This window comes from Leptodactylus fuscus, chromosome 5 (assembly GCF_031893055.1).
Source record: "Leptodactylus fuscus isolate aLepFus1 chromosome 5, aLepFus1.hap2, whole genome shotgun sequence".
Lineage (NCBI taxonomy): Eukaryota > Metazoa > Chordata > Amphibia > Anura > Leptodactylidae > Leptodactylus > Leptodactylus fuscus.
The window spans coordinates 88,218,217-88,280,277 of NC_134269.1; the positions used below are offsets into that span (position 1 = coordinate 88,218,217).

Here is a 62,061-nt window from a genome sequence, read left to right on the forward strand (position 1 = left end):
CACTGGTAGCAAATTGTGGCATGCTTAGCCCACCCAAATAGCAAGCTTGTTTTAGATGAAAGTAGGAATCTCTGAGAGTAGAAATATTTTTGAAGGGTTCCTATTGTAAAAAATATTAAGAATCATTGTGTTCGCAATGAAATATGGGATATAAAGTTAGGCTACACAGGCTAAAAAAACGTCAGATTTATCATCCAGCATGAGTGAGAAATCTGGAGAATTTTAAAACCAACTAGTCTAACTATTAGAAAGTAAAATTACATCTGATCCAGCATTTATACAAGCAAGTCCTTCAACATTATCCACAAGTTTTTCACATACCTAGCAAATTATCAAGTCTGTTCTGATGAAGTTCCTATAATTTACCATGTATGGTAGGCGGTCCTCACATCCAGGGGCATACTGCATTTACCGAATATTGAAGTTAGAGAATTATTACTTTTCACATGAGCCCTCCCCACCCTCCGACATAAATGTACCTAGGCAACATGAATACGTGAATGGGTTTCTGTGAAGGTCGACCTACTAGAGTTTCTTTAGCACACAGTGTCTGACAGTGGTGGGGCATGAATTAAGGGCCTGGTTGCAGCTACACCATTGCTCATTCCTTGTACCCACCAAGGCTCATAATTTCACTACCACTGACTACTAGGGTCAATTACACAGCCACTAAACCTATCAGCATGTTAATACAATGTGAAAACCAAGCGACGTGTTGAAGTACACATCATTCAGATATTGTGGTCAGATATAAAATCACATGCTTAACCATTAAGTCAAATATTGACATTTTATTAGTACATTTATACTATGAAAATCATCTATTGAATTATGAAGTTGAGCTCTGTTTTTTCTAAAACACAATTTTTTGAATTTTATTGTGCATGCAAAAGTTTTTTTTAAAAATTTTTTATGGGTTCTGATCATTTTGGTCACATTTCAACATAACTTTTACGCCTTCTCCTCTCATTGTGGTTTCAAATGCTTCTAGTGCCTTTTCTAAGGGAAAGCGATGTGTAACCAAAGGAGCCACATTCACTCTTTTAGATGACAACATAGAAATAGCCATGGGCCACCTGAGGGGAAAAAAAAAGGATTGTACATTTATATTTAGAAAACAAACCAAATATTTTAGTTTAGAATATTCGCTGTGTTACTAAAACTTACGTATTGCAGTATCTGAAAATACCCCTGATGTCAACTTCTCGCACAGCAGCGTTGACAATAGGCACATTGACCATTGATGGACCCAAACCGACAAGTATTAAAGTTCCACCAGAGCGAGTAGCCTGTAAATAGCCATGTAAAGAAATAAAAGAGACATTAAAAACATCAGCTCTCTCCCTAGTCATTACGGAAAGGAATACGGCACTGAACACAAAGGACAACCTTATCAGTTGGGACTATAGCATGGATACAAGCCCTGAGATCCCCAGCCATTGTAAATGGCCACTAACTTTTGAACAAACTTTACATAAATCAATAGTGCAAGTAACTATGATAAATGGATAAAGAGGAATCGATATGAAGAAATCAGGCTCTTTTTTGCTCCCGCCCCCTTAATTTACTTTAAGACCTCCTGCACACAGAGTAAAATTGTCCAGAAAATCTAGTCTATATATTGGTTGGATTTCTAGGCCTGAACCAGGTAAAGGGACCTTAACTCCAAGTAACATAAAGATTTCTAATGCTAGGAGTCCCTGTCTCTGCATGGTAGCTCCACTGTCCCATACCTTATATTCTATGGAACAGTGGACCCACAAGGCCACAGATCCCGTACAATCAGATCACTATGTTATTTGGAGTATGGGTGTTCTGACTAGTTTTGCACTATATTTTCTAGACTATGTTCCTTCATATGTAGGAAGTATTCTGCTGAAATTTCTGGTTAGGCTGAAGCCACATGTTGCAAAAAAAAATTATGCCAAAGTCAGAAGTGGATTTAGCAGACGGGAGAAGAATAAGTGCTTGTCTTATATTTTCCACAAAATAAATAAATAAAAATCAGTTTTTCTGAAAAAAAAAAAAAAGACTAAAGATTACAAAAGTGTCAGATTGCATCTCACAATAAAAGTGTATGCAGATGAGGAGCAAAAGCTAAGTGACCCCAAATGCTTCATTCACATCATTACTGGTCAAATCCTCTTTTTAATATTCCATATGACTCTGCTGGTATTTCTGAGTGAGAGAGAGTTATAGAGTAGATTCTCCTCTACATTCTGTGTGCTGTCTATGACAGACATCATAGCAATTAATTTCTACCCACCAGATCTAAGTCAAATGAGAATCAGAGACAGGGCTTGAAGAGGAGAACACTGCTAAATATGCAAACATAACTCCTGTATTGGCCAGAAATAGTGAAAATTGTTTAGCTACTATTTAACTTCGGACAATACATAAAAGTCATTTTGGTGGAATATAGTATTTTGTAGTTTTTGATGGAATCTTCTTATTTTAGTGGCTTAAAAAAGCAAAACTGAAATTTCAAGGTTGAATCTAGAATATAAGATCTAGACAATATGATACAGAAAGAATCTATGGGGAATATGCAAATCTGTTTCCCAGGATGTAATTAGGAAACCAGTGCCTCTGTACGCTGCCTCGTAGGATAGCCCCCTTAACATTATGCATGACTTTTTCAATAATTCTCATGCCAAACCAGTATATCCTTTCCAAAAGGAACAGAATCCCAGCTGTGGACAGCACTGTTTCGTTCTGGTTGGATCTCATCAGCACTGTTTTCCTAATTACATCTTGGGAAACAAATTTGCATATTCCCCATAATCCCCTAGTGGAGAGAAAATGGCTAAGTCTCCAAACGCCTGCAAAGGTGCCCGCTCCTCAAGGAGTGTTAATATCCCCTGACCCTGGTCTAAAGTCTCTCACCCATCCAAACCAGTTTCCCCATGCTGTGCTGATGAGATCCAACCAGATCGAAACAGCGCTGTCCACAGCTGGGATTCTGTTCCTTTTGAAATGGATTGGCAAAAACACCGCATCATATTATTAGGCTTATTGAAAAAGTCATGCATGATGTAAAGGGGGCTGTCCTAACAGGGAGTGTACAGAGGCAATGTTTTCCTAATTACATCCTGGATATTTGCATATTCCCCATAATCCCCTAGTGGAGCGAAAATGTCTTTGTAAGTCTCCATATGCCTGCAAAGGTGCCCACTCCTCAAGGAGTGTTATTATCCCCTGACCATGAAAAGAATCTGTAATGGAAAAATAACTTTCTATACAGAGGAATGCCTTCCTGTAACAAGGAACCCCAAGCTCAATATCAGTACCGTATAAGAATGCTACGACAACAGATTTTTGTGGTGTCATACTGTGTTTATCTAGTCCATCTGCTCTTTCAGCAATACAAAGACTTTTTGTTGTGATTAGCAAAAGTTTCATTCACGTCTGAAGATTGGCGCTTTATTTGTATGTTGGTTGAGGTTCTACCCATAAGAAATGTTTACCATTTCTACAGAAACAAATGAAATAAAAATGCATCGGTGTACCAGTAATATATAGGACATAGGTCCTTGGATCTAAACAGAGGGCTGGGAAAATGTAGTGATAACAGTGAACTTTCACGCAGTTTTCTCTTTGCTCCATTAAGGAAGCAGATACAGTTCTATAAATAGTTGAATAACCACAGTTTGTTTAGTTAACATGTTATGGGTGTGATATTTGAAACAATACCAAATAAGTAATACAAGGAAGTGGGGCAATAAAGACAATAAGGAAGTGGGACAGATACAGACAGGATTGGGCTACAGCATGTGTTTCAGCCCTTACTAGCTGATGGGTAAGCAAATAGAGTCTGTTAGGATTTCAGCCAATCTCTGTGTATATACCCCAAATCAGCAGGCGTACAATGTTTTATGCTGCCCCCATTTCTCCACTTCTGTGTATGAGTGTGATGGAAGAACTGATCAACTTCCATAGACTTTAATGGCAAAAGAAATGTACAGTACCTCTGAATTGGTTTAATTAAGCAAAGCATTCTTAAACCAGTGAAAAGAGGTCAAAGGACCCCCTTTTTATATTAGTTTAGGGTCCCAAAGGTGAAAACTCTTATCTAAATACAATGTATGGTTGTGGATTTGTAATAAATATATGATTATATGCTGTAACAGCATAGCACATTGGTGTATGCATTCCCTTACCTCCCATTCACCTCTATGGGAGTTAAGGAAACCACTTAGCTTGAGAGGTTCTCTGTTTCTGTAAACTTGACCACCATTGACAGCCTGTATTTAGCTGTCAGTAGTACTGGATAAGTTGGGATGTGGGTCAGTGGGGGATCATTTCTAGAGATATGTGTAGGTTCAAGAGGTGGAAACCACTTCTATCAGGTATCAGTGGTTTTTATTGTGGTACAATCCTTTTAACATTTAATTAACAATTAATTTTTAAAAGTCGCCATCACAACCCCCTAGATGCAGGGACTTGGGATCATCCCCTATAACTGTAATAAGCCATGCACCTGTGTGAACATCACATCACCAGGATAGATTTTTCTTCCCTGGAAGCATATATACATGTATATCTGTATGGTAAACAAAGGATGACTTTTTTTCTATTGAAACCATATTACTCTGATAAAGCATATCTCCAGACAAAGACTGGGCTCCTCAAGCGTTAAGTCATTGGACAGAGTTTCTCTGGAAAGCATTATCGGCATATCTCAATTTCAGGCTTCATATTTTTAGAATTTATAAGGTGTGCCTTTACATAATTAAAATTAATAAACCATATCTCTATTGATTTTAACAAGAAACAGCATTAAGTGTGCCACAAGGCATGACAAAGCATTACGAAACCTTCCATTTACAGTACTGACGCATACAGGCCACTAACAGACTTTAAAATGTCTTTGTGGTTTGCACTTAAAGGGGTATTCCCATGTACATAACCATTTTTTAATTTGTAAATAATTTAAAGTTAAACATTTTTGCAAGTATAGGTAATTAAATATTTTGCAAAGTTTTAAAAATTTTCTCTATATATCTTGGACTCACAGTCTTGTGGTCTTGATCAGTTGCCAATTGGATACAGCTATGAATGCAAAATCTTTCTAAGGTCACAAAATCAGCCATGATTTCCTTATCGTGGCCGGGATATCTTCTCATACAAGTAGTGTCCCTGCCTGATAACCCAGCTACAATTAGAAAATCATAACTGGGTTCCAGTGGTCGTCACCACTGCCAACCAATCAAGATAAAAGACTGTCACCACTAAGAAAGTTAGAGAAAATCTTTAAAACTAAGCAGAATTTTTAATTACTTAATTTGTAAAAATTGTTAACCTTTAATTATCTACAAATATAGATATGATTATGTACATGGGAATACCCCTTTGACTCGTCCAGTGTATATAAAACCACTAGAGATGAGCGAACACTAAAATGTTCGAGGTTCGAAATTCGATTCGAACAGCCGCTCAATGTTCGTGTGTTCGAACGGGTTTCGAACCCCATTACAGTCTATGGGGAACAGATACTCGTTAAGGGGGAAACCCAAATCCGTGTCTGGAGGGTCACCAAGTCCACTATGACACCCCAGGAAATGATGCCAACACCTCTGGAATGACACTGGGACAGCAGGGGAAGCATGCCTGGGGGCATCTAACACACCAAAGACCCTCTATTACCCCAACATCACTGCCTAACAACTACACACTTTCCACATTCAAAAAAACCTCTATCAAAGTGGGAAAATACCTGGAAACCTTCTTTACTCCCCAAATGGATGGACACAAACCCCAATTTAAGCTCAACAAACAGTAACAACCACCCCTTTAAATCACGTTCCCCATGACAACCACAAATGGAATAGGCAATGGGAATTCCAAAAGCCCTCACCCTTAACTGTCATTTTGAGTGTGTGTGTGTGTGTGTGTGTGTGTGATGTGGTAAGACCTTCCAAAATTCACTTTTCTAGCCCTTAACATGAGCCCTTCCAAACAAAGTTACATGACCTTAAGCTGAGCTACCAGCAGAGATTGAGGCCCTTGGCATGAGTAGAGCCTTGCACCAGCAGTGTTTTTGGCACTTAGGGTGAGTTGAGCCTTGTACCAGCGTGTGTCCCTTAACATCAGGCGGGCCCTAAGTTCTGCGCTTTGCACAAAAGTTCCACATTAACTAGGCTGAATGGTACAAAGATTAGTAGGCCCGAGAACCAGGAACAGGTCTTGCAATGGCTGTCGGATAACGCTTAAAGCACATTGTCCACCAGCCAGTCAGCCTCTACCTCCTCTTACCCAACAGTCTTGTCCTCCTTCCACCCAAAATTCCCAATCTTCTCAGAACAATAACCCCAACTGTCCCTGCTCCCCAGAGCTGTTCTCCCTTCCTTTGACTGTACCGCAACCTGCCCCTCCATTTCGCGATTCCACGGACCTAACAGACGAGTATCTGTGTCCAGATGCTCAAACACTAGAGTCTCCTCCATTCCATCTCCGGTCGATTTGGTGGCGGATGACCAGCAACCCACCCTCATCGACGACGATGAGACGCAGTTGCTGTCAGGGCAGCCAGTTGACATGCGCATTGTGCAGGAGGAGGAGGCGAGACAGGAGTTGGAAGAGGAGGTGGTGGACGACGAGGACACCGACCCCACCTGGACAAGGCAGATGTCAAGCTGGGAAAGTAGTGTGGATGTTGAGGCAGGTGCAGCACCAAAAAGGGTAGCTAGAGGCAGAGACATGTCCAGAGGCAGAGGTCAGCTGCTTTGCCGAAGCCAGGCCAGACCCGGAATGTCCGAAGATGTTCCCTTTTGTACCCAGCCCAGAAAAACTCCCCCATCGAGGGCACGTTTCTTGAAGGTGTAGAGTTTTTTCAAGGAATGCGCCGAGGACAGATATAGTGTCGTCTACACAATTTGCCTCTCGAAATCGAGTAGGGGCCCTGAGAAGAGCAACCTGTCCACCACTTCAATGCACCGTCATTTGGAATCCAAGCAATGGAATCAGTGGCAGGCAGCAACGGCAGGACAAACGTCGCCCGCCGTTCATGCCACTGCCTCTGCTCACAGTGCTGGCGATGCACTCCAGAGGACGAGCCAGGACATCACTTCATCTGCCTCCGCCACTTTGTTGACTTCTCCCTCATCCTCCCCTGTTTCTGTCTTATCTCCTTCTCCTGCACCATCAAAGGCACCATCAGGCGCTTCTTTACAACAACCCACCATCTCTCAGACATTGGAGCGCCGGCAGAAATACACCGCTAACCACCCACCCACGCAAGCCTAGAACGCCAACATCGCTAAACTGCTGGCCCAGGAGAGGTTGGCGTTCCGGCTTGTTGAAACTCCCGCCTTCCCGGACCTGATGGCAACTGTGGCACCTCACTATGCCGTCCCTAGCCGTCTCAACTTCTCCCGGTGTGGCGTCCCCGCCTTGCACCAGCACGTGTCACTCAACATCAGGTGGGCCCTTAGTTCCGCGCTTTGCTGCAAGGTCCACTTGACCACCGACACTTGGACAAGCGCCTGTGGTCAGGGATGCTGCAGTGCTTATCTTTAATGACAGGCAGGGTGAATGTGGTGGAGTCTGTTCCCCGGGTGCAAACTGGGGTGGCCTATCTCCTCTCCCAGGCCAAAATTCATGGCAGGAGTAGACTGAAACCCTACGACGCTGCAACCTCCACCACAGCTACTAGCGGCAAACGCTAAAACACTGGTGTGGGGAGACGTCAGCAGGCGGTGCTGAAGCTCATCAGCTTGGGGGACAGACAGCACAGTGCCTCCGAGGTCAGGGATGCCATCCTGGCTGAGATGGCATTTTTTTTTCCCTGCTACACCTGGGGCCTGGCATTTTTACGCCTGTGATAATGGCTGGAACCTGGTAGCGGCTCTGGAGCTTGCCAGCCTCCAACACGTTCCATGTTTGGCCCACGTCTAACCTAGTGGTGCAAAGTTTTTTAAAAACATACCCAAATGTACCGAAGCTACTGTTGAAAATGCGGCGCTTGTGCGCCCACTTTTGCAAGTGCACAGGAGTCGCTGCTAGCCTAAAAACACTCTAGCAAGGCCTACATCTGTCCAAACACAGGCTGTTGTCCGTCATTCACACACGCTGAAACCCTACAATACCATATCTTGAGCAGGGTGTGTGAGCTGCACAGACCTTTGATGGAGTTCCATCTACAAAACCCAAGGGTTCCTCAAAGTCAGCAACCAAAGTTTCTGCACCATGAGTTTCCAGGGGTGGCAGAGTTATGGCTAGGGGAAGAGGCATGGATAGGGATGATGTCTAGGGGCAAAAGCAGTGTGGATGTGGAGGCAAGCTAAGCAGGAAAAACTGGGGGTACAAGCTAAGGCATGGACTGGGGTGATGTCTAGGGGCAAAAGCAGTGTGGATGTGGAGGCAAGCTAAGCAGGAAAAACTGGGGGTACAAGCTAAGGCATGGACTGGGGTGATGTCTAGGGGCAAAAGCAGTGTGGATGTGGAGGCAAGCTAAGCAGGAAAAACTGGGGGTACAAGCTAAGGCATGGACTGGGGTGATGTCTAGGGGCAAAAGCAGTGTGGATGTGGAGGCAAGCTAAGCAGGAAAAACTGGGGGTACAAGCTAAGGCATGGACTGGGGTGATGTCTAGGGGCAAAAGCAGTGTGGATGTGGAGGCAAGCAAAGCAGGGAAAATGGTGGCTAGAGGCAAAGGGATGTCCATAGGCAGCAAGGGCAAAGATGCAAAACTCTCCCGTTTCAAGAATTTTCCTGACTTGTTTCCCCACAAAACATTCCTGGGAGGAGGGCTGAAACACCACCCTCCTCTCCTCCGCTGTTAGATTTACCCCAGCTACGAGCTGAAAACGCTGCAACACTGGTGTGGGGAGACGTCAGCAGGCTGGGCTGAAGCTCATCAGCTTGGGAGACGGACAGCACACTGCCTCTGAGGTCAGGGATGCCATCCTGGATGAGATGGCAATTTGTTTATCCCCGCTGCCCCTGGGGCCAGGTTTTTTAGCTTGTTGGAGGGCTCTGGAGCTTGCCAGCCTCCAACACGTTCCATGCCTGGCCCACATGTTCAATGTAGTGGTGCAATGATTTTTAAAAACATACCCCAAATTAGCTGAGCTAAGGGTGAAAGTGCGGCACTTGGACACCCACTTTCCCAAGTCTACAGTACCTGGAGCTAGCCGCAATACACTCCAGCAAGGCCTACATCTGCCTGAAGCACCTACTGTTGTGCGAGGTCACCACACGCTCTAACCCTAGATACCGTATGTTCAGCAGGGTGTGTGAGCAGCAGAGACCTTTGATGGAGTACCAGCTACAAAACCCAAGGGTTCCTCAGAGTCAGCTCCCTCACTTTCTGCACCATGAGTTTCCATGGGTGGCAGACTTATGGCTAGAGGCACAGGCATGGATAGGGGTGATGTGTAGGGGCAAAAGCAGTGTGGATGTGGAGGCAAGCTAAGCAGCAAAAACTGGGGGTACAAGCAGCCGGTGACATCATCACTGACAAGCACAGCTGTCTGTCAGCTGACAGGCTGACTTTCACCAAAATGAACAGACAATGGATAGACTCATCATATACATGTCAGTTACATGACAAATTTAGTGCAATTTGCAAGTCCAAGATGGTTTGGAGATCTGCGGAGAGGAATCTCACCACCTCTTGCGGGTGCCATCATTTGGAAGGCAAGCCCTGGGCTCAGTGGGTGAGAGCAAGCGCAGGATAATCGTCGTTTGGCCTGGCGGCCACTGCCTCTTCCACTGTTGACAGGGCTGGCGCTGCAGTCCAGACCAGGAGCCAGGACACCTCCACATCTGCCTCTGACACTTTGGGGAGTTCACCCTTATCCTCACCTTTTCCTGCCATTTCTCCTTTTGCCCGCGCCATCATGCGCCTCTTCCCAGCAACTCCCCATCTCCCAAGCCTTTCATTTCATGCTAAAGTACAGCGCAACCCACCCACATGCCCAAGGCTTCAACGGCCTCATCTCAAGAAATCTGGCCCAGTAGATGTTGGAATCCCGGCTGGGGGACACTCTGCCCTTTTTGGGCAGAGTGTCTACTGCGCCACCGCACTGTGCCGTCCACACCAGCACTTTCCCCCAAACATGAGGCGGTCCCTAAATTCAGCGCTTAGCCCTAAAGTTCCATGTGACCAGTTACGAATGGACAAGTGCATGCGGACAGGGACGCTACCTTTCAATTTGGGCACAGTGGTTGAATGTAGTTGAGGCGTGGACCGGGTCGCAAAATGTGGTGGCCTGACTTGTCTCCCCACACAACATTCCTGGGAGGAGGGCTGAAACACCACCCTCCTCCGCTGTTAAATTGACCCCAGCTACGAGCTGGAAACGCTGCAACACTGGTGTGGGGAGACGTCAGCGGGCCGTGCTGAAGCTCATCAGCTTGGGGGCCAGACAGCACACTGCCTACAAAGTGAGTCATGCCATCCTCGATGAGACGGCAATGTGGTTTTTGCCACTGCACCTGGGCCCAGGCATGTTGTCATGTGTGATAATGGCCGTAACCTGGGATTGGCTCTGTAGCTTGGCAGCCTGCAACATATTCCATGCCTGGGCCACGTTTTTAACTCATTGCTGCTAATCTTTTGAAAAAGGTACCCCAATGTTCCTGAGCTACTGGTGAAAGTGTGGCGCTTGTGCGGATAGTTTTTAAAGTGTATAGTTGCCGCTGCTAGCCTCTATGCACTCCTACAACGCCTGTACCTGCTGGAACAACGGCTGTTGTGCGACGTCTCCACACTGCTGGCACTAAACATATCATGTGTTGAGCAGAGTGTGTGAGCAGCACAGACCTTTGATGTAGTTCCAACTCCAAAACCCTCGGGTTCGTCAAAGTCAACTCCCTCAGTTGCTCAACCATGAGTGGCCATGGGTGGCAGACTTATGTGAAATCCCATCCCATCCATTGCACTGGACACGAAACATTAGCATGCGCTCAGCACAACTTCGGATATGGCAGATGCGTTAAGCAGGGTGCAGGGTACAACACAGACCAGGCCCGAGCACCAGGAACAGGTGTTAGAAATACTGCAGCATCTGCCATTTCCTTCCAATTTTGGGGTTTTGGACCCGCCACCGACTTGTCTGGACCTAAGTGGGGATCATGAGACACAGTTGCCATCAAGGCAAGCTGTGGTCATGTGCGGTTTGCAGTAAGGGGGCAGTGCGCAATTGGAAGAGGAGTTGGTGGATGACGAGGCCACCGACCCCACATGGACAGGGGTGATGTCTAGGGGCTAAAGCAGTGTAGATGTAGAGGGAAGCTAAATCAACAAAAAACCTGGGTAGAAGCAAAGGCATAAACTGGGGTGATGTTTAGGGGTGAAAGCAGAGTAGATGTGGAGGGAAGCTAAGCAGCAAAAACAGTGGGTAGAAGCAAAGGCATGCAAAACTCTACCCTGTTGGAAGACTTATTCCTAGGTCTGGAACACGTTAATGGCCCCCCTGGACAAATTACTGCCACTCAGGGGCCTAGTGTCACCAGGAGGGACAAGTATAGGCGCATGTTGTGGGAATACCTGGCCGACACCAGCTCTGTCCTCTCCGATCCCTCTGTGCTCTACAGCCTAAACTTATTTTCTCATCTTTTTTTCTGAACTGCACATCTCTTGCCTGCTTCCTTTGGGATCTTAGAAATGGTGGTCCACTTCCACAGATGGTAACTTCAATAGACAGTGTAACGGGAGTAGCTGAGGGATCGCTGTCTTAACCACTTTTTGGCACAAAATTAACTTCCAAAGCCAAATATGGTGCAAGTATATGATGCAAGGACACCTACACACCTATCTCTGACACATTGGGGAGTTCACCCTCATGCGCCCTTTTGGCCTGCACCATCATGCGCCTCTTCCCAGCCACTCCACATTTCCCAAGCTTTTCATTGCAGGCAGAAGTACAATACAACCCACCCCCATGCCCAAGCCTGTAACAGCCTCATCGATAAACTGCTGGCCCTGGAGATGTTGGTGTTTGTTTATGCTTCTGGAGACCCAGGCCTTCCGTCAGCAGATGGCAGCTGGGGCACCTCCCTATGCTGGGCCTAGCCGTTACTACTTCTCTTGGTGTGCTGTCTCTGCCTTGCGCCTGCATGTGTCCCATAACATCAGTCGGGCCCAGAGCTCTGCGCTTTGCTGCAAGGTCCACTTGACCACCGACACATGGACAAGCGCCTGTGGTCAGGGATGCTGCAGTGCTTATCTTTAATGACAGGCAGGGTGAATGTGGTGGAGTCTGTTCCCCGGGTGCAAACTGGGGTGGCCTATCTCCTCTCCCAGGCCAAAATTCATGGCAGGAGTAGACTGAAACCCTACGAAGCTGCAACCTCCACCCCAGCTACTAGCGGAAAACACTGTAACACTGGCATGGGGAGATGTCAGTAGGCCGTGCTGAAACTGATCAGCTTGGGGGACAGACAGCACAGTGCCTCCGAGGTCAGGGATGCCATCCTGGCTGAGATGGCATTTTTTTTTCCCTGCTACACCTGGGGCCTGGCATTTTTGCGCCTGTGATAATGGCTGGAACCTGGTAGCAGATCTGGAGCTTGCCAGACTCAAACACGGTCCACGCATGGCCCACGTTTTCCAACTTGTTGGTGCCATGTTTCTTTGAAACCTACACCATTGTGCCTGATATACAGGTCAAAGTGGGGCCATTTTCGTAAGTGAGAACTAGCCTCTGCTAGGCAGAAAACATTCAGAGCACACTCCTCTCATCTTTGCACCGTTGGCTGGCGGAGGAAGACGAGGGGGTTGGAGTGGCATCTGATGTCCCTATCCCACACGAGGCTAGAGGGTGCACTTCAGTGCATCCCATTGCTTCACCACAAATGGTGTGAAGGGGAGTGGAAAATGGAGGAAATGGAGAGTGACCCTTACAGTTGGGGCCAGCAAAGGCATGCCAAGTAACACACTGGCACACATGGCTGACTTCATCTTGGGTTGCTTTTCAACACATATTTCACATCATGAAGAACAAATAATACTGGATTTTTTCAAGCCTCGAACCCCGGTCTAGGTCTAATGTCTGTTCCTTTCTTATATTAGGGGAGAGGGAAAAAAAATTACTTCAGTAATACGTTTAGCGTACATAGACTGACTATTAATGTGTATCCCACTTAGTGTTGTTAGGGTTACACACCGTCACAACCTGGCTAAAGCTTCTATAGCTGTTAATAAAGTCAACATAACTTTACGGTATCCAAAAAGACAGCTGGTACCGACAGAGAGCAAGACAAATGTCACCCAAAGCTGTGAGCTCTGAACACCCACAGTGACTTTGGCGTCATCATCATTATAAGGGAGCGGGTGGTAATAAATAACTTGGCAGTGCCTAAAACCCAAAAAGCTTATACAACTATATTTACATTAAGATACACAAATGAAACTTTTCAGTAGCATGTCATGAGACAAGCTGATAAGCTCTTCCTTTGTGCAGTGCTATTTGAAAGTTAAACGCTGCCTTTATTTTAATTCTGGAGAAGGTGCAGACATTAGATTTAGAACATGTTGTCTTCATTGTCCAAATCCTCTATATAGGTAACGTGTTTTTCGGGCCGAGCTGTCTGGGAACGAGCTGGTGCAGCACTGACAACCTGGGTGAAAAAGGCAAGAGCCTGAGATGTAGGGTGAATGAATCCCCAAATTATTTGTGGAATTCCCAGTGAGACAATGGCACTGTATACCAGTATTAAAAATTGTGGGTGCACATAACCCCCATATATTCTTTGAATTCCCAGTCAGACAATGGCACTGTATACCAGTATTAAAAATTGTGGGTGCACATAACCCCCATATATTCTTTGAATTCCCAGTGAGACAAAGGAACTGTATAGCAGTATTAAAAATTGTGGGTGCACATAACCCCAATATATTCTTTGAATTCCCAGTCAGACAATGGCACTGTATACCAGTATTAAAAATTGTGGGTGCACATAACCCCCATATATTCTTTGAATTCCCAGTGAGACAAAGGAACTGTATAGCAGTATTAAAAATTGTGGGTGCACGTAACCCCCATATATTCTTTGAATTCCCAGTCAGACAATGGCACTGTATACCAGTAGTAAAAATTGTGGGTGCACATAACCCCAATATATTCTTTGAATTCCCAGTCAGACAATAGCACTGTATACCAGTATTAAAAATTGTGGGTGCACATAACCCCCATATATTCTTTGAATTCCCAGTCAGACAATGGCACTATATACCAGTAGTAAAAATTGTGGGTGCACATAACCCCAATATATTCTTTGAATTCCCAGTCAGACAATGGCACTGTATACCAGTATTAAAAATTGTGGGTGCACATAACCCCCATATATTCTTTGAATTCCCAGTCAGACAATGGCACTATATACCAGTATTAAAAATTGTGGGTGCACATAACCCCAATATATTCTTTGAATTCCCAGTCAGACAATGGCACTGTATACCAGTATTAAAAATTGTGGGTGCACATAACCCCCATATATTCTTTGAATTCCCAGTCAGACAATGGCACTGTATACCAGTATTAAAAATTGTGGGTGCACATAACCCCCATATATTCTTTGAATTCCCAGTCAGACAATGGCACTGTATACCAGTATTAAAAATTGTGGGTGCACATAACCCCCATATATTCTTTGAATTCCCAGTGAGACAAAGGAACTGTATAGCAGTATTAAAAATTGTGGGTGCACGTAACCCCCATATATTCTTTGAATTCCCAGTCAGACAATGGCACTGTATACCAGTATTAAAAATTGTGGGTGCACATAACCCCCATATATTCTTTGAATTCCCAGTCAGACAATGGCACTGTATACCAGTATTAAAAATTGTGGGTGCACATAACCCCCATATATTCTTTGAATTCCCAGTGAGACAAAGGAACTGTATAGCAGTATTAAAAATTGTGGGTGCACGTAACCCCCATATATTCTTTGAATTCCCAGTCAGACAATGGCACTGTATACCAGTATTAAAAATTGTGGGTGCACATAACCCCCATATATTCTTTGAATTCCCAGTCAGACAATGGCACTGTATACCAGTATTAAAAATTGTGGGTGCACATAACCCCCATATATTCTTTGAATTCCCAGTGAGACAAAGGAACTGTATAGCAGTATTAAAAATTGTGGGTGCACGTAACCCCCATATATTCTTTGAATTCCCAGTCAGACAATGGCACTGTATACCAGTATTAAAAATTGTGGGTGCACATAACCCCCATATATTCTTTGAATTCCCAGTGAGACAAAGGAACTGTATAGCAGTATTAAAAATTGTGGGTGCACGTAACCCCCATATATTCTTTGAATTCCCAGTCAGACAATGGCACTGTATACCAGTATTAAAAATTGTGGGTGCACATAACCCCCATATATTCTTTGAATTCCCAGTCAGACAATGGCACTGTATACCAGTATTAAAAATTGTGGGTGCACATAACCCCCATATATTCTTTGAATTCCCAGTGAGACAAAGGAACTGTATAGCAGTATTAAAAATTGTGGGTGCACGTAACCCCCATATATTCTTTGAATTCCCAGTCAGACAATGGCACTGTATACCAGTATTAAAAATTGTGGGTGCACATAACCCCCATATATTCTTTGAATTCCCAGTGAGACAAAGGAACTGTATAGCAGTATTAAAAATTGTGGGTGCACGTAACCCCCATATATTCTTTGAATTCCCAGTCAGACAATGGCACTGTATACCAGTATTAAAAATTGTGGGTGCACATAACCCCCATATATTCTTTGAATTCCCAGTCAGACAATGGCACTGTATACCAGTATTAAAAATTGTGGGTGCACATAACCCCCATATATTCTTTGAATTCCCAGTGAGACAAAGGAACTGTATAGCAGTATTAAAAATTGTGGGTGCACGTAACCCCCATATATTCTTTGAATTCCCAGTCAGACAATGGCACTGTATACCAGTATTAAAAATTGTGGGTGCACATAACCCCCATATATTCTTTGAATTCCCAGTGAGACAAAGGAACTGTATAGCAGTATTAAAAATTGTGGGTGCACATAACCCCAATATATTCTTTGAATTCCCAGTCAGACAATGGCACTGTATACCAGTATTAAAAATTGTGGGTGCACATAACCCCCATATATTCTTTGAATTCCCAGTGAGACAAAGGAACTGTATAGCAGTATTAAAAATTGTGGGTGCACGTAACCCCCATATATTCTTTGAATTCCCAGTCAGACAATGGCACTGTATACCAGTAGTAAAAATTGTGGGTGCACATAACCCCCATATATTCTTTGAATTCCCAGTGAGACAATGGAACTGTATAGCAGTATTAAAAATTGTGGGTGCACGTAACCCCCATATATTCTTTGAATTCCCAGTCAGACAATGGCACTGTATACCAGTATTAAAAATTGTGGGTGCACATAACCCCCATATATTCTTTGAATTCCCAGTGAGACAATGGAACTGTATAGCAGTATTAAAAATTGTGGGTGCACGTAACCCCCATATATTCTTTGAATTCCCAGTCAGACAATGGCACTGTATACCAGTAGTAAAAATTGTGGGTGCACGTAACCCCCATATATTCTTTGAATTCCCAGTCAGACAATGGCACTATATACCAGTATTAAAAATTGTGGGTGCACATAACCCCCATATATTCTTTGAATTCCCAGTCAGACAATGGCACTGTATACCAGTATTAAAAATTGTGGGTGCACATAACCCCCATATATTCTTTGAATTCCCAGTCAGACAATGGCACTGTATACCAGTATTAAAAATTGTGGGTGCACGTAACCCCCATATATTCTTTGAATTCCCAGTCAGACAATGGCACTATATACCAGTATTAAAAATTGTGGGTGCACATAACCCCCATATATTCTTTGAATTCCCAGTCAGACAATGGCACTGTATACCAGTAGTAAAAATTGTGGGTGCACATAACCCCCATATATTCTTTGAATTCCCAGTGAGACAAAGGAACTGTATAGCAGTATTAAAAATTGTGGGTGCACGTAACCCCCATATATTCTTTGAATTCCCAGTCAGACAATGGCACTGTATAGCAGTATTAAAAATTGTGGGTGCACGTAACCCCCATATATTCTTTGAATTCCCAGTCAGACAATGGCACTGTATAGCAGTAGCAAAAATTGTGGGTGCACGTCACCCCAATATATTCTTTGAATTCCCAGTCAGACAATGGCACTATATACCAGTAGCAAAAATTGTGGGTGTATATAGCCCCAATTCTATTGCTAGGGGACTTGCAGGGTATTTCTGAGGTGAAGGTGGGGGGGCACACCGTTGGAACGGGGATTTGGGGTGTATATATGGGGTATACGGGAATACACTGTCAGTGTGTTCCATTCAGGATCCTGGGAAAGCTGGGTTGCGGCGATTGAGCCCGTCAGTGCCACGTTACACTGACAAGCTTCTCCCTGGAATTGAAGTTATATGTAAGCCCAATATATTCTTTGAATTCCCAGTGAGACAATGGCACTATATGGCAGTAGCAAAAATAGTGGGTGTATATAGCCCCAATCCTATTGCTAGGGGACTTGCAGGGTATTTCTGGGGTGAAGGTGGGGGGGCACACCGTTGGAACGGGTATCGGGGGTATATATCGGGTATACGGGAATACACTGACAGTGTATTCCATTCAGGATCCTGGGAAAGCTGGGTTGCGGCGATTGAGCCCGTCAGTGCCACGTTACACTGACAAGCTTCTCCCTGGAATTTAGCTCTTATAAGAGCTGTTGGTTGTCTTCTCCTTCCTATCCTAGCCTGTCCCTGCCTACCCAGAATCTAACCCCTAGCTAACTGGACGGAAACCTCCGTCCTCGGTGAATTGCAAGCTCAGAATGACGCGAAGCTGGGCGGCGCTGTTCTTTTAAATTAGAGGTCACATGTTTTCGGCAGCCAATGGGTTTTGCCTACTTTTTTCAACGTCACCGGTGTCGTAGTTCCTGTCCCACCTACCCTGTGCTGTTATTGGAGCAAAAAAGGCGCCAGGGAAGGTGGGAGGGGAATCGAGTAATGGCGCACTTTACCACGCGGTGTTCGATTCGATTCGAACATGCCGAACAGCCTAATATCCGATCGAACATGAGTTCGATAGAACACTGTTCGCTCATCTCTAAAAACCACCACACATAGTGACTGTATGAGGGATTATGTAGCTGCAAACATGGAGAATGGGTGACTGCTGGGCTCTTCAAAAAGAAGACAGTAGCAGTTTGCTTGCACTTCTCCCTTCTTGACTTTTACAAACACAATGCGAGGGCCACCTTCTGTATTAAGTCATGTAGACATTTTTTTTACATTTATATTTAGAAGAGCCTAAATAATGATCATTTGTTCCTTTTAGGGAAAATGATGTATTAAGCGAAAATGGTGTATTAAGCAGAAACACCTATTTTTTGTTACCGACTTTGCTGTGTTTTTTTGAGCCAAAGTCAGGATTGGATTGAGCAGAAGGGAGAACTATAAGTGCTTCCTATATATTCCCAATTCCTTTTGTAGCCATTAAACTGCAGCAAACTCTTTAACAAAAAAAGCTGCGTTTCTGCAATGTGGGTCCTCAGCCTAAAAGTTTTCTGCTCTCTCAAGAGCTCACATGTCTATTATTATTATTATTATTATTTTATTCTACATATTAATGAAAAACTATGTACATCACATGGTTTACAGAAGAATGCAGTACAGTAGATGATAAGGGAGCACCAGCACTGTAGACTGGTACTCTGGCCATAAGTGTTTATGTATTTAAATCAGCCTTTCCAACTGTGTCTCTCTAAACTTAATCCAGAGTTCCCACAATTTCTAGAATTTTCATGAGTTCTCAATCAGCAGCTAGTAGGGTTGAGCGATCAGGATTGGAAAAGATCGGATGCCGATCGGCGATCAAGTAAATTTCACGATCGCAATCGGAATTCCGAACCCGATCTTTTTAGGCGGGATCGAGGTTGGAAGTTATTTCCCACAATGCTTTGCTACTGGCCAAACATTATGGGAAAAGCTAACAATGTTAGCTAGGTCCCATAGGAATGAATGGATGCAGCCGGCGCACAGCCTTTGCCGGCGTCCGGCCGCTTAACCCCTTGCGCGCCAGCTGCGTCCATTCATTCTAATGGGAGACTAGCTAACATCTCTAGTTGCTAACACTTACCTGCAGAGATCACTGGTCCGGTCCCCGCTGTTCTCGCTCCTCTTCTCGCCGCTTGTGGCTTAGGAGAGTGTGGGCAGGTACTGGGACGGGAGAAGTAAGTGATGCACTGACGTCTCCACGCCCTGTACCCGCCCACACTCTCCTAAGCCACAAGCCCCGCCTTCTTCCTAGGTCTGTAACACTAACCTGAGAGGCGGGGGCAGTGAGGCCAGAAGAGCCGAAAAGAGGAGCGAGAACAGCGTGCACCGGACCAGTGGCAGCGGATCTGTGCAGGTAAGTGGACACCAGGGGGGACTAAGTAGCCAGAGGATTTTTTTTTAATCACTACACAGCGTGGAGTCTAACAATTAAAGCGTTCAATTTTTAGACTCCATGCTGTGTAGTGAATAGGATCGTTTTTATAATTCGATCTTCGATTATTAAAAAAATCCTATTGACTTGCATTGGGATCGGAATTGGGATCGGGATCGAGTTCGAATGGAAAATGATCAGAAGTCGGATTTTAAAAACGATCCTGAAATCTCAAGATCGGCTCAAGCCCAGCAGCTAGCAATCTATTCCAATCTAAGTACTTGTACCTTCTATATTCATTTGATCGGAATTGGAGGTTCTTGGGAGCGCCAGGCCAACAGAATGAGGATTTTGGTTGTCATAGTGAAAGTAGATAAGCCATTTCAAAAAGGCTGAAATATTGAGATGTGCATCCAGGCCATAATCAATAGGGGATAAGAATGAGGTTTTGGTTATCGCCACCAAGAAGAATTCTGTACAATTTGAAATCAGCTCAAGAATGAGGACTCGCAGAGCAGAAACGCAGCTATTTTTTTATTTTAGATTTTGCTGCGGTATTTTGAGCCAAAGCCAGTGGATTGAGCAGAAGGGAGAAGTATAAGTAATTCCTATATATTTACCATTCCTTTTGTAGCCACTCTTGGCTTTGATATAAAAAAAAAAAAAAAAAAAAAAAACTGAAAAATCTGTCAAAAAAAATAAAAAAAATTCTGTGTTTTCACAATGTGAAATGCCTAATGAGTGTTTTTCAGCTACCATGATAGCAGGGACTGTAAGTGTGTGATTCCATGTTAACTGGTATGTAGAACAGCTTGCAACGTGTGGAAATTATGCAGGTTGCAGTGAATGAATAAAATTATGAATGTCCTATTGGGAAACTGTTTTACACCAAAATAATTGCAATGCAATAATAAAAAAAATCAAAAAAAATCAGAGATGTCAATGCTAGAGATGGGCGACTAGTATTCGATCGGGTAGGTATTCAAACGAATACTACGGTATTCAAAATACTCGTACTCTATCGAATACTACTCCTATTTGCAGTAAAGATCCAATTTAGAACCAGCGTTGATTGGCCGAATGCTATAGCATTCGGCCATTCAACGCTGGTTCTGCAGCAGGCTCGTCTTTGCTAGCCGGGAGAGCTGGCAGCTTGCGGTTATACAGGAGCTGACTTTTTCTCATAGGAATGCATTGACCAGCGTTGATTGGCCGAATGCTATACAGAGTACAGCATTTGGCCAATCAACGCTGTTTCTGCCAGAGGCTCGTCTGTGACGAGGCAGAGTCTAAGATCGGACCACAATGGAGACTGCTGTGGTCCGATCTTAGACTCCGCCTCCTCTAGTCAATAACCTTTATTTGCTTTGCTTGATACAGTTATGCCTTCACCTCTACATGACTTGAACATACTACAACTTGTCTAAAAAATTGTAGATGGTAAAATATTTATCTGCCTTCTATCTTCAGTCGTCTCCGTTCATCTTGATTTTTCTTTCACCTTGTTACTTCAATATTACTGATGCTTGACAAATAGCTGTAATCTATACCAGTTGTTCTCAATCTGAAGTACATGTACCCCTGGGGCTACACCACACGTCTCTCCTGGTTTCTCGCGTGGTCCCCCATCTTCTTTGGACTGTGTCAGAATCACATGCCTCAGTAGTCCTTGACATCACTTTGAAAGCCAGAAGAAGCCCAAAGAGGGTGGGGGCCTGTGACAGAGCGCAGGGAAATAGAGTAACACTATTCACTAACCTCCCCTGGACCAGCACTACCTATACTCTGAGGGTCTGAAGAGAACACCAGAGTAAAATAGTACTTTGTGGGTGATAAGCCTCCAAATTTTTGGGTTTGCCCAAGCCTCAAAAAATGCAAGTTAAGCCAAACCCAAATTGTTAGAAAATCTCTAGGCGTGTAGGATTTTTTATTTTATTAACACTCTGGGACATTTATTTATATTTCATGTGGGGACACTGGGGGGCATTACTAGTGTGAGGGCCATTATACTACATCTGTTAATTTTAATGTCTGTTGTTCTGATCTTCTGAGTAAAAAAAAAAGTCACATGAATAACCTGTCAAATAACTCATTAAAAAAACATTTAGTTACAAAACATCTAGCATTATGATGATAAAGTAATTAGGTCACTTACTGCGTACTCATTTTTACGAGGTGTTTTATATTCAAATTGACCTCATTAGAAACTTTTTATCAGGCCAGAATAAATGCATTGTAATTTATTGCACTTATGAATGATATGGTCAGACTCATACACATGTTAAGGTCCATCTCCACCCTGACTTAACAAGAAAACTAAAATTCTAATATAACCAAATATTTCACCTCTGACATCCTCTGACACATTGTTGTGTTGAATCTGTTACTTAGAAACCTCAGATATAAAGTTGCTAGGAACATTGGAGCCAGTACAATAACAGCATGGGCACCACATTCTCGTCAGGATAAGATCATATTAGTAATGTATGAGATGGTAATATCCTTAGAAAATTACAAACAGATTGCAGATATAAGGTGGCATTATCTTTGACTGAAAAAACAAAGGACTGCCAAAATACACATTGCATTCTTACATGAAAAACTGAAATGAGCAGAAATAGTCACGTATGTCATGCAGCAAAGGATGCTGCTTATTCTGTGTACAAAAACTTACATAGATTCCTGCCTGGATACAAGATTCAGCCCCAGTGCACTCAATGGTGATTTCTGGCATGCATCCTAGTAATTCTTCAACTTTCTGTGCAGTCTGCTGAGGGGTCTCTTTGGAAACTTGAATAATAAAATCTGCTCCTACTTCTTTGGCTTTTGCTAATCGTGTTGAGGATAAATCTGGAGGTAGATTTCATAGTTATAAGAACTTGCAAGGCAAAGCAAATTGTAAAATCACTATAAACATAGAAGAAAATCAAAAGCTCATATCTGTAACCATATACTAATTTACACTCTGAAAACTGGACATATTAGGGGGGTTATTTCCACTGTATTTTATGCAAACCATGGATCTCCATGAAAGTAGTTATGAGAACTTTTTTTTTTTGTAAATGTTTGTGTACATTGTGGTCATGGCAAAAAACAAAATAAACAATCACATCTACTTCTGGTTATCTATTCGTTGTTTAATGTCTAGAGAACAAAACCTGATAATAATTTACAGGGATGTTGCAAGAGGAGAGGGATCGAGCGAATGGAAGCTCCAGTATTGCTTCATTGTTATCTTTACAAGTTATCTGTAACTGCTCTTAGGCTACATGGATTATTCCACCAAGTATTAAATCACAACCTGTAAAACACCAAGTTTAGCAGACCCTCATCGGATGTTATCCATTGTACTTGTGTACCACCTACAGTGGTGCACCTTTTTTTTAAATCAGAATTTACAAAGTACCTAAACTTTAGAATAACGGACCCTGCACAGATCAGCTGTTTCAGCACCACTTGTATTCAAGTAATAGATGTGCAGCGCCCCCATCTACTGCATAGCAGTTTTTCTGGTGAACTGCAGCGCCGCTCTTATTACTTGAATAGAAGTGGTACTGCACAAGTCACTTGTCCACTTGCAGCTTTAAGTATCTGGACAGTATCTACAACAGCTGTTCTTTGCAGGTCTGAAAGCTCAACAGTATGAAAACTCAATTACTTTCTGGAAAATCCCTTTGATAATTTTTGAAATCCTGCACCAAAATCCACTTTCTGTTCTTTGTATCCTTTCCCTAGTTCTAGTTTCTCTTATTGTTTCTCACTGACATAGGGTGTGTATAGGCTCTTATATAATGCAGAGAAGCTGAGGCTGGAGTGTCACTTCTAACAGTTATATCCATTAATACAGTATAGTTCAACAGCTGGTAAACAGACTTTGCCTCTTTTATGTGAATTCCGACACGGAAATCTACTTTCCTGTCTTTTCTGTATTGTTTCTCTTGTTCTCTCACTGGAGTAGGGAGGGGTGGGCTAATGAATAATACAGGGAAGCCGAGACTGCAGTTACTTCAAACAATTATATCTAAGGTATAGAAACCTTAGAAAGGTGGTTTTGATGTCATATAAAGATGAAATTCAGTCTCTCCAGAGATATCACAGTCAGGATTGGGAGCAGCCACAGCTATATATAAATATCACTATTTATAGTTATATCTCTGAACAGGTGATATCTCTGGAAATAAATCAGGTAGCATAGCACTACAGAATCACATATTCCCATTTGACTTAACTGTTCTAGGTTTTATAATTTCCAATTTGAAGTGAACCCCCAAACTCAACTTTCATGAATTATACAAGAGTCTGTACACCCCCTACTTCAGTGAGAAGCAGTGAGAGAAACAAAAGAAATAATACAGAAAAGAAAGTGGATTTCAGCACAGGATTTCATGGAAAGGAGTCAAAATCCGCTAATACAGTGTTTTATAACATTTTTAATGTCACACATTGGGACAAAAACAGTTGATCAAACGTTTAGATACACGTCAACTATTTTTTAAAATGTATTAACTAAATAAATAGGCATAACAAAACAATGATTCATTGTCCTTACCGCTTATAACTACTTGTGAAGCTCCCATCATCTTTGCGACAATTAGAGAAACCAGGCCAATAGGTCCTAAAACATGGATTTTAAAAATATATATAAATGTATTTTTAATATATAATTTCACAAAGTATTGAAACACTAGCCCAAAGCAATTATGTGTTCATAAATATATGTTCTTCTTTCATCAGAAAAGGCAGTGATATATTTCTCGCAACCCTATTATTAAGTAGTTTTGAGGCCCCGAATGCCCCCTCCACCTCTCTGCTTACTTTTATTTGCTGGGACTGTTACCGTGTGGCAAGATTTTGGGATCCTTCTGAAGGATGTCATAGAAATATAGCTATTGAGGCTTGCCTGTGTCTAGCCTCAATAGTTTGATTTATAAATTGATTTTCACAGTCTGCAATACATTTGTATTGCTGTCTATAGCACAAGCAGTCTAATGATTGCTGGTTTAAGCTTCCTAGGAGGGCTAAAAACAAAAAAGGTAAAGAAAAAACTTTTAAGTTTTTAAATACTGTAAATGTAAAAAAAAAATATTAAGCACCCCTCACATGTGAAAATGCCCAAATTATATAATTATTCATCCCATATATCCCATATGATGAAGACTGTAGTAGTACAAAAGATCATTTTTTTGCCATTTTGCCTCCCCAAAAAAACTTAAAAAACTGTGACCAGAACACTGTACATTTCCCATAATGTTATTCCTAATAATAAAAACTACATCTTATGCCACAAAAGAAAAAAAAAAAAAAAAAAAAGACACCTTTCACATTTCTATGCCCGGAAGATACAGCAGTTACAGTATAATTGATTTAACCTAAGTAACTGGTGATGTATGTAAGTGACATCCCCAGTCACTTTCCAGCAACTGCTGAGCTCATTGATTCGTCTCAGCCAAGATATGAGCCACATCACTTCTGGTGCAAGTCACGACATGAGAGGGAAAAGGGACTTCAGCTGGACGATGGAGAACCAGGTAGTGTTTTGTTTTTTTATTTTACTCCCAGCCCAACTCCCCCTGAGTTTGCATTAAATCCTGCACAACCTCTTTGACTACATCTAAAATTAAAAAGCAAAGGCACTGTACCAAAAGACAGAACTAAAATATTTAATGCCGTAGTGTTGGGTCTCTAGAGCACTTATGAAGGCCTATGTTCGTCTATGGATTACAGACTACAAATCCATTCTGTGTAGTCTAATACAGCAATCATACAACCTTGTCCTCAAAAATGTTGGTTTAAAAAGTAAGGGTACGTTAACTAAACAGATAAATAAAATGTGATGTGAATAGCTATATGATGGTGAACAACTACAGGATCACACTACTGTACAAATGGAGATGTACCTACATGTCCTTTGGATTTGTAGATACAAAATGGAAGATGGAAATATTCTCCACTATTTCGCTGCACATGAACAACAACAATAAAAAAATGTTGTGAAGGTGGACCCAGCCTATACTTTTTACATACAAGTAAATGTAACAAACCCTCCACCTACTATACTAAGGTTTTAGTTATACCTGCGCCACAGATGAACACTTTGCTTCCAAGTGTAACGCCAGATCGTCTACAGGCATGGATCCCAACAGACAGGGGTTCTATCAGTGCACCTTCTTCAAATGTCACATTGTCTGGAAGCCTACAAGCAATGAACGATGAAAAACAAAATATATTATTGAGACTGAACCTATAGGAAGTGGGGTGGAATGGAGGACTTTTTGGCTGTGACTATTTAGTGTTAGTGGGCTGGGTATGATTGAGGTTGCGACAAGTAAAATGAGGCGGGGTTGAGGGAATGGCTGCAGGAGTAGTTACTATAGATTATAGGCATTGGAGGAACTTCTGTGACTACTAACCAAGTAAAGTCATGGGCTGGAAATAACTTTTAGGATAAATGAACATGAGGTGGTAATGGTGTAATAGAACCACACTAGTACTGCACCATGGCAATCGTACACATATATTGTATGTTGGAGTAATGTAATAATGGTGCAACTCTCTGCTATTAGTATTCTGTATATTGCTTTCCCCTTGAAAACCCATTTGACTTATATAGTAGAATACTGTCTAATATTTAAAGGATCAGTGGAATTTTCAACAAAATGCAGCATGCCTTTTTTTCTCCGTAGACCTCCCCATAAAACTCCAGAAAAAAATGCCAGTGCAAAATTAGCAACATAAAGTAGCAGCAAAATCGCATTTAAAATGTAAAAAAACAGAACATGTATAGTAACTAGAAGCCCTAAGGCATTGCATAGTTCCCCACTGACTCATGACTTATAGCTAACATCTGGCTACAGCATTTTTGGTGCAACATGGAAAAAAGGCCCCCGAAAAAATGTGTTGTTTTTTTTTTTCTAAGGGTCTAAGAGTCAATGCACACAGAGTTTTTAAGCGTGGATTCTGACATGGATTCTGCATCAGAACCTGCATGGAAAAAAAGCCTCCCATTGACTTCAATGGGTTCCTTTTTCCACTCTTCCACCCACTGAAGTCAATAGGAGGCTTTTTTTCTGTGCGGATTCTGATGCAGAATCCATGTCAGAATCCACCCTAAAAGTGTTATAATGTGTGCAAAACCACTCTAAGTGCAATACTTTACTGATGCTTGAAGACATTTAAACCATTAGTATAACATTTCCCAAATTGTTTTTGCCCATACTTGTAGCAGAAGCTGGCGTTATGGGTGTAGTATCTGCATAGATTTCCATCATCAGGTGGTGTAGCACAGAAAAAAATGGTGGGAGACAGGTTGTAGCGCCCATTTTTGCAGAACTCATCATTCTCTCTAGGAACACCTGGTTCAATAGCCACTCTGTCACCTGCAATGTTCAAACATGCACACTTATCAAGAAGTCCTTACGTGTCACTAATAAATATAAGTATTTTTATGTCAAGCTTTTTATAATGTATTCATCATATTCTGGGAAGCTGGGTAGCATATAATATGATCACAGCTGCAGCTCTAGATCTCCCCACATACATGTACTCTCAGCAAAGTGAGTATACAAGTTCTCTCAATAGGGAGAAAGGGGTAAGTGAGTCCAAGTTACCACTGACATTGGTTTATCTGCCTTAAAGAGGACCATTCATCAAATTGTGCACAGGCAGTTCTATATACTGCTGGAAAACCGTCAGTGCACTGAATTCAGCGCACTGTCGGCTTTCCCAATCTGTGCCCCGGGTAAAGAGCTAGCGGTCCCGGTACCGTAGCTCTTTACAGTCAGAAGGGCGTTTCTGACAGTCAGTCAGGTACACCCTTCTTCAAAGCATCGCCTATCGCGCTGTAGAGTGTAAGTGGGGAGGACTGCCCTCAGTCATGCAGTCCAATAGAGGGCGTTCCCTGAGGATGTGCACGTCAGTCTTCCATGATGTAATTAGGAAGACAGAGCCTCAGTCATGCAACCCAATAGAGAGCGCTCCCTTTAACATCATGCCCGACCTTCCCAGAGACCTTTGCTTGCAATGATGTGGGATTTTACCAGGTACAGTCTCTCAGCCGAGGACAGCTGTTTCAATGTTATTGCATCTCGTCAGCCCAGCGCAGAGAAGACTGACCTGGCTGAGGTGAGAGGCTTCTAGACAGGGTTAGGGGAATATCGTCCCTCCATAGGGAGAGACCACCTAACCCTGTGATTAGTAATTAATACGTGGATATTATTAACACTGTGCCTTCAGTGAAATTGTCCTACATATGACTAAGGCAATGTTCACACTGCTAAACCAGCAAATGCTCTAAATGTACATGCTAAACACACATTAAACGAATGTCTGCTTTGCATATTTCTAGACTATATGGCTGTGTAGCATATGCTAAATGTACACTGCAGAATAGTGTGAACAGAATTGTGTTCACATAGCAAATTGTACTATGAAGGCGTGCACTGTTTGCAGAATAATCTTATTAGGGTCTAGCGATTAATTGAAAAATAACTGAAACTGCAAATTTTGTTCACGACGGTTATTTCAATTCAGGAATTTCAATTCTTACACGTTTCAACCAACAGTTTCGTTTGGACCAAACACATCTCTTCAGACCCCAGAGTATAATAAATGAAGGCCCAAGAGAAGTGATCAAACATAAAACAACAGTGTTACTCATCTTTCCTAGGACCCGAGTGACTCTCTGCAGTCTTCAGGTCCTTGGCTCCAGCGTGATGCCCTGCAGTCTTCGGGTCTTCTGATTGATATCAGGGATTGCTAAAGTCTGTGATTAGACCTCAGCAGGTCACTTACCTGGCATTGTCACGCATAGACTCAAGTGTCACAACGCTGCATGACCTATGTGATTGTTGATGCCTTTGACTAAGTCCATGAAGTCAGGAAGAAGACCCAAAGACACAAGGGAGTAGCGCTGGAGCCCATGATAGGTGAGTAGCTAGGTTTTTATGTTTAATCCCTGGACCTCCAGTAATTATACTCTGAGGTTTTAAGAGACTCTAAAGTATAATAGTTTCAATTTGGCCCGAACAAAAATGTTGTTTAAAAATATAAATGAATCAGAATAGTGTTATATACCAGGTTTAAGATGAGTCACCGAGGCTCCCACTTTTACCACTGTCCCTGAGGCTTCATGTCCAAGAACCATAGGTTTTTTCACTATAAAATCACCAATTCGACCGTGTTGCCAGTAGTGTACATCCGAGCCACATATTCCAACTGAATGCATCCGCAGCAAGACCTCTACAAATAAATGGTATTTAAAAAATAAGGTTGCAATGCTTATATCTAGTACAGTACCATGCAGTAATGTATAAAAGCAATGTTGTTCATGGCCACAATGACAAAAAAAATAAACTAAGGTTCCACCGAGGCCCAAAATACATTAATCACAAAATTGTAGGTCTTACAGAGCAATATTTTTTTTTTAAACAGTAATTTTTATTGAAAGGATTTTTGTAAAATACAATACAACACAACACAAGAGTTGAAAACCTAAATAACATGAACATGAAGCAATGCATATACCGTCAAATAGACTGGAAATGTATACACATCACAAAAACCTGAGAGTAGAAATGAGGGGGTGGGGGAGGAAGGGAATGGGAAGGAGTCAGAGACCATTCAAAATACAGTATGCGTCCCAAGATGACCATATAGCCTGGAACGCCTCAACAGTATGGTTAAGTGTGGCTGTCAAGTTCTCCATGCTACAGACATCCTTAACTCGGGCTACAAGATCAGAGCCAGAGGGAGGAGAGGCACTCTTCCATCGGAGAGCGATGAGAGTTTTCGCTGCGGTACAGAGATAAAGAAACAATTTAGAGGTGTGCTTACAGAGCAATCATTTTATAGATTACTCAAGAATATCAGAGCGGTCGTGGTCCAACACCCATCACCTCCTACCAAACAGTTGATTGGACTGGCAGCAGTGATTGGATGAATGCTGCTTCTGCCTCACAAGGCATGTAGTAACATATTCAGCAGTTACATGGCCTGTTTGAGTCTCAGTCCCATTCAAATTATTGGGGGGTTGAGCTCCAATATCAAGTAAAGCCTCTAAAAAAGGACAGTGATTTGCTTAGGTAGCACCAAAAAGGTCATAGCTCCAATTGTCACAGATTCATCAGGATAGTTTCAGACTTCCAATGCCATGTCCTAACTTCAACTCTTTTTGCATCTGGATGACAGAGTTAGAGTTGAGTACAACAGCAAAGTAAGGAGCTATAAAAAGTTACATAAAACTGTGTGGGCCACAAGAGGGAAATTATACTGTGTGCGGGCCACTGGGGAGATGTTATACTGTGTAAAGTGACAAACGGGCATGATACTGTATGAGGCCCACAAGGTTGCATTATATTTGATATGATGACACAACAGGGCAGGATATTACTTAGGGGCACTAAGGGAATGTTGCTGCACCTTCTTCAAACAACTGATTTTGGTGTACTATGGGTTGGACTTCAACTAATGTGATATTGATCACCTATCCTAGGCATCGATTACCAATATTTAAAGGGGTTGTCCAGAAATTTCAGTACTTGAGCAGGAGGCCGCGGAAGGTGAATGAAAAAAAATCATCACCTGTCCCCTGTCACAGGAAAGGAACTGGAGACGTCATGGGTTCCTTTATCAGGCCACTAATTTGCCTCATTGGTCACGTGTGGGGAGTGCAAACATTGGCGCAAGCTGGAATGGGCAGCAGCCAAGACAGGCGAATATGATTTTTTTTTTAATGTTTCAACTTTCCTGGCCTCCTGCCCAAATACTGAGATTCCTGGGCAACCCTTTCAAGCACATGAAAAGTATCTGCGTATGGGCAGGAGTGCTAGTGTCAGGGGTAGGAGAACTTCGGCAACAGAACTGATTTTTCCCAATTAACAAGACCAGACTAGATACTGAACTCAGATATGATAGCCATAACAGAAGACTCTATGTTACCCAAATATAGTAACATGTCTGCATAGAGGGACACAAGTTTCTTCAAGGCACTAAATCTAAAACCCACAATATGCAAAGAGGAATGTAGTATACAAATCAGAGGCTCAATGGCCAAGGCAAAGAAGAGGTGCGACAAGGAAGCAGATCTGTCGCGTACACCACCCCAGCATTATTGGATCCAAGAATTAACCATTTACTCACAACTGAGCTGTTGATGACTGATAGAGCAAACAAACACAAGTCATGAATTCTGGATCGCCGGATGGCCCATATAAGTCTATGCTGTCAAAGGCCTTGGCAATATCAAGTGACAAAAGTTCCCTCACCAGAGAATCTCCGAATCTAAGTTGCAGATTCAGATATAGGTCTGTAGATTAGCAGCTATGGGGGAGTTTGGCATAAGCCTATCTGATCCTCATGAATTACTTCTCGAATCACACCCATCACCCTGGTAGATAGGTCCTTTGAAAGTAATTTAATGTCAGTTGGGAGCAGCGACATCAGCCTACATGAATCTGGATAAATTGGGTCCTCCCACAATTTCAACAATAGGACCATCCACTACTTCCTGAATAGTAGAAAGCGGATGCAGAAACAACTTGTTCCCATACATCTATAAGTATTCACCTTGGAGTCCATGTGCCCCCCGGGCCTTCTCACTTTGAACTGTCTGCAGTGCTGCCTCCAACTATCCCAGTGTGATGGACTGGTCCAGGCTCTTCCTAGCCTCAAGTGATAACTAAGGCAATGTGACGTCATACAAATACTCATACAGGTTTACAAGAATTTTCCCTTGTATAATTAGCCCAGAAAGAATTCTGTATATCAGTGCTATCTGTAATTATCTCTCCATCCTCCGTTTCCTGAACCTTGGATAGTAAATGTCCTGCACTCTTCCCCTCTTCAAAGTCATGTCAAATTTTGTCAACTCCATTCATTTCTGTAAACTACAGTAGATGCTAGTGATATTTTGTACTATAGGGAAAACTGTACTCTAAGGGTGGATCAATTACTACGCAAATATGAAGTGCGGAAAATAAGAAATGATCTGCCATGATACTATTAATGTAATGAAAACAATCGCTCACCATTTGGGGCCGGTTCAGGAACTGGACGATTTTCCTATTAGCCAAAAAGAAAATTGGAGTTAAAGAGCAAGTAACAATGGTCAAATTTATATCAACATATCGGTTAACAAAAAAAAAAAAGGCATTTCTATCTAAACATCTACTATTTTAATTACCAAAACTAAAGAGTTGAATTGGATAAGAATAGTTTTAAAACTACATTTGGAAACTGCATCTATAAAATCTTACACTATGGGGTGGTTCACACTTGCACCCAGTGTCCGGTTTGTGCATTCCGTCGGGTTTCTGTCTTCAGCCCCGGCCAAGGCCAGGGGACCGAAACCCGCAGGTCAGTTTAAAAACCAATTCACTAGAATAGGTTTGTAAAGATGACCACCCATGTCCACCGGCAGCCTGTCCGTTTTTCTTTTAGCTGGACACAAAGTCGGACATGCAAGAAAATCACTGTTACACTTGTAAGCTTTATAATGTCCAAAATACATTAAAGGACAATTAAAAGATGATGCCAATATAAAGCAGAGATGTGGTGGAGAATATTTAATCATGTATTTGTGTGATATGACTATCTTTTTGAAAAGCAGAGCATTTCACAGTTTGAAAATTGCAATTTTTCCCCCAAATTTCCTATTTTTTTTATAAATAAATATAAAAACATTGATCAATATTTACCACTAACATGAAGTACAATGTGTCACGAGAAAACAATCTCAAAATCACTTAAGTAAGTTAAATCGTTTCAAAGTTGTTACCACATACAGTGACATGCCAGATTTGACAAATGAGGCCTGGTCATGAAGGTACTTTTAGGCTCAGTCTTGAAGTGGTTAAGGGTGTCACAAAAACAACTAGAAACCCTTGCAAAAGCTTTGAAAGAAACATGCTCTAACCTTCTAGACCAGGAAAAGCTGCCAATTCTAAAAGTAGCAAGCGCTCACAGATCCATGCATCCAAAACTTAATGATAAATAAAAAACCTTCTTTGAGTACAATATATAAGATTAAGCTGGTATTACCTTATTTAGTTATTGCTTTCTATCTGAAAATGTATAGGATCACATTCTTCATTTGGGCCATCTGATCTCAGACTGTTCCTCTGACTGTACCACACAGACTCTCCACAAGGGGGCACAAACTGCTATAATACTACCGGTAGTTGTTGCAGATTATAAAAGGCAGCTCCTGCCACACACTTATAATGAAGGAGATCACAGCTCAGCTTCTCTGACTCTATACTCTTAGATTATTTAGGATAATTTGAAGAGAGGAACATAATTTCACTGCCACCCCTACAGATTGTGCAGTCCTCTAGCTTCCCTAGTGATGCTGTGCCACTGCGTCATGGGATTAATAGAAGTCTACAGAGTGAATGGCATCACATGACCCAAATGAGGAGAATGATTCCAAGAATTTTTAGATTTTTTTTAATACCTGCACATAACAGAAAATGATATCAGCTAAAAAAGAGCTCTCACATAGCGCTATCGACAAATAAAAAAGGTGTGCTGACTCCCTAGCATATTATTTATGTTCACAAAATGGCATTCTATTCAGTAACAATGGTAAAATATAATAAAATCCATATAAATATAGTAACTCCATAATCATAATGATCCCTGGACAAAGTTGTCACATAATTCTAATGCATGTGTGTCTTCCAGCAGAGTGATTCCATCTGTATCAGTCACTTAACCCCTTCTCGTCGATGGCACTTTTTGACTTCCTGACCAAGCTCGATTTTTCAAAACTGACATGTGTCACTTTATGTGGCAATGACTTTGGAATGCTTTAACTTACCAAAGCGATTTTGAGATTGTTTTTTCGTAACACATTGTACTTCATGTTAGTAGTAAATTTTGGTTGATATGTTTTGTGTTTAATTATGAAAAAATAGGAAATTTGGTGGAAATTTTGAAAAATATGCATTTTGTAAAGTTTGAAATGATGTGCATTGCATACAGATAGTCAGACCGCCAAAATTATATCATAAATCTCATGTCCCAGATCTCTGCTTTATGTCGGCATCAAACTTTAGTCACCCTTTTATTTTTTACGGACATTATAAGATTTACAAGTGAAACAACAATATTCAAAATTTTCAAAAAATTTCTAAAACCCATTTTTTTTAGGGACTAATCCAGTTATGAAGGGGTTTTGAAAGACCCTTGTATTAAAAACCCCATAAATCACCCCATTTTGAAAACCGCAGCCCTCAAAGAATTTATCAAGTGATATAGCGAGCAATAGTAACCCCAAAGTGAATATGTAAACTGTGCGGAGTAAATTGGGTACACCAAATCCCATTCTATTTTCCCACTAGCTCCTATGACACAGATGGGGAAGAGGAGCATTCTGGGGGATCAGCGCTGGTGTCTTCTCTCTTATAAGCTCTAAGCTTATACATTTCCTTCTAGTCGCAGCCACTTATGTCCTAATGAATTGGCGACTTTTGGGGTTTTTATCTTCACATTGTACAAGCTAGATTTTATTTTTATTTTCTGGCAATGTGGCCATATGAGGGCTTGGTGTTTGCGGTATTAGATGTACTTTTCAATGCCACCATTTTGGGGTGCCTGTAACTTATTGACTACATTTTATTAACTCTTTCAGGGTGGGATGTAAAAGGAAACATCAATTCTGGCATTGCCTTTTAGCATTTATTTTTTTTCCCGTGCAGCGTACAGCATAAGTAACATGTTACCTTTATTCTGCGGATCGGTACGGTTACGGCGATACCTCATTTATATTATTTTTTAATGCGTTGCTATTTCTGCAGAATAAAATTCAATTTAGGGGAAAAAATCTATTATTTTTGCATCGCCATCTTCTGAAAGTCATAACATTTTTATTTCCCGGTAGACAGAGCTGGTTGAGGGCTTATTTTTTTGCAGGATGACCTCTGCTTTTTATTGGTACCATTTTGGTTTTCATCTGACCATTTGATTACTTTTATTGAACATTTTGTAAGGGAAAGATGGTGAATAATCACTATTTTGTGCGGTTTTCTACTTTTTTTTAATGATGTTCGCCGTTTGGGTTAAATAATGTTTTAATTTTATTGTTTAAGTTATTACGGATGCGGTGATACCAAATGTATAATGTTTTTTTTTTCTATTTATCTTTATTTTACATAAAACATTTAATATGGGAAAATGGGATTTTGGGGGCTTTATTTATTTCTAATTTATTTTAAACTTATTTAAACTTTTTTATTTTTACTTTTTTATAACTTTTTTTTTCTGTCCCCATGGGGATTGAAGCAGTGATCTTCTGATCGCTGCTTAACTAGATATACGCTGCAATACACGTGTATTGCAGTGTACAGGAAGCTGTCAGCAGGATCAACTAGGTACATGGAGGGGATGGCATGGGGCAGACACGGGGTCACTGATCAGACCCCAGGCTGCCCACTACCAACACCGGCACCCCCGAAACCATCGCGGGGGGTGCCGATCGGCACCTTTACATACCGAAACCCCTGAGATGCCAGCAGTCATGTTTGACCGCCGATCGGACCCGATTCCAACCGCGGGTGTTACAGGGCATTGTCAGGCGTATGTTACAGCTGACACTCGCAGGGCATGGTGCGCACACAGGTTCTGTGTGCGCACCATGCAGCCGCCGTAGTACGGCGGTTTGCTGGAAGTCCTTTCCAGCAGCGCCGTACTATTACGGCGGATGTCACGAAGGGGTTAATGTTTGTTGCTCTCATCCTGTGACGGAAGAGAGAAACAGACATTAAATAATGGTAGAATGAGATCAGCCTTATACAGTTTTCCAATAGACTTTCTCTATCAATTCCATATGGTTTTCTAGATCTCTGCTTGCTGTCATTCATTCTGCTTACTTCCAGTGAATAAAAGTCAGTCCTTGGTCATGTGATATGCTGTCCTTGGTCATGTGATGGACACACAGGTACACAGAGGGTTACCAGGCATATGTCTGATAACTGTATTGTGACTGAAGCAAGCAATGCTCATGTGTGTCCATCACAATAACATGCCGGTATATGTGTCCGACTCCATGACTGCAATGTCGACTCCACAACCCTGGAAGAAACTGTAGCTAATCAAAACATTTTATATACCCCAAGATTGTGTCACATAAAAGTACATATAAAGAATAAGCCCTCACATCCCTATGTTGACAGAAAAATATAGGAATTGTAAATTTTGGAAGGCGAGATGGATAATATGAGAAAAGTCGCTGAGGCTTAATCGCCCAAACTAACCTACGTCCTTAAAGGGTTAATCAGACATTAAGGGTTCTTTCACATTTACTTCCAGTGTTTGAACATAGTCAATTATTACAGTGAATAGTCAATGATAACTGAGTGACGACTAATAAATAACCTGCTGGGAGGGAGGAGATTCATTATTTTAAGAACATCATATTGAAAAGCTCTTACTCTTCAATAATAAGATAACGTGTACATGATTAGAAAAATAGAGTTTAATAGTTTCTCTAGCAACAGTGTTATACCTGTCACAATTAAAGGGGTTGGAATAAGACATAAAAGCATGCCCTCTAGGAAGACAGGTTTACCCGCAGTCTCTGACAGATGCAATGTGGTTTGCACATGGAGATTTACTGGTTAGTATTTCCCTGCCTGAATGCAAATGCACAAATGCAAGACCATGCTATACTCAAATGGAAACCACTGGGGCCCTGCTCTCTTAATGGGTGGCGATTCCAGGTTTAGGACTACAAGCCCTATAAGTGAATAACAGAAGCCATTGGCAAGTAGCACTGTTCCTGGAATACACAATACAATGGAATACATTTTTTATTATGAAACCCCCCAAATAGAGATTTGGGAGTCCTTGCTTCAGCTTTGTACACATGATCTGCTTTTTTTGCAGGTTTATATGCACATGTCCGCTATGACAGGTCTTCTTTAAGTGTTTACAAAGGACTATATATTAGAAACCCCCATAAATCATCCCATTTTCAAAACTGCACCCCTCAAATTATTCAAAACCGCATTTGGCAAGTCTCTTAACCCTTTAAGCAATATGGAGGTGAAATTTAGACATTTAATTTTTTCAATAATACATTAATTTAGCCCTAACATTAACACATTCACGAAATGCATCTCCCAGATTGTTATGCAATTTCTCCTGAGCACTGAAATACCCCACATGTAGGTATAAAGTGATGTTTGCGCATAAAGCAGTACAGGGAAGGGAAGGAGCGACATTGTGTGTTTGAAAATCAGATATTGCTGTAATAGTTTTCAGGTGCCCCTACAGTACCAATGCAATGGAAACCCTCCAAAAGTAACCCCATATTGGAAACTACACCTCTGACAGAATTTAGCAAGAGGTAATAGTGAGCACTTTGACCCCATAGCCGTTTCACAGATTTTATTAACATTGGGATGTGAGAAAGCATCTCAGTTTGTTCTACAATTGTTCTCTTGAACACAGTAATATCCTTTATGTGGTGGTAATCCGCTGTATGAGTACATTGCAGGGCTCAGAATGCAAAGTGCGTTATTTGGTTTTTGGAGGGCAGATTTTGCTGGAATAGTTTCCAAGTACCATGTCATATCTGGAGATCCCCTAAAGTACTGGTACAAAGGAAACCCCCAAAAAGTGACCCATTTTGGAAACTACATTCCTTATCGAATTTATAAAGGGGTATAGTGAGCATTACGACCCCACAGATTTTATTAACATTGGGATATGAAAATAAAAAAAAATCTTTTTTTTCCCCCAATCAACTGTCAATTTAGCCCCAAAATTTTCAATTTCAGAAGAGGACAAAAGAGAAAAAGCTCCCTGAAGTTTGTTAAACAATTTCTTCTTAATACAGCAATGTTATTGTAATCTCCTGTATGGGTACATGGCGGGGCTCAGAATGGAAAGAGTGCTACTTGCCAATGGGTGTCAGTTACTTGTCGGAACCCCTTGAATGCTGCAGTCCTGTTTTTTTTGTTTGTTTTTTTAAATGTAGATTCTGATCCCCATATAGGGATCACAATGTATATTTTTTTCTCTCCTATATGTATGTCTTTGTAGAATGGGAGGAAAATCCACACAAACACGGGGAGAACATACAAACACCTTGCAGGTGCTGTTCCTGGTGGGATTCGAACCAAGGACCCTAGCACTTCAAGGCTACAGTGCTAACTACTGAGCCACCGTGCTGCCCCCATTGCTGCAGTCATGTTTGATGGCATCCAAGGGTTTAAAACCCCTGAACAGAGCAGGTGTTAGCTGTCAGTTTCAGCGCAGATAGTGAGCAGGCAGCCACCACATGATGTACTGTTACGTCCATGTGAGCCAAGTACCAGGCGGCCAGGACATAACAGTATGTCATGGGTAGCTAAGGGGTTAAAATTCATATGTCATCCTTCCGAACAAAAATCTATTTCATGTGCATAATCACTTGTATACTTGTCACAACATGCTAATATTGTTTGCAAGTATTGAAACAGAAAATAAATCTCACAAATATAGCAGACAACTGAATAAGGCTAAGTGCACATCTATGTCAGGCTGACCGTTGTTCTGGTCCATCGGAAGACAAAAACAATAGACAGATGGATGGCCTAAATAGTTGATACATAGGGAACACATTGGATGTTCATTTTTAAATTATAAACAGCAGATGAAAAAGTTGTGTGAATGGGACACTGAATTTAGGCGGACACTGCGATGGACTCTCCTACAGAGACTCTGACGAGGATGTGAACTTATCCTAAATCTTATTAGCCTATGGACAAGTTACAGAAACAGTTAACTGCTTACCAAGCGAAGGTCTCCAACTCCATGAACTACAACAGACAGGTTCCCTACAGTCTCTCCCAGCTTTGTGGCTGCCATAGTTGTCTCCTGATGGTCTCTCTGGAAATGTGTCCTTGCTTTGTCTGGAGCACTTGTTTTTGCTCAACTTCAAAGAGTTGGGTTAAAGTTTGATCTGAGCCTTCTGTTTGTCAGATTTGGCTTTAGCTTTTGACCCCAGTTCTAAAAGAGAGGAAAGTTACTTTCTGCTTAGCAGGGGAAAAGTAATATGTATATGAGCTGTGTATTAATATTTATAGACTATTCCTTGTCTTTGCCAAAATGTGGGTAAACATTAAAAGTACAATTGTTGCAACGTCATAAACCTCCTAGCAAAAATAAGTCTTATTAGTTCAGATAAAAGTCATTTCAATAACTTCAAAGAAGAATAAAGCCGCCAATATTGGGCTGTAAACTTAGTTTGCTTTCATGTTATCAGTTTATATCCATTTCTGTAACCCGCAGTGTAGTTTATTAGTATATAAATGAGGGTAATCTGATAACATTTAAGATGAGAATAAGTATTAGACAAACCTGCCAATCGACACAGCAAAAATGTAACTTTTTTATAGCAGAAAAATGACATTGGCATTTGATAAATTTACCCCATCATCTCTTACTAAATGTAAATAATACAGTAAGCCCCGGTTCACACATCTGTCTTCGAATTTCCATTTGGTGAATCCGCTTGGGAACCCCGACCCAAACGGAAACCTCTCCGCATAAAAAAGCGGTTACCTTAGTAAACCTGCAGACCCCATAGACTACAATGAAAAATGCTGCTTGCAGGACTTTTCTCTCCGCATATTTCATGTGGATAGAGGACCAGAATGGCCCGAACACAGATGTGAACCGGGCCTCAATCTGACACATGACAATATACCCTAAGTATATGTTTACACAACTAATATATACATCAGAAAAGTCTGACACATATTTTCTGCAACAGAGCTCAGATTTCCAGCTTGAATTACCCCACATCGGCACACAGACTACCACCCTTCGGTCATGAAAGAAGTGACATCTTAATTCTTTTTCAATATTTCAAATCTGTAATGGAAAATGTCATGGCTGTATATACAGTGCCACAGAATGCCACTGGAATCTAAAGAAGGCAGAATTTAGGGCTAGTTCACACGTAAAAACCTCCTGGCTTATTTTGGTCCTGAAAAAAACCGCTTCCTAATTAGGAAGCTTTTTTTTTTTACATTGCCAGGCTTTTTTTGGAGCTTTTTTTTGTAAAAACCGCTTCCAAAAAAAGCCAGGCTGTTTTCCCCTCCCATAGAAGTGAATGGGCTTAAAAAAACAGCTAGCGTTTTTTTGCAAAAAACCGCGCTGAAAAAAACCTGCGCTGTTTTTGCCTCCCATTCACTTCTATTGCTTTCTTCAGGCGGAAAACGCCTGAAGAAAGGTCATGTCGCTTCTTTTTTTCTGCTAGCTGAAAAATAACTAGCAGAAAAAAAAAGCTGGTGGAAAAAAAAGCTAGCGGAAAAAAAAGCTAGCTGTTCACATAGGGCTCCATTGTAAAGGGGCTGATTTTGAAGCGAAATCCGCTGTCAAAAAACTCCCCTTTGCCCACGTGTGAACTAGCCCTTAGATATTTTTTTATTACTTAAAATTCTGCCATGTGAACACATACTAAGACCAGGGACACACCAGGTGTAAACAGTGGATTAAACCCTGTATAATTGCTGGCACCTAACCCGATGCAATGTACAGTACCAGTGTAGTGGGTAGGTTTTGAACAAATCTCATCCACTCACCTTGCACTGTGGGTTATAAGCCTGTCTCATGTCATTTATTGCTGTGGGTTCTGGTGCGGTTTTCAGCCTTTGCAGTGTAGGGAATCTAGGGAAAAATGCACATGTGTACGTCTGCTATGGATTTTGCAAGGTGAAATTTTTTTTTGAGGGAGGGGCAGCACAAAAGTTTCTAAAGGGGGAGAGTAGGGGAGAGGAGCACAGCTACAATCATTTAACACATAGCCACATCTCACTTTATGGTGATATAACACAGATGTAATATTGATGGACTATCCTAAAAATAGATCATCATATTGGAAAGGTGGATACCCCTTTAATATTTACCTCCTAATTTCCCACACTTTAATCTCCCTCACAAGATATTTTCCCCATATAGTTTAATGGTCTCCCATGACTGCACCAGTATAAAGCTCCACAGTGACCCCACACAATATAATGTACTCTCCAGAAAAGCCCCCGGTATAATGTTCCACAGTGCCCCTCACAATATAATATGCTCCCCATAGTGGCCCCACAAAGTATAGTATACCCCACACAGTATAATACGCTCCCCAGAGGGAACCTCTAGCATAATGCTCTCCAGTGCCCCACACAATATAATATGCTCCAGGGTAGCCGCACACTTCATAATATACTCCCGTAGAGGGCCCCCTCAGTTTCGTGATACACAGTGGCCCCAGACGGTGAGATGAGTAAAAACATTTGTTATTTTTACAGCTTTCCTTTGGGCAGGCTTCTATTGGAAAGGAGCGCTGTGGTAAATGCAGCCGAGCTCCTGTCCATTATCGATGTGACTGGGCCTGACTTCAAAGATACAATATGTGGCGGGTATTTTCACACATATACAGTACCCCATATATTATGGATAGAGTCTAAGAGAAATTCCCTTTATCTGGCTTTGTTGTATTAAAGGATATCTACCAAAAAAAAATTATGAAGGATTGCTGTAAACTGCAGTGGGAGTCTGTCTCCCTCAGGCTCTTCAGCTGTTCCAGTCTGTGACAGGGCCTGTTCTGTTGGAAGTTGTAGTTTGGCAGCAACTAAAGAGTGAATGTACATTGTACTGGTCAGAGCAATAACACAACATATTACACTAATATGGACATACTTTATTGGACAAGCTCAGGGCAGAGGATACAAGTATGTGAGGAGTTCTGCTGCAGAGCTAGTAGAGCTGCCTTACACCTGGCCTAGCACATCACTATCCACCCACACAGATGAGAGAGCCCATGTCCTCTTACACACCTCATGTGTCAGCCAGCAGCTTCCTCACTTCCTTCTGCCCTGTCGGGCTGGCTTCCCACGCCGTGTTTTTTTTTTTTTTTTTTTTCAACCAACTTTATTCTGCAGCTTTCCTTTCAGCAGGTACAACACAGGCTGTCTGCAAGTAACTGCAGATATCTCCCATTCAGATCAGACATGAGGAAGTCAATAGGTTGCAGATGTGATTTTACACGTACACATCTAATCCATATGTCTATATAGTATGTAGAGAGCAGCTGCCAGCCCAAACTTACTCAGCAACCTTTAGCTTTTATTTTTGGTGTATGTGTGTTTTTCTTGTCTTTAATCCCATAATCCATACAATTCTTTACAATATTTTTGAGGCAATTTTGTTTTTTCTTATAGAGAAAATTAGTCTATGCAAATTGGCTGCACAAAACACCGTACCTAGAGCATGTAGCATCTGGGGGAAAAATAGCAGCAAAAACTTAAAGATGCAACAAAAAAGTGCCCCCTCAGGGGAAAAGATAACAGAAACTTTGCAGCAAAATAGCTGTTTCTGAAACTACCTCAGGTTGTCTTTGCTTTTCCTCTTCAGGCTAGGGCCTAGTTCACATCTGTGCTTGGTATTCCGTTCGGGGAGTCCGCATGAGGAACCCATGAACAGAATACCGAACGCATTTTAAAAAGCGGAGAGCAATGAAAGCACGCGGACCCCATAGACTATAATGGGGTCTGTTTTTTTCTGTGTGGTGTCCGCACAAGTGATGCGGAGAGAAAAGTACTTCAAGCACTACTTCTCTGTCCGCACTCGGAAAACACATGGACCCCATTATAGTCTATGTGGTCCGTGTGTTTTCACCTCTTTTTAATGCATTCAGTATTCCGTACAGTGTTCAGGCTATAATATCAATATATGATTGTTGGGGGTCCAACACCTGGCAGCCCAGTGATCAGCTGTTCTCAGATGTTGCTGGGCACCAGAATTGTACTATGATGGAGCCAGAAGCAAAGCTCCATCCACTGTATAGGGTCATTCACTTGAATTGAAGCTGAGCTGCAATGATCAAAAACAGCCCAGTAGAGTGGACAGTACCAGATGTGGAACCCCTGACAATCAGATAATGACGGCCTAACCTCAGGATAGCTCATCTATATTAAATGACCATAAAACTCTTTTTAATGTCTGCTTGTGAGGGAGTAACCTCTTGGACTCCTAGCAATAAATAAATTAGATAAAGCTTCTTCTGATGTGTTCAGATACGGCATGGGTCTTACTCACGTACCACTCCTTTCAAAAGAAAAGGATAGGTTGTACTCAGACTTGAAAGGGAATATTTCTGTATTGTTACAGTACTGTACCTTCATTCTTGTGTGTTATTAATATCTCAGAATAGCACTTCAATGATATCAGACCAGGAAAGAAAATTACTGCAAGTGTGAAACTTTGTTCATATGCCCTATTTATAAAGTACCTTTCACCACCTCCACTATCTCCAGTTCTTAGCATATGTTAAAAATCATTTGTCACAACGTAGAAAATGCTAAATAACATTTCAATATTGCTGTTCACCATTAATTTGGTGTTTTTCGTTTTAAAACCTGTCCACCAATTTAAAACATATGGCCCCTAGAAGATTATATGTAAACTAGCTCTGACTCTCCATGTGGGCGGGAATCTTTTATCTTCTCATAGAAAAAAAATAAGGTTCCCGCACACTTACGCGAGCACAAAAAAATGGCTGCGCGCATGTGCAGTCGGCTCTTCCCGAGGCCCGATGGAGAGGCGACTGCACGTGCGTAGAAGTTTGTCCCAGCGCCGGAAGAAGACGCGGGGAAAGGCCGTTCCAGAAGAAGATAGAGGCGTCACTGGAGAGTTCTCTTGCAGCATTGGGAACGCCCCCAGTGCTGTTTGAGCACTGAGGGCCGCCCCCGGCGCCGCGGAGAAGACATCTAAAGCCTTTCTTAAGGCTATTTTTATGTGTTAGTCAGAAAAAAAAACATATTAATGAGTCTTGTGTGACCCTGTATGGTGTTTCCTCCCTTTGTCTGAAGGTTTAATGATAATTATCTTTGCTATCTCTACTCTGAATATAGCCTATGAGGTCAGTTTATTCATCTTCCCTAGGTAAACCCATGTAATAACCAGTGGTTAAGGACCCACTGTGTGACAAAACTAGTTTGACTTTGGGCCACTCCTAAGTGCATTGTCTTAGTGACGTCTCTGGTCTTCACCCTTTAACCTCTTAAAACGGATCTGGATTTCACAGCAGAGAGAACAGAAGTTCAATACCTCTCTGACTGGTCCCAATATTAGTGATGACTGGCCTAAAGCCAGGGGTCAGGTGACCTATAACCTTAACCTACTTACAGACACAAGGGTGCGGATTAGTCTGGTAAGAGGAACTTTACAACAAAACAATCTCTGCTCCTACCTCTAAGGCATCAACCTCTACAATGAAGGCCATCATATACAATGAACATGAAAGGTCAGGATAAACCAAAACGAAATAAAGACAAAATAAAATTGGGGTAAGTTTTTAGGGGTTAATTGATTGAACAAGTAGAGAAGAGGAATCACATTAGCAAAAGAAGCACAAATAATGAATACCTGAGCACATTCAGAGTCAGGACATATAAAGCAATCACAGGCAAATACTCTATGTCAGAATTAGATCCAAATAAGTTATTTTAGCCCTTTATTGGAAGCTGAACTACAGCCCTGTGCCCTGAGCTTCTACCTGACTGAGCAGACCCAGCCAGAGTTTGGTTGGTAGGCATAGTATCATTAAAAAGATGACCATGTGACAAAGGCACACATGGCTCACAATCTCTCACAGCACCATTGGGCCTAGCAAAGTGACAGCTGCAATGTGGATATGCTAGAGCAGCGACAGGTAGATTACTAATGCCTTTACAGGTATTTTACCAAGAGTCGCCCCTTCCAAGTTCTGTTTGATGTGTAGATAAGAATGGGATTGATAAGATCTTCCTTTTCAAATGAATGTGAGAACTTATATATTGGCTAGTGGTTAACAGTAATAACCCTGAGTTTATGACTTTTTATGGTGTTACCTCAAAGGCCAATATTGTTTGTTCTCTATAGATTCTTTTGTGTCTGGCCATGTTTTTACCCACCTCCCCATTTCAAACAACGAAATGTCATCAGAAAACCATTACTAGCCAGTAAGTCAATCAGTATGAGAGACATTGCTACCCTGTAAGAAAAGGAGGAAATTGTGTGTTGTAGCCAAAGCAAACAGTAGACAAGAATACTGAAGAATGTTATCAGAAGGTTTACGTGAGTGATTAACATGACTGACTATTGAGCATGGTTTACCAATTTGTACATTGTTTTGCCTTCTTGCAAAATTATTGGATACATACCACTGCAAAGTCTACAGAATTATTAAAGGTTATATACCATTTCAAATGAAGCAAATGACAGGCGACATTGCTATAACATCAAATTTCCACTCTTAGTAGTTCAAAGGCAAAAAACTCTACGAGGATTTAATATAAATTTCTGTAAGGGTGGTGCTCTACAACCCATAGGTAGGTATGAAACATGAGAGTGGAGAAAAACACTCACCCAACCAGGATACATTTTTAAAAGTAGTCCATTATTTCATCAGGATAAAATCACATCAGAGGGAACGATGGCACAAAGCATGGAAGAGGAAACAGCCGTTTTGCGCTGTACACTAGCGCTTTCACAAACCATACATGATTTTAGAAATGTATCCTGTTTGGTTGAGTGCCCCCGCTGTTTATCTCCACTCTTATTATAATAAGGTTACTTACTGAACTACTAAAGGTAACTTACTAAATACAATACTGCCACAAACATGTCTGGTGTAAATTTCCATTCTGGTGCAGGGACAGCAGACACAGATTTTGAGGCAACCACCTCAAAATCAGTCTCCGAAAAAGCCTCCCAATAGAACTCTTGTCTTCTTGTTTTCTCACTGCCGTTTCTTGATAAAACGCTTTCTTTCTTTATGCAAATGATCCTCACAGAGCACCCTGAGCTTTCCCCAAGACCTCCGAGTATCCCTCACGACATGCCTTTAACACCACCCTTCCACTGCTTGTGCTCCGTCTCTCCACCTCCTTCCCGGATATTGGGCCGAGAACTGGCCTCCGACGCCGCACTGTTCTAGTTGAAATCTTGGGCATGCGAAGTACTGTGCATGCCCAAGCGGCCATTTTGTTGTGGACAACTACAGTGTACTGTGCCTGCAAAAGAACTGAGCACACCAAAATGGCTGCTTGGACATGCGCAGTTCTGAGCAAAGGGGGAACGCCCCCTGTGCTTTCTGAAGACTCATTTGCATACAGAAAAAAATTCACAGAAACAGTGGAGTGGATCAGAATAATAAAGGTAGGAGAAGAATAGCCTTAATAAAGGATATTCCAACATGGTCTTTGTAGAAAAAGGGATTCTAATGACAGGATCCCTTTAAGAATGTAAAAGAAGTGGAGTCCTTACCTTAAATCCCACATCTTAGTTCAGCCAGTGCCAAATTATTTGGCGCTCAAGGATCCACATCTCTAACTGTTCTTTACATAATCTTTAGAAAAGTAATTTTTTTACTTCTTAATTGGTGACATAATGACATCAAAGAGCCTGAAGAAACATAGTTCACCTACATTATGTACAGTCCTATGAAAAAGTTTGGGCACCCCTATTAATCTTAATCATTTTTAGTTCTAAATATTTTGGTATTTGCAACAGCCATTTCAGTTTGATATATCTAATAACTGATGGACACAGTAATATTTCAGGATTGAAATGAGGTTTATTGTACTAACAGAAAATGTGCAATATGCATTAAACCAAAATTTGACCGATGCAAAAGTATGGGCACCTCAACAGAAAAGTGACATTAATATTTAGTAGATCCTCCTTTTGCAAAGATAACAGCCTCTAGTCGCTTCCTGTAGCTTTTAATCAGTTCCTGGATCCTGGATAAAGGTATTTTGGACAAACAATTCAAGTTCAGTTAAGTTAGATGGTCGCCGAGCATGGACAGCCCGCTTCAAATCATCCCACAGATGTTCAATGATATTCAGGTCTGGGGACTGGGATGGCCATTCCAGAACATTGTAATTGTTCCTCTGCATGAATGCCTGAGTTGATTTGGAGCAGTGTTTTGGATCATTGTCTTGCTGAAATATCCATCCCCGGCGTAACTTCAACTTCGTCACTGATTCTTGAACATTATTCTCAAGAATCTGCTGATACTGAGTGGAATCCATGCGACCCTCAACTTTAACAAGATTCCCAGTGCCGGCATTGGCCACACAGCCCCAAAGCATGATGGAACCTCCACCAAATTTTACAGTGGGTAGCAAGTGTTTTTCTTGGAATGCTGTTTCTTTTTGGACGCCATGCATAACGCCTTTTTTTATAACCAAACAACTCAATCTTTGTTTCCAAAATGAAGTTGGCTTCTCCAAATGTGCTTTTGCATACCTCAGGCAACTCTATTTGTGGCGTACATGCAGAAACGGCTTCTTTCTCATGACTCTCCCATACAGCTTCTATTTGTGCAAAGTGCGCTGTATAGTTGACCGATGCACAGTGACACAATCTGCAGCAAGATGATGCTGCAGCTCTTTGGAGGTGGTCTGTGGATTGTCCTTGACTGTTCTCACCATTCTTCTTCTCTGCCTTTCTGATATTTTTCTTGGCCTGCCACTTCTGGGCTTAACAAGAACTGTCCCTGTGGTCTTCCATTACCTTACTATGTTCCTCACAGTGGAAACTGACAGGTTAAATCTCTGAGACAACGTTTTGTATCCTTCCCCTGAACAACTATGTTGAACAATCTTTGTTTTCAGATCATTTGAGAGCGGGCTGTCCATGTTCGGCGACCATCTAACTTAACTGAACTTGAATTGTTTTGTAGAAAGAAATGGTCCAAAATACCTTCATCCAGGATCCAGGAACTGATTAAAAGCTACAGGAAGCGACTAGAGGCTGTTATCTTTGCAAAAGGAGGATCTACTAAATATTAATGTCACTTTTCTGTTGAGGTGCCCATACTTTTGCACCGGTCAAATTTTGGTTTAATGCATATTGCGCATTTTCTGTTAGTACAATAAACCTCATTTCAATCCTGAAATATTACTGTGTCCATCAGTTATTAGATATATCAAACTGAAATGGCTGCTGCAAACACCAAAATATTTAGAACTAAAAATGATTAAGATTAATAGGGGTGCCCAAACTTTTTCATAGGACTGTATTTATCGACAAATATTTTTTTCTTTATTAGTAGGCATATCTTTTTTTGGCAAAACAAAGGTTGTTTTTACATTTGTGTCATGACAACTATGCGACATTCAAATGTATCCTGACAGGGAATTGCCTTATGATGAGATCTCTCAAGTTTGCTTTGGGGTTTTGGTATTTTTGCCTGCAAGAATAGGACTATTAAGACTATGCTAATATTGCTACTAAAAATACCAGTCTAGAACACTTTAGAAATCTAAATGAAAGTTACTGAACATATTCTTTCACAGGAATATTACTACCGTGTTTCTACAAATATAAAACAGGGTCTTATATTGTTTTTTGCTCCAAAAGATGGGTTAGTGCTTATTTTCAAGGGATGTCTTATTTTTTTTCCATGAACAACAATCCACTCACCAGACCCACTTAAACCCAAAATAATTAGAGTCTGCAAGTGCCAATAGTGGATGGGCTCTGAGACACAAATGTGAGTCACTCCTGTGAGAGACGGGTCACTGTCAGGTCCCTTGCCATTACATCAGCGTTCCACTGCAGCTTAATATAGCAGTTGGCTGCCCCTGGTGACCAGAAACAGCCACAACGGAGTGATGCCAGCAGGACTAGCTAATCTGTGTGAGAGCCCAGCACTAGCGGTAGTCAACCCTTATTGTTGTGGAGATTCTCTCACTAGTTCCATATTGTACAGATAGCTCATTTAAAGTCAATGTCTGATTCTTTTGGGGGTTCCATTCTTGTGAGAGTGCCTGTTTTCTTTTGGGAGTTTCCGATTTCCTTAATGAAGGGTCTACTATATCAGCTCTGCTGTATTCCATATATTTTTTACATATATAGCTGCCTGGACATTTTTTTTTTTTAATGAACTGTAGCTAGGGGTTATTTTTGGAGTAGGGCTTACAGTTCAAGCATAAGTCAAAAATCCTGAAAAATCATGCTAGTACTTATTTTCAGGGTAGGTCTTATTTTCAGAGAAACATGGTAGTTAAAGTGAGATAAAAGCAATGCTACTTGATGTACTAGAGTTCTTTCATTATAGATGGCAAATACACGTGGAACTGATATATTGACACGTTGGTCTGCTCCACAATCAGTACACAATGTAGAAAGGAATGATGATGTTCAGGAAAATGTCCCTACAATGCAGGGTGGCTGGTTTGATATCAAGGTTTCTGGTAACAAAATCCTTTAAAATTGTGCTTGGTATAAATGATGATCATAATAATAATAATAATAACAATAATAATAATTATTATAATAAAAAATAATAGGCAACAATTACCGTGTTCGTCGAATACTCTGGGAATAGATCACTCCCAAAGTGTTAATCTTCTTCATTTTTTTAATATTCTTTATGGATTAATTAGTGGTAATAAGAAGAATAAAAAGGAACCCACAGTAGATGTTTGTTTTCATTTCAGAGACACAAATACACGGCATGCCACAGGAAGAAGACAGGAGCAGAATGGGTAGAAATTATCAACATTTATGGTTTCTCACTTCACTGTCTAATAACCAGAAACATTAAAGACCTTCTAAGTTCAAGGTTTGTTTTTTCTTATTTATTCACAGCTACTATATTGGAAGACAAAATATTTGCTTATTTGCTAAACGTTTCTGCAACTCTTTCATCTTGAAAACCTAAAAATATGTAAAGTAACTCAGCCTGATACATGGAAAAGGAAATATATTTATTTAATAATGTCTATTACAAAGTTTCTTATATCTTTATGTATTACTTATTTACGAAAGGTTGCTTTATAACTGGAGGTAGACTTTAAATAATAAAGTTATTCTCTGCCACTATTCTTATAAGCCAAATCTAAAAATAATTTGCATAGATAAATGCAATGGTGGCCTTTCATAGATTTCTTGTGGACCACAAATTAGACTCTTACTATGTGCTCACATTAAAATGTATAACATAAAACATGTACACAGTCCAGACACATTAATGTGACCACCTGTCAAAATCCAGAATAACCATCTTTCACAGAGCGGACCGCTGCGAGACGTGCAGGAAGAGAGGGGATGTTGTCATGATGTTCACTGGGATGTTGAGCCATGCTGACTCCACTGCCATGGTCAGCTGCGCTAGGTTACGCGGTTGAGCATCCATGGCGCGAACAACCCAAGCAAGGTGGTCCCATAAAATCAGGTACCGTATATACTCGAGTATAAGCCGAATTTTTCATCCCAGTTTTTGTGCTGAAAAAGCCCCCCTCGGCTTATACTCGAGTCAGCAAAAAAAAAAAAAAAAAAAAAAAAAATTTTTTTTTTTTTTTTTTTTTTAGGAGGGTGGGTCTATGACCAGCCACAATATTAATGTATATAATCTCCCATAAAATAGTGCAAAAAAAAAAAAAAAAAGTTCTAAATTGCTCCTTTCCCTAGAGTACATAGAAAAGTAAAAAATGACTGTGAAACACATACACATTAGGTATCCCTGTGTCTGAAAGTGCCCGGTCTACTGAATATAGGGGATCTGCAGTGCTCCTGTTCCATCAGGAAGGGGTTAATAGGAGCACTGCAGATACCCTATGTTCAGCCAGGCTGAATTCCAAGTGGGGGGAAAAAAGCAAGGGAAGGGACAAACACAACCAAAACACCCCCTCCCCTTCCCCAGCACCTACTGCACCCAAAAACTCCGACCATTTTAATTTTTGAAATTTTCCAGTAGCTGCTGCATTTCCCCCCCTAGGCTTATACTCGAGTCAATAAGTTTTCCCAGTTTTTTGTGGTAAAATTAGGGGGGTCGGCTTATATTCGGGTCGGCTTATACTCGAGTATATACGGTAACTGGAATTCTGACATACAAACATCTGCACTATTGTATGTGTTTTCTTTAGGAATTAAACTTTTAGCGCATTATATGCCAAGTGTCATTTTTTAAATCTCTTTGGTGCAAGTACAACTTGCCTATTATATTCACATGGTGGCTTTTGATACCTTTGGACAGATTCTGGACCAAAATATATTGCACACTTTAATTAAAAATGTGGCTAATTTCTGCCTGAAAAACCTCTATAAAGTTCCTGCAACTAGGTGTTTCCCTTTTAGCTAATATTCAGTTCACTCGCTGATGTTAGCCAAGGTCTCTCTATAGATACAGTTAATAAACAAATCACTCTTCACAGTGGCTGGAGGTTCTGTTCTGTTCTTGTCTTCATACAGTGAATGGAGAGAGGAGTTGATTCTCGTTTACAGCCTGGACACACGTACACATCTGCAAACTGCTTGCTCTGTGCAAAGGACTGAACATTCTGCAAATCTCACAACTTACAATGTAAGAAAAATGTCTAGTAAATAATTTTATCCATTTCTGGCTGCTTGTGTGATTACATATGGGATTTTATTCACATGTTTGCAAATATAAGTAGTCAAAAAATCTGCTAAAGAGTTCTAAAGATTTTTTCTGACTATCTTACTTGTGACAGTCTGATCTTGTCTTGTCTTGATTGGTTGCCAATGGTTACGGCCATGAATGCAGAAACTTTCCATGGTCTGGGACTTGCAAAAAAACTTAGGCATAATTCTCTTATAGTAATTTGGTTATCAGGCAGAGATATTACATGTATGTGAAGATTATGGCTGATTTTCTGACCTTAGAAAAGTGTTGATTGCATGGTCAACTGGCAACTAATTCAAGACAATAGACTGTGACCACAAAATATTTAGAGAAAATCTTTAAAACTCTGTAAAATATGTAATTACTTATATTTGCAAAAATGTTTAACTTTTAATTATCTACCAATTTAAAAATGGTTATGTTCATGGGATATCCCTTTATGGAAATATTTCCGCTCTCACTTATGCTTTAATCTAAAGCTGTTTGGTATTTTTGTAATACAGATATGAATTATTGATGGAATTATCAGGAGAAAGTAACCGTTCCACAATACATGAATTTATTCTCACCGGCTTCACTGAAAGGACTGATCTTAAAATATTTTTAAGCCTATTGTTTTCATTCATTTACTTAAGTTCTATTTTGGGAAATGGAGGAATATTGTTTATTGTATCACATAATGTCAAATTTCATATTCCAATGTACTTTTTTATTAGTAACCTGTCTCTTATTGACCTTGTGTACTCTTCTGATATTGTTCCAAACATTCTTGTTGGCCTCATTTTTGATCAAAGATCTATTTCCTATCTTGGCTGTGCAACACAGCTTTTCCTTTACTGTGCTCTCGGGAGCACTGAATGTATCCTTTTTGCTGTTATGGCTTATGACCGTTATGTGGCAATTTGTAACCCATTAAAATACAGCTTGATAATGCAGCAGAAGACGTGTCTGAAACTAGTGCTTGCAGCTTATATCCCTAGTTTTCTGCACTCTCTACTAGAGATATGTTTCACATTTCGACTTTCCTTCTGTGAATCTAATGTCCTTCATCATTTTGTCTGTGATTTTCCTCCATTATTAAGGATCTCTTGCTCAGATACTACAGTTAATGAAATGATTATATTCATTTGTTCCTCTTCTATCATTATACCATGTATTATTTTCATTCTGGTGTCATATGGCTCCATTTGTACTGTTATTGTAAAGATAACATCTGCAGGAGGAAGACAGAAAGCTTTTTCTACTTGCTCCTCTCATATCATAGCAGTAACATTATTTTATGGCACGTTGCTCTCTGTGTATGTTAGTCCTAAATCTCTGTCCTCTACAGACAATTTACATATAGCCACCATCTTTTATACAGTGGTATTACCCATGATAAATCCAATCATTTATAGTTTAAGAAATAAAGACATTAAATCTGCCTTAACTTCAATTAATATAGTGAAATGTCAAGTAGGAAGGCACAAATCATTCAGTAGAATATGTAAATTGTAGAAATGTATTATTATATGTGGATTGTCTAGCAGTAGTTAGAATCACTTTATAGAAAATGCAATTGATAAAGTAACCCACAAACATGAAGATGTGACCCAATATGTAATACATAGTTACATAGTAGATGAGGTTGGATGAAGACATCAGTCCATCAGTCCAACCTATAACCCTACAGTCCCCTACAATGTTGATCCAGGGGAAGGCAAAAAAACAAACCACTAGACTTATGACAATTGCCCCATTTCAGGGAAAAAAACTTCCTTCCTAACTCCAATCTGGCAGTCACTATAAAACCCTGGAACAACGTGTCCTTAAAATATAGAATCCATAACCCGTAAAATTGTTCTCTTGAAGAAAGGCATCCAGGCCCCGTTCAATGAATCCACCATTACCACTTCCTGGCGAAGAGACTTCCATAGCCTCGTTGTTCTTACTGTAAAGAATCCCCTTCTATGATGCTGGTGAAACTTTCTCTCTGTTATGTTACTGGTATACGTGGCTGGAATCCAGTAGCCAGATGGAATAAGCCAGCAGCAGATAGGTATTGAAGAGTAGTAGTCCAGGGTGCAGCTTGAAGTGTTGATCGCAAGGAAAATACAGCACGTTGTAGAAATAGTCTGGAAAAGACAGTTCTGAGGAGCAGGAGACTGGAACAAGTCAGAATACTCAAACAAAGGCTCTACTGCCTTATGGGTGTAAATAGCCCAAACAGGAAACAAGATGGCTTCACATTAGTACAGATTGGTCATCTTTGTTAAAGGCAATTCCTAAGATGAACACCTCCAGTGGTGAGGAGTGGAAGTACAACACAATAGTTCAGAGTGAGAAACCGTGTTCACTACAAACTACACCAAGATTCTGACACTACTTTCACTGAGTTCAATGATAAGAGTGCTTCTAGATTCACCAATAGATTCACTGAAATTTTTCTAGAAACTAAATAAATAAAATATAACTTTTATTAATAACAATTAAAAAGTTTCATCTTGTGCTTCCATATGCTCAAAAGCACCAGTGAGTATCAAACTGTGGTCACAAATACATTAATACATGTGCTCCTTACATGTCAATTTGTATCAAACAATTGTGTTACCAATTGTGATAATTTGTTGCAAGTCAGATAGTAATGCTCAATATGAGGGTACAAGGACTATATGATCAGAATAGCCTCATGTATCAACTGATCTACAACCCTGTCTCCCTCAACCAAAGAGTTACATGTCCTATAAACAGACAGCCAGGTGTGGATTCACATGATACATCTAAAGCCTTCCAGCACTTGTCTCCCCCGAGGATACTGGCCTAATGCCACACCAACGGGATCTGGCAAGCCTGTCAGAGCTTAGTGAATATCCACAACCTTTAAGCTGCCTGCCTATTGTTTAGACATGAATCTAGATAGACTGACTAGCAGATTAGCCCAACGCGGCGTTTCTTCAAACTTATGAGTCATCAGGGGCCGATAGGTTTAAACAGCAACATGGGTATAACACCCTTTTCAGATGCAACGTGACCGCACAGGACCGCACTGATGTCGGCGGTCTGAGAATCTGTCATCTGAGAATTCACTCCTCTCACTCATTCTGGCCGCCTCTGTTTATTCTGGAGCCCCACTCTGACCGTCACATTCATTGCATTCACCCTCTCAGTCACTCTAACCATTTCTATTTCTTTTGCAGCCCCATTCTGTCTGTCACATTCACTGTATTTGCCCATCTTACTCACTCTGACTGCTTCTGGCTATTCTGCAGCCCCACTCTGACCGTCACATTCATGGCATTCAACTCTCTTTTAATCCAGCCCTATTCACCCATCTCATTCACTATGGCTGCCTCTGTTTATTTTGCAGCCACACTCTGACCGGCTCATTCATTGCATTCACCCAACTCACTCATTCTGGCTGCCTCTGTCTTTTCTGCAGCCCCACTCTGACCATCTCATTCATTGCATTTACCTCTTCTTTAATTCTGCATTCCATCTCACTCACTCTGGCTTGCCTCTGTTTATTTTGCACCACTGTAACCGTCTCATTCGTGGCATTCATTGATCTCTAACTCTGGTCGCCTCTGTGTATTCTGCAACTCCACTCTGACCATCTCATTCACAGCATTCACCCATCTCAATCACTCTGGCCACCTCTGTTCATTCTGCAGCCCCACTCTGACGGTCACATTCACTGCATTCACCCAACTCACTCATTTTGACCGCCTCTGTCTATTCCGCAGTCCCATTCTGACCACCCTACTTACTGCATTCCATCTCACTCACTCTGGCTTGCCTCTGTTTATTTTGCAGCCCCACTCTAACCGTCTCATTCGTGGCATTCACCGATCTCTAACTCTGGTCGCCACTGTCTATTCTGCAACTCCACTCTGACCATCTCATTCACAGCATTCACCCATCTCACTCTCTCTAGCCGACTCTCTTTATTTTGCAGCTCCACTCTGACCAACTCATTGACTGCATTCACCTCTCTTTTAATCCATCTCCATTCACCAATCTCGCTCACTCTGGTTGCCTCTATTTCTATGTCCTACAACCCCATTATGACCGTCACATTCACTGTATTCTCCAATCTCACTCACTCAGTATCTAACTGACTCACTCATTTTACCTTTTTTTCCATCTCCCATTCATTTCAGCAGGGTTTGCAAGGCAGTATCTTCCTAAAGATAGGCAATGACGCTTTTGTTTACCTTTAGCTGAAAAATCAGCTAGAATTTAAAAAATCTGCTCCTTTGGTTCCATTCACACGGAGGAAATTGGTGATGAATTTGGTGTGGAATTTCAGCGCTGAAAAAAAGCCTCCCATTGACTTCAATGGGTTCCTTTTTCTGCTAGCGGAAAAAGGAGCCCATTGAAGTCAATGAGAGGCTTTTTTTTGAGTGCTGAAATTCCACACCAAATTCCTCACCATTTTTCCTCGTGTGAATGGACCCTTACTTCCATTGAAATGCCTGTGCAAATCTGCTTGTGACCATGGTTGGTGATGTATTTGAAATAGCCTGTTACTTTTCCCCTTGGGTGTTGCAGGAAATCCTGCATTTCTACCCACACAACTGTGTTATTACTGGTACATTGGGTGGCCAAGAAACAAGCTATTTCACAAACTTGTGTAGAATTTTGGACACGTGCAGCATTTACTCCTTGTGCCCATGGAAGGATCAGGCATAGTATAGTCCTATCTGTTTCTGGAAAATGTGAGTGCCACTAGAACTGCTACTTGGCACAGAGGTTTTTAGTCAGCTTTCAGACGCTCCAGAACAACCTTTCAGTCCAGTTATACAATAGCAATATTATTATTGATTTACTTTTTCTGTTCAGAACTCTACAAAAGCTGGACTTCTGCTATATTAGGCATATTAGTTGTCACCCAACTTTCCCAGGAAAGATGTTTTAAAGTCCCTGTATATACAAATTCACTAGATTTCTATTCATGTTCACACCCGTTATGGCTTCCATTACATGTATATAGCCGTTTGGTGTATATCCTACATATGTAATAAAATATATAATACACGAAATCATCTAAAACCATGACAGTACAGTGGCTCCCATATAATGTACTGATGTCCTCCTGTCACTCTGCTGTTCAGCCCTTCCTTCTCCAGCCCAGAGTCGCCTGCACTGATGATAGCAGTACTTCACCACTTCAGTAAGGAAACTTACTTCACACTGATGATGAGCCTATGGAGCAGTTCAATGTGGTAAGGGGCATCGTTGTTCAGACCGAAGACTGAAAGTAAAAAACTGCTTATGCAGCTACACCCCCTAGTGGACTCTCTAGGCATTGTACCCCCATTCACTAGTATCAGAGCCAGGGCTTAAAGGGATTCTACCATCAAAGCAACTTTTTTTCTAATTACCACTTTGGAATAGCCTTAAGAAAGGCTATTCGTCTCCTACCTTTAGATGTGGTCTCTGTCGCGCCGTTCCTTAGAAATACTGGTACTTACCGGTATGCTAATGAGCAGTGGCGTAACTAGGAATGGCGGGGCCCCGTGGCGAACTTTTGACATGGGGCCCCCCCGACACCGAAGATCTCGACCGAGTCCCTCCTACGCATTCCTTCGTGCTCTATTATGACCAATAGTGGACCCTGCACACAGTATTATGCCCAATAGTGGCCCCTGCACACAGTCTTATACCCAATAGTGGCCCCTACAGGATTAAATACTGTCACCTCACCCGCTGACCGCTATACCAGGACAATTGTGGATAAAAAATCTGGTCATGTGCATTACAATTTAGTAACTCCATGTGCCTCATATTAATAGCAGTTAACGCCATCATGTCCCTCACATTAACCCTTGTGTACCTCATATAAGAGTTACTGATATGTGAGAGACATGGAGGTAATACTAAAGTATCTTCATTACTATTACCCCCATATGTCTCACATATCAGTAACTCTTATGGTGAGGCACACAGGGGTTAATGTGAGGGACATGATAGGGTTAACTGCTATTAATATGAGGCACATGGAGTTACTAAAACAAAAGTAATCACCCCAAATGCCTAATATTAATAAGTATAGTAACCCCAGTATGTACCTGTGTATCTTTAGTTTCAGTTTCCTGGAGCAGCTTCTTCTTCCTCTCTTCTGGTGTGCAGGACGGCAGGAGCTCGGCAGGGATAAGCCCCGCCTCCTGGGCTCTCCTCAGCCCTCTCATTGGTGGGCAGAGGACAGGCAGAGAAAGGGAGGGGGGAGAGAGGGGGAGCGTCCTGAAGCGCTGACAGAAGCCAGACCTGCAGCTCCTGTGTCTCAGCCTGTGTTCAGCGAAGACGTGAGGAGCATACTGCGCATGCGCGCAATTGCAGCCTTGGAAATATGGCCGCCGGATGGCATGCGCAGTCGGCTCTAACAGGGTCTCGCTGTCAGAGTCAACTGCGCAGGCGTCAGACATGACGAAGAAAGAAGATGACAGACAAGGGGAGGAGGCAGATGAAGAAGAAGGACGCCCCCATTGCTGCCGAGACCTCATTACCATACCGGTAAGTACCGGTATTTCTAAGGAACAGCGCGACGGAGACCACATCTAAAGGAAGGAGACAAATAGCCTTTCTTAAGGCTATTCCGACGTGGTAATTAGAAAAAAAGTTGCTTTAATGGTAGAATCCCTTTATGGTTTGTGTGGGACAATGGGCAAAAGAGCCTCAGTAGATCCTGTTGCAGCACAACTCATACAGTTGCAGTGTCTTCATGTAAACGCTGCGGCATCAAAACAAACCCCAAAATTGCAAAAGACCTGTTGTAATAACTGTAGCTGTGCATTACTAAGGTTGAAAACTGTGGGTAAGAAGTGCAGGTATAAATGACATGTCTATATACATAATGGCCCGCTAATGCCTCCTACAATATAATGTCCCCTATATTATGCCCGATATAGTATAGTAGCCCCCTTATTATACCCTACACAGTATATAGGCCCTCTTATTCCCCCATACAGTGTAACGTCCACCTTACACCGTCATACAGTAAAATGTCCCAATGGCTTGGCCCCATATGTACAATGGCAACCTATGCTTTTATACAGTACAATCCCTCCGTTATGTCCCAATATGATGATCTCTTATAACCCCCAACACCAACTGCTTTTCACTGCTTTCAGCCGTTAGTGAAGATTTCATTCTCACGTATCGCTCCCAGCTCCTTGGACCCACGCTTCGCCCTGCTCTGGCACCAGCCTAGTGGTTCAAGGCAGGGATGAAGGCATAGTAGCAGTTGAAGGGACCCCAAAGATTCAATGTCTGAAATTAGGCGCCAGTACTATGTGAAGAGCGACATACCTAGACTTGTTGTCCTCTTCTAGCTAGTAAGCTGAACTGACACTAAAAATGGAAGTGGTTGCTGATATTACCTTACCATTTGTGGCATATTAGTACATGAGTGGGGGGAATGGCCACCTGTAAAGCCACCATTTTGGATTCAACTTTACTTTTTTCAATGGGAAGGGGGTCATGTGACACATGAAACACATGGAGAATTGCATAAGAAAAACAATGGTGTGCTCATTTTTAACAAAGCTTTATTCATTATCGAGTTATTGACACATTTGTGACATGGAGCAACAACAGTAACACACTAAAGGATGTGGTCAAGGTGCCCCACATCCTGGGGCAAATGGCATCAGAGATAGAAGTCCAAGGGAGTGAGATCCAGAGATCTTGGGTGTATCCATATCTGGGTGTATCCATACTTATGGCCCACCTGGGTTTATCCATACTTATGGCCTACCCTGTATAAAAAATGTCTCTCTCCACGTAACCACTTTAGGCCAGGGCCACATGTGGCGTATGCACCATGGAGGAGGTCCCACAGATTCTCGATTAGGTTCAAGTCCGGGGAATTTGCTGGTCAAGGGAGTACGGTAAACTCATCCTGGTGCTCCTCGAACCACGCACGTACACTGCGAGCTTTATGAGACGTCGCATTGTCCTGCTGGTAGATGCCATCATCCTGAGGAAAAACAATTTGCATGTAGGGGTGAACTTCGTCCGCAAGGATAGAGGCATACTTATGTTGATCCATTGTGCCTTCCACAATGATGAGTGCACCCAGATGGCTGATGACACGTGCCCTCTGAGATTGGTTATTTAACGTTGACGTCAAAAGTAGGCAGTGGTCACATTAATGTGACTGGACTGTGTAAAATGTTCAACTTTTTAAAAATGTTGGCAGCATTTTTTTATAACCATTCTAAAATGTACATAGCCTTCATAAAGTAAACAGTGCATATCATTATTATTTTTCTTGGGTTTAATTATGCTTAAATCCCTCTGCAATGCTTTTATTCCATGAGGATGAATTCATGTAGGAAAACTAAGGAAATATAAATCACTCAAAGCAAAGCTCATTTTAATTAGCAGAATCTCGCTGGTCTTCATGGATTATATCAGATTGCTTTGTATTGTGGTGGAGACTTGCAATTTGCAGTGGGTATTGTTATGGTGTTCACAACTACGGTATGTGCTATTATACTGTTCAATATTACTACAAGGTATAAATGTAAACTAAATGTATTATGTGAATTTTCTTTTACAGGCTTGTTCACATAATTAAGATACATTTTTATGCTAACAAATGAGATTCTATAGGGAGTAGATATAAATTCTTTCTTCAATATGTCTCTTCCCTTTATTATCTATTGGTTTTAGGTGGAACACAAAATGCATTGTGTGAACTTTGCCTATAGCACATATTTCTAGTCTTGTACAATAACCCTGTATTTACATAGAATATTATAAGAATGTTACCACAACTCCCAACATGCTCCATTTACGTCCATGGAAGTTCTAATTGTTACAATATTGTATGAGATTGATCCATAGAAATGCTTTTAAAAAAAATGCCATGGAAAATGTTCAAAATCATTGTACTTTTTATAACCATCTGAAAAAGTAAAACACTAGGGAACATTTATTAAGATTAGTGATTCTTAAGCCAGTCTTAATTCTATCTCTGCCAGGCACACAACTGGCTAGAATTATTATGAGGCCTCAGCCTTGTAGTAATTCTAGTGCCTGGTCACAGATCTATGCCAATGGCCAATCCCATACACTTTGCTGTGACTGTAAAACGACACATGAAGCCCTGTCTTTCTAAATTTGGGCATCCAATACACTTAGCTTTTGATATGGCATGTTCTATTATTATCCCCATAAGCCTTAGTACAAGAATTCAAAAATGCCAGAAAAAAACACATTTGAAAATACAAAGAAAATTCTTGTTTTAAAACACCATGAAAAATGTAATTAAAATCCATGGTTCTTTCTTTACAAAAAATTGTAAAAAAAAAAAAAAAAAAAAAACACTCTGAAGTTAGGATTTGCTTTATGGTATATCTTCTTTGATTAAATTACTTTTGACTTTTTTCCTAACATCTGGATACAGCATTCTTTCAGAAAAAAAAAAAAAAAAAACATCAATATTGCTAATATTTTCCTTGATTTTTTTTTTATTTTAGTAGGCAAAAAACCCCAAGGGAATTGGTTTAAAAAATATCCATAAAAAATGCCAATATTGTTTGGCTATGTTTTTGTCTTGGCGTTTTTTGTCTTGCTTTTTTTTCCTTATGAAGAAGTTTATAGGGAAATGCCTGAGGAAAATGCCAACCCAGAAAAAGCCATATTTTGAAAAATCCAAGCAGCCAGGAAATAAAAAAATAATGTCAAGAGGAAAAAAAAACAAGTCTTTTAAAAATCTCCAGTCTGATTAACTAGCACATTTGAATGTGACTTTTTTTTGCCTTTTTTTCTTTAAGCTTAAATGAGACAACTGGATGAAATCCTGTGCCCCAAGCCTGTAGTAAAGGAATCAGTGGGTTGTCAAAAGAGTTTTTTTCCCCTCAGGTACTGCAGCTTACTGTGGTAAATAAATATGAATTATGCACTACTGTTAAAAAAGATTTTTACTAATTCAAGTTCTTAGCATCTTTTAATAAGTGCAGCTCCACTGATTCCAGCACAGTTGGAATTTTCTCTCTAGCCCCCAATATTCGCAAGCAACCGCAGTTACTTTGGATGCCTGATGTTCTGTTTAAGCTCCGTAGTGTCAGACGGGGGGCAAGACTCAGAGCCCTTGCTGCTCCTGTCTGACACTGCCGCCCTGATAGTACAGAGTCTAAATAGCATTTCAGGCACCAAAACTAACAGCACTGATTGCTCCGGAATGGTGGGTGCTAGAGAAAAGAATTCAACTGTTCTGGAATCAATGGAGCAGCAGTTTAATTGATGTAAAATCTGTACTTGTCAGATCTGGTGAATGGTTCTCTTTAAGTTTTAGGATGTGAAGAGATAAAAAAAAGGGGGAACAGAAAGTATGCGCAGCATAGTGTGGGATCACACTAGAGTAATTGTTCAGGAGAAATAACCTGAGTATTAAACATATTCAGTAGATGCTTGAATTGATACATAGCTGTTGGCTGCCAACTTTTCCTCTCAACCCATCCTGAATCAAGCGTGCACGTTTTCTTTGTCTACATTCACACGAATGTTGTAAACATTACAAGGCCACATTACTTTCAATGTCTGTGAATGATTTCTGATCAGAAAATCTAAAAATTTTACAAGACCCTTGACCTTCCGGGATAACTATGCTGTTATATGGATTTATGGTTAACGGTCTAGTGAATCTGGGAAAGAAACTAAACTCTACAGTGAAGTCTCCCCCAGAAGACCACCCATTTGAGAAGACTTTCTCTTTAAAGAACTTTTTTTTTCTGTGACGTTTTTCCTCCACACTACACTTTGTGGAAGCCGCCTCTTTATAAGCAGACTCCCGCCACACACACCTTGTGAGCAAAGGCCACGTTTTTAAGCAAATTTTTCAGTGTTAAGCTTTTTAAATAGACCATGCCTTGGACTTGCATGTACAATATGCAGGTGAATCTACATAGAGAGAGTAGGTGTAGGGGCATCACCAAGTATCTCAGAAGGAGGGTAGCTGTCTTAGAAGGGGAGAGTTCAGCCCATCACATGCTCAATATCCCAATCAATCTGGTGGAGTGTATGCTGCCAGTGAGATGTCAAGCATACATGCGATTTGAACTCAGGGATCATGTCATAAAAATTGTGTTATTATTGTAAGCCCTACCACAAAATAGGCATTATTGGGGCGTTCTTAGGGTGGAGTTTATATGTCCAAATTTTGGCAACTAAATTGTCACCAAATATGCTCAAGGTTAACAATGTAGGGTGCAGACTGAAAGAGAAGCAAGGACCAAGATTTAGATGGGGCC

At 41.2% G+C, this 62,061-nt stretch overlaps 2 protein-coding genes across 2 annotated transcripts; one reads left to right on the plus strand and one right to left on the minus strand.

The window, feature by feature from the left end:
* Positions 1-869: 869 nt before the first annotated feature.
* Positions 870-41,292, minus strand: SORD (sorbitol dehydrogenase). Its single transcript, XM_075273724.1, has 10 exons — positions 41,241-41,292; positions 38,200-38,415; positions 31,449-31,482; positions 28,498-28,662; positions 26,642-26,801; positions 25,500-25,618; positions 23,975-24,040; positions 22,100-22,275; positions 1,168-1,289; positions 870-1,076 (listed from the first exon to the last, which is right to left on the minus strand). Exons 2-10 carry the CDS (start codon positions 38,272-38,274, stop codon positions 911-913), a joined length of 1,083 nt encoding a protein of 360 aa, XP_075129825.1. The 5' UTR covers positions 38,275-38,415; positions 41,241-41,292; the 3' UTR covers positions 870-910.
* Positions 41,293-51,340: 10,048 nt separating this feature from the next.
* On the plus strand, positions 51,341-52,321 carry LOC142202949 (olfactory receptor 8U9-like). Its single transcript, XM_075273337.1, has one exon. It carries the CDS (start codon positions 51,341-51,343, stop codon positions 52,319-52,321), a length of 981 nt encoding a protein of 326 aa, XP_075129438.1.
* Positions 52,322-62,061: the final 9,740 nt, after the last annotated feature.

Coding starts and splice junctions, on each gene's coding strand:
- SORD (XM_075273724.1), bottom strand. CDS start 38,274: ATGGCAGCCACAAAGCTGGGAGAGACTGTAGGGAACCTGTCTGTTGTA. Junction 25,619..26,641: donor AACGCCAGCTTCTGCTACAA/GTATGGGCAAAA, acceptor CATTGCTTGTAG/GCTTCCAGACAATGTGACAT. Junction 1,290..22,099: donor GTATCCAGGCAGGAATCTAT/GTAAGTTTTTGT, acceptor GGCTATTTACAG/GCTACTCGCTCTGGTGGAAC.
- LOC142202949 (XM_075273337.1), top strand. CDS start 51,341: ATGGAATTATCAGGAGAAAGTAACCGTTCCACAATACATGAATTTATT.